The sequence below is a fragment of the Lissotriton vulgaris genome, chromosome 7 (genome assembly GCF_964263255.1).
Source record: "Lissotriton vulgaris chromosome 7, aLisVul1.2, whole genome shotgun sequence".
Taxonomy (NCBI): Eukaryota; Metazoa; Chordata; class Amphibia; order Caudata; family Salamandridae; genus Lissotriton; species Lissotriton vulgaris.
In genome coordinates this window covers 1056369220-1056441308 of record NC_141695.1, presented here as the reverse complement: position 1 = coordinate 1056441308, position 72089 = coordinate 1056369220, and positions in this window count along the sequence as shown.

Sequence of the window (72089 nt, the reverse complement as noted above, 5' to 3'; positions counted from 1 at the left end):
AAAAGCATTGATACATATAATTCCACTGTTCATTAAATACGAGTGGTTTTAAGTAGTGTTAAGTCATGTAGTACCCACTTTTTAAAAACTATTTTATTATAGATTCTATTAAAACATTACATTAAAAAAATATTTTGATGGTCATACTATTCGAAACGCACAAGAGAGATAACTAAAGATACTTTTAATCTTACAGTTATTCTCATGAACTCTTTAAAGCAAGTTGTCTGAATGAACTGTCTTTTGTAACCATTTATAACATAGACAAAGATAGTCATTAATGCAATAACTTGACAATTACAAAGAAACAATCTACTGCTACTATTACTATTACTTATGCTATTACTACTAATAGGATAGAATAATATTACTTATATTAATAATAATATAAACAACTATTATGAATACAAATAATAATAATGATGATAAAAACAATAACAACAATGAATAATAGAAATAACCGTAGAACAATATGGATTATTATTTGAATTCATATTATTAGTGGTGTTAACATTATTATATTTTTGGCAGTATTGATAGCATTATACAAAAAATAAAAACAATAGTATTGATAATAACAATACAAATAATGTTGTTAGTCGTACTAAATGCTTCAGACAAACAATAATAATTATTATTGTTATTATTATCATTATTATTAGTATTGTAATAATTATTATTATCATTATTATTAATATTATTTTAATTATAGCTTCATTGATAGGGTTAAAAAAACAAGAGAACAGTTTACTCTCAATACTGATTCCAGGTGACTCTCAGGATGAGAAGGTACACCTCTATCCTGTAAGTGCCTTACATGACATGAATATAGCTTTTTTTGTAACTGTAAAGTGACAAGAAAATTCCAACTCAAAGTCCAGATGAAGGGATAACTCTATTGGCTACATTAATAAGGGTGACTTTTCCTTTCAGATATAGGACATCTGAATTTCATAGTACTTCGAGCAAGGGTCTTCAAACTCTTTAATGATGTGATCCCCCTTGTGTGAAAGAAATGTCACTTGCCCCCTCCCTAGAATATCAAACATATTTTATATCAATAATTCTATAAAATCTGCTGTTCTGAACATGTTTACCAATTCAAACATTAGCGTTATTTTAACATTCAAATCAAATACATGACTGGCAAATTGCTTTTTGTAGCTAAGTTGGATCCCTCATCCCACTTTTTGACATCTACCGGACACGATTGACAAAAACATTACTGATGGCCCATGACAGAGTGACCGCTCTCTTTTCTTCCACTACAATCAAAGCCCTATTTTCAGTAAGAATTATGGCTCGATTCACCAGGGACATAATAAATGCTGCTCCTGCCCAAATCCAGTGGGCCCACAACACCGTTTGACGACTGATGGTTTAGAAAAACATTTAATAAATCACTATGATCAGTTTATTATGAGTTCCCTCAGATTCATGCACACGAAACCCTAGAAATCAAACTTTATTTTAGGCAAAACCTTAATGTGCACAAAGGCCATAATAGCAATAATGCTTTGTGAATATGAGAAACACAAAACTTGTGAGCGTGCGTGTAAATTGTGGAAACAGATAAGGCATTGGACCAATGCACCCTTACAAGCATCAAAGCACCTAGTATGGTAAAAGTGTTGCTGTCAAATCTTGATTCATAGGGGCATATTATCAAGGATGGCGTCAAAATTATCTCCGGTTTAGCGGCAGAAATCTGCAGCTAAATCGGCAATAATGAGCTTGATAATATGCCCTGGATAATTCCAATAGAAGCCCATGTTCACACCAGAACATGGACTTCTTTTGGAATTCTCAAGGGCATATTATCAAGCCCATAATCGCCGTTTTAGCAGTAGTTTTCTGCCGCTGAACCTGCGATAATTTTTAATGCCGTTCTTGATAATATGCCCCATAGTTCTCAATGGTTTTCCATAGAAGAGGTTACAATTTAGGCTTCTCCCTTAATTCAAAATAGCCACCTTATTAAAAGGGACAAATATTGGATGAAGTAGTCCCCGTAATATTAAACTTTCACATTTAATGACATAGCCCAAATTAGGAGTGGCTGCCATTTCCTTGCCTTCTTTCTCACTGGTAACTCTTTCACTGATACAACTATTGAGCACAAATACAGTAAACCACCAACCAAGTAACAGTTTGTCAAACTCAGCACCAAGTATTTTCTAAATTCCAGATACACTCTCCTGGTGCTACACAAAAGACAAACATAAGAGAACTCACTAATGCATCTCTTGTACAAATCTAATAAAGTCCCAGTTCACAGCATTTTAAAAGTCTACAAGTACAAATCAGGAAATAATAAAACTGCAAATAGAAAACAGCTTAAAAAGAAAGGCTGGCCTTTGGAAGCAAATGACACAAGCCAGGCAAAAAACCCTACTAAGAACAGAAAACGAAAGTAGCAGACAATGCAGCAATGGAATTATCCTGCTCTTTGCAACAACACTCTAAAATTCTTCAATACAAAATTAATAATATTATTGTTAGTGTTCATTCCAGAAAATGAAGCTCGGTTTTACGCTCTTTCTGAGCAATATTGTGAGGTACAATAGGCTTGTGTTTTAAGTTGAATAACAGTGCTTTATTTACACAGAATAAACCCTTGACATCTTTAGCTTATTTGCCATAGAAAAAACAGCTAACAAATATACATATGTAAATCTAAATCTACACCCACCCACTAAACAGATCAACGTACCCCTCTTCATTGAGTTAAGAATATGTCTGACCTACTTTCTCTCTACTTCCCTGAACTCTCTGCCCCTGGCTTGGCCTTGCAATCAGCTCACATGCATCTTTTTCTCCTGCTGTAGCTGTTTTACATCACCAGAAACTGCCCCCAATCCTCTGCCCAGCCTGTCTGCTCCCTCAAGCAGGGCTGTGCCTATAACACATAACCAGCTCTCTTCCAAACCCCTGAAACCTAATCAACACGAACCTGACTTTTGCATACCAGCCATACATATCCTAGGGTCTTTGTAACACCCAGAAACCCCCTCCCCATATTTTTTTTTCAGTCAAAATTTGGACACTTGTCATATTCAAATAATTTAGGAGTCTGTGAAATACGTGTTTTTACTTTAGCATAATTGCATAGAATTTCAGCAAAATTACCTGAAATTACATGTAATTACATGAAATGCTTAATTGCTTTTGGTTTTGTATTTTAGTATGAAGTGAGTCCTCATGTATGCTTTGGATGCAAGGAGGCATTTAGTGCAAAACAACACAAAACACCCCAAACAACAGCTGCTCGTGCTCGGTTGTTCGCACTGCTCCTGGGCATTTGCGGTAACATTTTTATTGCGAACGGCACATTTATGATGCATTTTTACAGCAAACAATGTAGAATTAGGGCTCCTGGTTTTATGGGATTTAATTTTTTATGGTATCAGTCTGTCTATATCCATATGTATTGTTTGCTAATGTTTTCCATACTTCATTTTTTATTTGGCATTTACTGTATAAATTAAACTAGCAGCCCGCCCCAGCGTTGCCTGGGGTAGAAGGGTGCTGGGGGCTGCATTTCAGGTTTGCGTGCTCTCCCGCCCAGGCCCCCGCCCGCCACGACATTGTCTGTGTCCCGGACAATGTTGTGGCGGGCGGGGGCCGGGGCGGGAGAGCACGCAAACCTGAAATGCTGGCTTCCCCTACCCCCGCCTGCCCTGACATTCCCCAGCAGCCCGTGCCCCGCCCGCCCCGACCCTGGCTGCCCCGGATTCTTACCTTGCCTCTGCTGCTCACACCGCCGGTCCATATTTCTCCGCTCCGCCGCTCTGCCACTCACCACCTGTCCGCCGCCGCTCCTCCCCGCGCCATATCCGCCTCTCCGTTCCACCGCTGGCCTCACTTCACCGCTCCTCCCCTGCACGCCATGTCCGCCGCTCCTGGGACGCTGCTCCTCCCCTGCTCCTGACGTGACGACGCACAGTCGCGGCCGGCGCTACTTTGGGGGAACTACTTTTTGTAAAAATGTAACTTTTTATATAACGTTTATTTTTAACATTTTTAAAGACTATGACCATCTACACACCCTGCTGATTTCAACGGTGTATCGGGTGTGTAGATTAGCGCTGTGGTTCCCGAGTTTACCTTGCCTAAAGGTGCAAGTTCTCTCTTTATAATAGTAGTATAGATTGCAATGGGCACATTTTCACATTTATTTTACTGATAAATGTATACTTACATTTGATTGCCCAACAGGTTTTAGCTATATACAGTACAATACAGTCATCTGAGAAGATTTATATTATAAAACCGTGTGAACAGCTGTATATGTGCACTTATGTAAGCTTCATTAGGAAATATGTTTTTTTTTGTTTTTTAACGCCCCTTCTTTACAATCTGCACTCCTACTGACCTGGTGCTCTTGATTAACTGTAGTGGGTATCATCGAAAGAAGAGCTATTTTCTATATTTATCTGTGTTTCAAAACAAAATACAGGCAGGAAAATAGATCATTATCTGTCTGTATTTATCTTCAAAAATCAGTAAAAATGGAAACCTGGGAGCCCTATGTATCAACATGCAATGTGACTTAATGCCGGGAATTTTGTGTAACAAGACTAAGAGCCGGATTTAGGTCTCAGCAAACACAAAGAGATGATGGACGGAGCGCTTAAACGTTTCAGACACTCAGCCCCAGTCACAAATCTGGGTTGAATACATCATCGTTCTTTAGCTCACTTCGCCACCCCAGTTCAGACACAGCTATATGAAACTCAGTCTTGACCCAGTGCCTCATGGGAACAGTCCAACACAAACTGCCAATCCATGTCTTTACCGGACTGGAAACAAGCATCCTGGGACTGGTTTCGGGCTAACAGCCCTCATCAGCCAGGCGGGCTTGAATCCAGTGGCAAAGTGAGCTAGGAACCCACGTCTGGGAATACCCAGCCAACTTAGGGCAAACAAATCAAACACAAGGAGATGATGGACGGAGCGCTAAAACATTTCACTCACCCAACCCAGTCACAGATCTTGGTTGAATCCAACATCGTTCTTTAGCTCATTTCACCACCCCAGTTCAGACAAAGCTATATGTAAATCAGTCTTGACCCTGTGTCTCAATGGAACAGTCCAGCCCAAACTGCCAAGCTGTGTCTTCCCTGAACTGGAAAAAAGCATCCTGGGATTGGATTGGCATGGTGAGCAAAACAACGATGGATTTAGGCCCAGATCTCTGTACTGGGGTGAATGTATGACATTATTCTGCATTCTGTCCATCAATTGTTCTTTTTGCATTTGTCACCCCTAGTGGGACGGGTATGGTCAGACGTGGGTCACGTGCTCTCCATGCCACTGGAGGCAAGCTATCCTGGCTGATGAGGGCTGAAAGGCTGAAACCGGTCCTACGATGCTTGTTTCCAGTCCAGGGAGGATTTGACCTGGCAGTTCGGGTTGGACTGTTCCCATTGGGCACAGGGTCAAGACTGATTTGCATATGGCTGGGTCCAAACTGAAATAGCATGGTGAGCAAAAAAACGATGGATTTAGGCCCAGATTTCTGTACTGGGGTGAATGTATGACATTATTCTGCATTCTGTCCATCAATTGTTCTTTCTGATTTAGATCTCGGCAGATTAGTTACTACATCACAACAGTGATGGATATCCCATCTGCTGAAATATAAATCCTATAGGATTTAATGGAATTTACATTTAGGGAGACAGGATATCCCTCACCGTTGTAATGACGTATTCCATCCACTGAGATCGAAATCAGGCCCTATAATGAAATTTAAAAAATGGTGCTAATTACAGCAGCGTAAAGCAAATTTGGGCTGACCAAATATCAAGCCATCTCCTTAGTTTTGCAAAACCTGACAATTAACCTAATACATTATTTCCTGCTCCTGTAGGTGAATGTCAATTTTCTTGCACCCAGACAGACCCTTCACAGCAGTTGAAGAGACTGAACTATTTGCAACGTATTCACCTCAAGCTGATCCCTCTTTATCTCCCTAATAAAATAGACTTGTGTTTAATGAACCAAGAAATTCAGTTCCAGATGCACCATCAGCAAAACTCTCTCCTGCTCCCTTATCCCTTTAATCTACTCTTAGATAATTTTCTGGGTCAGGCTATTGTACGAAGTTCTGAAGGGTTGGGTTCTCTGCTTCGTTATTCTCATGAACCTCATAAAAATCACCAGAGGCACTCAGCAGGTTTGTCCTCTCTCACCCCAGCTTTTTGCTTGCTATATCAAGCTTTATATCCAAGCTCTCAGATTGATGGAAGCTATTAGTAAACTGCACATATACCGTCTCAATTTTAAAGTTCTAGCCTATGCAGATGATGTGGCAATTTTAACTCCTACTCTGGCTGCTGCTCTATCAACAGTGGAATATATAGTGAGCAAATTTGGTCATGTCCCATGATATAAGCCGAATCTTGACAATTCAAGATAAGCAGTGGGTGAAGTCGGCAATATCCTACCTCAATATCTCAACCTTTTTAGGTATATACCCCTCTATCTTTCCATGTTTTTTATTTTTTTAGCAAATTTGACGGGTTGGCTGAAATTCATCTGGATTGTCTCTATGCCAGTTTTACGGGTCTACTATGTGGCTGCTTTTGTGTCACGACTCACTAAGGTCCATGTCAGGGAACCATCATTTCGGGGGTGTATGTTCTCAGACAATTTGCAGCGGGGGATGCTATTATGCCCCACACGGTGCACAGACAAAATATCGAGTCCAAAATATTGATTGGACATAATATTGAGTTTTAAATATCGATTGGACAAAATATCGACAGGACAGAATATAGATATCAAAAATGTCGTTTTTAAGGTAAGTGATGTAATATCGACTGTTAAAAATATAGACGTTTAAAATATCAAAGTATATAATATAGATAGTTAAAAATATCGATTTTTTCATAATATGAATTTTTTTATAGTGTTTTTTATGTTATAATATGTGTGAAAAGTGTGTATTTATGTTATAATTAATTGTAATTAATGAATTTTGTTTTTATAATTATTGCTAATTTAATTCTGTAGCGGGTTGTGGGTTTATAGGGGAATAGGGTGGGAAGTAATTTAATTTTAATTAATAAAATAAGTAAATGTATTTATTTGTATTATTTTTAATTAATTGTTAATTAATTTATATTTGTAAATTAAATAAAATTTAATTGGTAATTAATTTTCATTAATTGATTAATTGGTAATTATGTAAATTTTTCTAATTTATTTTCTGTAGCGGGTTGTGGGTATATAGGGGAATTGGGTGGGAAGTAATTTAATTATAATTAATTAAATATGTAAAATTATTTATTTGTATTTATTTAGAAATAATTATTAATTAAGTTTTTATGGGTAATAAAAAGAAATTAATTGCCAATTAATTTAATTTAATTGATTAATTGCTAAATATGTTAATTGTAATAATTTTTTTCTGTTGCGGGTTGTGGGTTTATAGGGGAATAGGGTGGGAAGTAATTTATTTACAATTAATTAAATAGTTAAATTTATTTAATTGTATTTAATCCGAAATAATTGTTAATACATGTTTAATTATTAAATAAAAAATTGTTAATTTGTTATTAATTTGTATTAATAGGTAACTAATTGTAATGATTATTGTTAATTAGTCATTTTAATTAATACATTATTATATTATATTAAATTGGTAATTAGTTTAAAATAAATTTTTATAGATATTAATTTATATGTGTTTAAATAATATATGAAGAATTTACTTTTCATAATGTTGTATTCTCTGGAGTGGGAATAGTAATTTTAACCCTTACGCTATCCAACGCTTTCCCTACTGTTGCACCCACTGGAGTGGGAATAGTAATTTTAACCCCTACGCTATCCAACGCTTTCCCTATGATTGCACTATTTGGAGTGGGAATAGTAATTTTAACCCTTACGCTATCCAACGCTTTCCCTACTGTTGCACTCTTTGGAGTAGGAATAGCAAATTTAACCTCTACGCTATCCAACGCTTTCCCTGCTGTTGCACCCACTGGAGTGGGAATAGTAAATTTTACCTCTACGCTATCCAATGCTTTCCCCACTCTTGCACCCACTGGAGTGGGAATAGTAATTTTTACCCTTACGCTATCCAATGCTTTCCCTACTGTTGCACCCACTGGAGTAGGAATAGTAATTTTAACCCCTACGCTATCCAACGCTTTCCCTACTGTTGCACTCTTTGGAGTGGGAATAGTAATTTTTACCCTTACGCTATCCAACGCTTTCCCTACTGTTGTACCCACTGGAGTGGGAATAGTAATTTTTACCCCTACGCTATCCAACGCTTTCCCTACTGTTGCACCCACTGGAGTGGGAATAGTAATTTTAACCCCTACGCTATCCAACGCTTTCCGTATGATTGCACTCTTTGGAGTGGGAATAGTACATTTTACCTCTACGCTATCCAACGCTTTCCCTACTGTTGCACCCACTGGAGTTGGAATAGCAATTTTAACCTCTACGCTATCCAACGCTTTCCCTACTGTTGCACTCTTTGGAGTGGGAATAGTAATTTTTACCCTTACGCTATCCAACGCTTTCCCTACTGTTGCATCCACTGGAGTGGGAATAGTAATTTTAACCCCTACGCTATCCAATGCTTTCCCTACTGTTGCACTCTTTGGAGTGGGAATGGTAATTTGTACCCTTACGCTTTCCAACGCTTTCCCTACTGTTGCACCAACTGGAGTGGGAATAGTAATTTTTACCCCTACGCTATCCAACGCTTTCCCTACTGTTGCACCCACTGGAGTGGGAATAGTAATTTTAACCCCTACGCTATCCAACGCTTTCCCTATGATTGCACTATTTGGAGTGGGAATAGTAATTTTTACACTTCCCCTGTTGTACGTTAATAATTTTGGATATTATTTAATTATATTTTGTTATTATATATATATGTTTTAACAAATATGAATTAAAACATTTTTTAATAACTTTCATAAATTATTTAATTATTATAAGTTATTTTAAGTATTTTTAAGTATATTTTAGTAATTCATTTTTAATATTTATTTAATTTAACATTGTTTTTAGTAAAGTCGATATTTTTATAAACTATATTTTAGTAAACAATATTTTTAACTCGATATTTTTGTACTTACCTGTTTGTAGATAGAAACTCGATATTCTGTCTGTCGATATTTTGTCAACGATATTTTTGATGGTTGATATTCTGTCCCTCGATATTATTTCAGTGATCCGCCCCACTCAGGTATTATCAAAACTGTGTACTTCAAGAGGACCAGGTTTAACAGCTAGAGTGTATTCCACATGATCTAGAGCTAGCTTAAAGAAGTGTTTCCTCATTTCACTTTTCTGAATACATATACCCATCTCTTGACACTAAACATAATAATTATCTTTTGCAGAGTGTCCTTAATGTCTCTTGGGTCAAGATATCATAACAAGTTTTTAATTGAATTTTATTATATGCCTGATTGCCTTATTGCCTTCACATCATGAAGTTGAGACAAGATGGGAAATGCTTACAGTGTGGGACTGAGTGTGCTGAAGCCGGTCACATCTTTGCAGTTTGTTTGTCGGTAAACAACTACTGGGATAAGATAATGGGGTAGCTCAATCGGATCTTCCATGTTGATATTGTCTGGGACCCTAAGTTAATGATATTAGGGCATTTCCCTTCAATCCCACCTAACCTTGTAGGGATGTATTTTTTTGTTAATTCTCTGGCTAAATTGGTGTTGCCCAAACATTGGCTATTATTTAGTCTCCTGGTGCTATGCTTTGGTGGCATGAATTCTCCAATGTGTGCGCTCTTGAGATGTCTCTATTAGATAATTATGAACATAAAACTATGCTAAAGATGATACGGGGCACACTTTGGTTCGGGCAGAACCTAACTAGTCATTGTTATAATGTTATCTAGTCTTATTCTTGAAGCTGCTCATGTATGACGCACTCTACAATCTATGCGTAATCTTTGTTTGTCCCCCCTCTCGATTTTGACAGTCTTCCTCCTAATCTTTCTTCCCTCTTTAAAGGTTTTCTATTCTGATTTGGCATATGTTATTTGCTATGTTTTTCAACTTGTTAATGCAAATTTTCTACAAAACAAAATAAGATCATTTTCTCATCTTGTAGCCCAAAATGACTTTTAAATTATAAATATCCTGGGTGCACCAAAGATGATCTTTCTCTGTTAGTTTAAATTGTTAATGTTGCACAAGAATTTACAAAATGAGTCATTCATTTATTATATTTTTAGACCAAATTTCCAATTCTTTGAACAACCAAGCAGTTCTCTAAATATAAGAGTTTTCCAAGTTAGCAAAATATGATCAATCTAGTCAGTCTTAGGTTCTTGATTCCTACTTTCAAATGTCTTAACCATTAAACAGGACCAAGTCCAGCAGGCAACCTGCAACACGAGAAGAAACTCCAACTTTTTGTGATTATTGAAATGCATTCCAACAGGTTAGAAGAGTTTTCCTTAGTATTACTGCCCTCTATTGCCAATTTATCGAATGTACTAATGCTCCTATATATTTTGCTAACATTCTCCAAATGGTCACAAGTTCTGACAAGTCACTATAACGTTTCAATGCTAGACACAGGGCCTTATTTAAAGTTTCACAGAAGGATATTTCATTAGAAATGTGGTTGACATCCTATTTACTGTATTACTGGTGCAATAGGCTGTACCACACTTGTACAGTGAATAGTATCCACCACGTTTGTGATGGAGGATTCTGTCTGTCAAACTATAAATAATTGTCTTAGTTGCTTTATATACTGGTGCATGTTTCAGAGAACAGTGGTCCCTATTTTGGAAGGAAAAATGGACAAGCACAATAATCATACGCTTAAATAGATCGTATGTCTTTCGTCCAGCCGGACAAGAATTTATTTTTATATAAGTTCAGTTGATTGTGATTCAAAACATTAAATGACAAGTGGGCACAGCCGTGACCCACAGAACACAAGACAAAGCAACGAAAAACAGAATGGCCAAAGGCAGGGTATAAGATGTGTCTGTTTGTTTGTAATCACTATGACAGACTTAAATGTCCATTTTCACACCATTGATCATTACAATATTATAAAAAGATGTCAAAATGTTGGGGACCCTGAACAGAATAAAAGGTAGCCAGGACCCCAGGGGTACAATGTGTGCAAGGTCAGCTTTCTAGTTGCTGATGCTGCTTTAGCCAATTAGGCTAAAAGGGGGCAGAGAATTTTATCATGGAGGCAGAGACCACTCAAAAGGAGACGAGCGAGAGAATCACGGAGCAGGAGAGCACAGTATGGAGGAATAGGCAGTCGAAAAAAGTGGGAAAGAGGCCCCAAAGGACCACTGAGGGACCAGTCGGACCTTTCAGATTGTGTGGTTGAGGTTCTTCAGTTTTCGACTTCGTCCCGTATTTGGACGCCATTTTGTGTTCCGTCGCCATTTTGTGTTGCACTCACTCAGCTGCTACGTGTCTCTTCTGTTAAAAAGTAACCCCCTGCCCTTGTTTACGAAACCGATGTCAGGGTCTGGCCGAGTTCACTAATCCATGTCTAGGTTGATTGATCCTTGTCTCGACTGATTGTTTGCTTCCCCTATTCTTTCCTTACTTTATCTTATCCGACTGGCCTTCGCTATTCTCTCCTTGTATTCCCTTGTTACATAACTATCCTTTGAGGCACACAAATACGTCCTGCTACCTGTAAATTGGATTGTAGGCACTAGCACTGATTAACTTGTGGGGAGGGGTGACACACAGGGTCTGAAAGAAGGGCGTAATTGGGACACTTGATAGCTTGTTTTCCAACTTTTCCTATTGGCTAACCTTGTATGTATTGGGAGTATACGTTGTAAATATGTATGCTATAAAAGATTGTGCACCACGGAATAAAGTGGCAGTCTCCTGAGAACCTACTCTGTACTTCTGGGACAACTGTGCTTACCTGCAGCTAATAAACCTGGTTTTCTACGCCTAACAGAGTGTCTCGGTTCTCTGTCTGACAAGGCAGGTGAACTGGGAAATTTAAGGCGTACCCTGCGCCGCCAGGCCCATAAGGCCCGGTTCTTCAACTGGCGCCCAACGTGAGGCGGCTTCAGTGGTAGCGGTTCAGCCCGAGGGTCGAGAAGCCTTGCAAGAATATTCCGGAGGATCCGCGAGCCACGTTAAGCGACCCCTGTATGTCGAAGTGGACCGAAGGTCTTTTGCAGCGCGGCTACTCCTTTCCGACAACTGCTGATGACTGCTGCCATGACTGCTGCCCTGCCTTGGCCCATTTGGTGATGACTGGTATTGGGAGACGTTAGACGGACCTCTGTTGGCCTGAGAGAACACTTAGTTAAGTATTCGTGGGTAGCGCCCACTTCTTTGTTTTGTTTTTGGGTTTGTTATTCGACCATTGCAATAGCCGAAGCCAAGGGGTGAGTACGTTTGTGCTGTGTTATTTGCCCCCTTGAAGTTTGTAAGCAGACCAGTGAATTAAAGATGCCTGGTCTTAGCAAGTTTAGGAAGTTTTGTTGTCTTGGTTGCAATAGGGATTCCCGGCTAGAGGACTCTTGTCCGATTCCTCCGGTTGCTACTCCTACTTATGAGCTCTATTCGAAACATGGTGTTGGCCCCATTGCCCTTCACGAGGCATGGATCCGATACACAAAGAAAGATGGTGTTCTGCAGTGGCCACAAAATGGTAGCTTTGAGCCTGACATATTGTTCAAAAGAAAAGCCCCGCCGGCAATGTTTGACTCTTTCCGCCTCTGGCGTAAGGAAGCTAAACAGAGAGAAATTAAGCAGGCAAAACGAGATAAGAAAGCAAAAGGTATGACGATTATACAGGCTGCCCAGCAGTTTAAAGAAAATGAGATTGATCGGGCGATTGAAGTCTCAGAAAGACAGCATTGTATGGCAATAGATAGATGTTACCCTGTGTTGCCTACTTCTCCACAGAGTAAGGATCTTGATGAAGATCCCTTAATGTCCCATTTGTTGAGATTGCCTCCACCCTATGTACCAGGTGCTAATGCACCCCCATTGTTACCACTTGTCCAGCAACCTGTTGTTCAGCCAGTTGATCCGGCTCTTCCACAATTGCCCCTTCCAGTATTGCCACCCTCGCCTCCTTTGCCACTGACTTTTATACCTCAGTCTCCGTTACCCTCGGTTCCTCTTGTAACTGTCAGCCCCTCTCCTGCGGTGCTTAATACCTTGTCTCCCGTTTTACTGTCAGATTCTCCCACAGCTCGTAAACGATTGGTCAACACTGTTTCTGACCTTTTCTCCCCCCACTTTGGGTCATTTAATACAACTTCTACTCTTTCTCGAAGGCAATCCCGTAGTCAACTCCCAGGTTCCGACGAGCGAATTGTGTTGGACTCTCTTGCTCACAAATGGATCATGAGTGGTCCACAATATAGTGTGCACTATGTCATGAGCACCTTTCTCCAGTGGAATGCGCCCACGCAGAGATATGTTTTTAATGTTATGTGTGATAATCTTGTCAAAGGATGGGAGGATATAGATTTGGGTTTGGCTCCCCAGGGTTAGTTAGACGTACAGGCTAAATTTGATAAAGGACTTATTGTGGATTCTGAAGTTGAGGACACCGTAAGGACACTTGTCACTTTCAGGTCTTTATTTTCTATTCAGACTATTCTAGAACCTGATCCTGCAGTTAGACAGAAAATGAAACATTATCCTATGAGGGAAGTTCCTCCAGTATGGAGAGAAGAGGTTCCACAGGTAGGCGCTGCTCCGCGTATCCCTGCTCATTTCCAGCATATATGGATACATGTCCCCTGGAAATGATCTGAAGTTTTGGCGCTTAAACATTCTTTACCGGACCCTCGTAAAAATCCCGCTGGGTATTATAAAGAGCTGTCCCAGACTGTTGATGCGTGTATCATAAATTTGGCCGATATTGATATGCTGATGGGAAATGTAGTCCCACAAGCGTTATGGGCTCGGATTCGTAGGGAAGACCACAACCAAGCTTTGGGTGGTAATTGGGCTGCTATAACTGCCGCGGATGCAGCACAGGTAGGTGGTGCTAAACCCGATGATTTGATTGCACAATTGCCCGGTAGGATCATCACTTTAATGAAAACGATGATGCCTGCCTTACGTGTTAACTGGGATAAGTTGGCTGCGTGTAAACAGAAGAAAGATGAGAGTGTCTCCTATTTCTTTACCCGTTTCGAGCAGACGTTCATCGACCACAGTGGTCAAGATATGAGTACTGAGGGTGGACAGCGATTATTTGTGTATAAATTTGTATTTAACTTACTTCCAGAATTATCAAATAAATTGAATGACTCCGAAAGTTCGTGGGCTGTTTCTTCGTCTGCCCAGATATTAGCCACTGCTCAGTATTACGAGAATAGGGATAAAGAGGAAAAGGATAAACTCGAGAAAAAGACTAAAGAATTAAAAACGAAGGTTCTTTTGCAACAGGCTTATCCCCCTCATTCTGCTCAGCGCCAATTTCAACAGCCTCCTCAGTTCCAGAGGTTGTTACAGAAGCCTGAATCTTTTGTTCCACAACCTTTGCTAGGTCCTAATCAATGTGCCTATTGTAAAGAGGAAGGTCATTTTAAGAATAGCTGTCCGGTTTTATTGCAGAGTAATGGTGGATTCCCAGGGCCGCGAGGCCATGGTGTTTTTCAATCCGCACCTAGAGGTAGAGGGTGAGGTGCGTTGCCTCAAGGACAGTGTTCCTTTCCCCCTCAGAATTCTAGGAATTATTTTGACCAGCAGAATACTCAGTCTGCGCAATATTACAATGACGACTATTATGTTGAAAGTGAGAATCAGGATTTTCACACTAGCTAGGACAGCCATTGACAAAGCAAGGGAGTCGTATCGGTACCAGTGGATCAGAATGGGCCTTATGTTGAAGTTGTTGCATTGGGTGTTTCAGAACCATTTCTTTTGGATACTGGTGCGATGAGAAGTTCTATCATTCACTCAAAACTCCCTGGGGCACCTTTGTCTGGCTTAACAAACGTTTCTGTAGGATTCTCTGGCGCCCCAGTTAGTAACCCGGTTTCTTGCGCTTTGCCTATCTCGATTGGTCCTTATGATTTGGAGACCCCGTTCAGTTTAACGACTGGTTGGGTTTGGACTTATTGAAACGTCTACATGCATTGTTCCCCCTCTGGTGTACATCTTACTGTAGGTGAGTAATTAGTTTCTCCTATGTATTTGTCTAAGGACCACTCTCACCCGAATTGCATTCTCTTCCTGCTACACTTTGGGCTACAGGTCCGAATGATGTTGGTCTGCTCCAAATTCCACCTTACGTGGTTACTGTCAAGCCTAATGTTAAATTACCACGCATTCCTCAGTATAAAATTTCCAACAATGGTGAAAGAGCTTTGTTGGCTATCATCTATGATTTAGTTCAGAAGGCTGTGGTCGAAGAAACAAGGAAATGTTTGCAATAGTCCTGTTCTACCTGTTCTTAAACGCACTGATCCTTCTCAGCCTCCTGTATATCGTTTTGTGATCGATCTTCGGGAGGTCAACAAGATTGTTGTCTCCCAGTTTCCTGTCGTCCCAGATATCACTGCCTTGCTCACAATGATACCTGCTTCAGCTGCCTGGTTCTCAGTTATTGACTTTAAAAATGCTTTCTTCAGCATTCCTATTGCTGAGGAGAGTAGGGATATTTTTGGGTTCTCTCTCGGAGGCCGAAGTTTCCGATTCAAACGTGCACCTCAAGACTATTGTGAGAGTCCCTCCATTTATAGTCAGGCTTTGAAATCTCAGCTCGATGCTTACACTTTGCCCCCAGGTGCCACTCTTATTCAGTATGTGGACGATGTGTTAGTTGCTGCTGATTCAGAGGATGTTTGTAAGAATGTGACTGTTTCGCTGTTGCGTCATTTGTCTGACCTGCATCACAAGGTGTCACCCTCTAAACTACAATATTGCCGCCAAGAGGTTACCTACTTAGGTCATCTCTTGTCGAAGGAGGGAAGGCGATTGACCCCAGAACGTATTCAAGCAAACGCACAAATGTCTTTGCCATCCACACAAAGGTAGGTGTGTGCCTTTCTGGGCATTACCTCTATTTTAGACAGTGGATTCCAAATTTTTCTCTGTTGGCTAAACCTCTGCTGGCACTTACTCTGAAAGACACACCCCAACCTCTTCCTTGGATTGACGAATGTTAGAAGAGTTTTTCTGACTTACGTACTGCCTTGTGTTCTGCCCCTGTGTTAGGTACTCCGGATTACAGTAAGCCTTTCACACTCTACGTTCATGAAAGAGAAGGTTGCGCGTTGTCAGTTTTAACGTAACAATTTGGAGACAAACAGCGGCCAGGTGCCTATTTTTCGGCTACATTGGATCCAGTAGCCAATGCATTGCCTAGTTGTCTCAAATCTACAGCAGCAGCAGCGATTTCCATTCGTCAATCTGCTGGATTGGTACTGGATAACACTCTTGTTGTAATGGTACCTCATGCAGTGGATACCCTTTTGAACAGAACGAAAACACAACATCTCACGAGTGCCCGCTTGTCTGGGTACGAGCTGACGCTCTTGGCTAGTCATATACACATCAAGCGGTGTAATACTTTGAATCCAGCAACACTGTTACCCATTCCAGAAGAGAAAGACACCCAAGAACAGCATGATTGTTTTCTCTGTACAGAGGAGAAAACGAAAGGCAGAATAGACTTAAAAGATACATCACTCGTGGACTCGGATGAGATCCTATGGTTGGATGGGTCTTCTTTCAAGCTTCCCAATGGCGAGACGACTGCGGCCTATGCTGTTACTACCTTGTATACAGTAGTGGAGACAGCACACATTACACAGAATTCAGCCCAAGCAGCTGAGCTGATTGCCCTGACGAGAGTGTGTGTGTTGGCTAAGGGAAAGAGAGTGAATGTTTACACCGATAGCCAATACGCCTTTGGCGTGGCTCATAGTTTTGGTCGTTTGTGGAAGGAAAGAGGATTCTTTACTTCCCATGGGACTAAGATACAGCATGGTCAGTTGGTGACTGACCTTCTCGAATCCCTTGCTTTGCCTACCCAAATAGCAATAGTGAAGTGTAGTGCACATAAAAGGATCACTGATGATGTGGGTCGTGGGAATGCTTTTGCAGACGAGGTAGCAAAAGAAACAGCGAGAGATGCTACAAGTCGCATGTATGTTGCAGGCCCTGCAAGATGGGTCTGAAAAGCAGGAATGTGTGAGGACACAATAGTAAGTGTGAGAATGATTCAAGAAGAGGCCACAGAGAAGGAATTGAGTAAGTGGAGAGAAAGTAAGGGAATGTTGGACGCAACAGGGTGTTGGATGGAATTGTCAGAACATAAGCGTTGGCTGTAACTAGACGCCTATGTACTGCCTGTAGTTACTATGGCGCATGGTCCAGCCCACATCAGTGCGAAAGGGATATGTAAACTTCTGGCTCCAGTATGGCAGAATAAAGGAATCCCTAAATGTGCGGAAAATGTGGTGAAACATTGTATCGTTTGTTTGGTGCATAATCCAGGAAAGGGAACCCCAACTCCGGCAGGTCATTTTGCTCCCCCTACGTATCCTTTTGAGGTATTACAAATTGATTACATTCATATGGAACGTTGTAACAACCTTAAGTATGTTCTGGTGGTGGTGTGTGCCTTTTCCAGATGGATAGAGGCCTACCCCCTGAAGGATAATACTGCTTTGTCCACTGCCAAAGTCCTTTTGAAGGAATTCTTCCCGAGGTTTGGTTTGCCGCGAATTGTCTGGAGTGACAATGGAAGTGAATTTGTAGGCCAAATTATGCAGAAGGTGTGTGCGGGTCTTGGTATTAGGCAGAAATTCCATGCTGCAAACCACCCTCAGTCAGCAGGTTTGGTAGAGTGCTATAATGGCACTCTCCAGTTCAAATTGGCAAAGATTTAGGCCAGCACGGGTCTTGCTTGGCCCGATGCTTTACCTTTGGCACTCTTATCTACGAGAACGGCTGTACATTCTCACTTAGGACTCAGCCCATATGAGGTAGTTTTTGGGCACCCAGCTAGCGTTTGGGGTGTCCCTCGGCCTAAAAAGTACTCTGATATTCCGTATCCTATGTTGATTGACTACTTACATGACCTCACCACTAAATTGCGTGTTCTTCATCAGCAGGTTCAAAACGCTTTGCCCGAGGCCTCCGCAGATCCAGGTCATTCCATCCAACCCGGAGGCTGGGTTTGCCTGAAGATTTTTCAGAGGAAAAAGAATTTTGAACCTCGTTGGAGGCCGCCTCGGCAAGTTCTTCTAGTGACACGTACAGCAGTAAAGGTCGTTGGAAAGAAGAATTGGATCCATGGTGTGCACTGCAAAAGGGTACCTTTGCCTTTGCCTTTTGACCAGTGGGTGCGCAAGGGTGTAGGTGATAGTGTCCCTCGGTTGGTACCTTTAAGTAGTGCACGTCTGGATCGGACAAGGTCTGAAAAAGAGGACGACAACGTGTTGCAAGAAGCTGTACCATCACATTTGCGATTGAACACAACAAACTCAGAGACTTTGTTTCGAGAGCAAACGGTACCTGACAAGACCCGATACAATCTAAGACCTAGATTGATTAAGAACAATTGAACTTTTTCTCTTTTCTTTTTCAGGTTATATTTTTGAGAGACATTTCTTTTCACTATCCATCAAGTTGCAGGGTCACGGTAGGAGTCTTAGGCTGTGACTTGAGTAGTGACAGTAGGTCTGCAGGACTTGCAGTGTCATAGGACGGCTAATAACCACAACTAAGTGATCTAGGAAGATTACTGTGAGCAACGCTTTAGAGAATGGATATTAAATTGGAAAAGAATGATAGAAAGCAAGAAATGAAAAGTAAATATAAGAAATTGTTGTTTAGTCCATGTGGCGTAACCTTGTGCATTTTAATATGTTCATGTATTTTATTGGCTTGTGTGGGTTGGGTTGTTCACACTATGCAGCAAGCACCTGTTCCTACTTCTGTTTCTTTGCCTTTTTCTACTACTGCCTCCCCGCATCAGTTCCATACACTCCAAGAGCACGAGCAATTTACGAGAACAGAATCCTTAAACAATTCATTCATCAGCATCAACTGGTATTCAATACTACTGACTGTTGGATTTGTGGACTCATGCCCCATAACACAGAGAGAGGGATGCCATAATTAGTCCTTCCGTTTTCTTACGAAGGTTCCGCTTGGGCCTATTTGGCCATGTTTTCCAATATATACCAGAATCAACTTCGATATCCTCCTGGTGGCCCATATGGTGGTGGAGCAGATTTTAGTCATAGATCTTTGATAAAGAGAATAGTGGCCATGGCTAGAATCGCCGAAATTGGTAAGATTCCTGTTGATGAGAAACAAGCGTATGATGGTTGGAATGTGACTCGTTACGTTACTAGCCTCACAGATAAGGCTAGACGAAGGAGATCTCCACCAATTTGGACCGTACCTCATCGAGGTAATTTATGTCTACAAATAAATGGTCAAAATATTAAAACCCAACAGGAAAAGAGTGTTTGTTCCCATACATACATCTATTCACCCCAGATTTCTTCACCGTTAGTGCCATCTCAAGGAACATATTTTGTCTGTCACGACAGAGCCTACACGTGGCTTCCCACCTACTTTTCAGGAACGTGTTATGTGGCTTTTCTTCTCCCTCTGACATACACTGCTCCTTCAGGTAATCACAGAAAAAGATATGGCAGAGGGGTTATCGATTCCAAAGACACAACAGGACAAGAAGGAGGGGACTTTATCAAAGGGTTTCTTCCTTTCTGGGGCCCAATGGCCAATAGCAGAAACATTAGACAGTTAGTTTGTGTTGTTGAGGCTACCATAAATGTGACTTCTGCAGCCTTGAGTAATCTAACAGCCAAACTTCAGGCGGACCGCCTTATGACTTTACAGAACCGGATGGTTCTAGACATTGTCCTTGCAGATCGTGGAGGAGTCTGTAAATTTATCGGGTCTAGTTGCTGCATTTATATTCCTGATAATGCCCCTACGGTATACCAAGCCATCTCTAAATTGCATGTAATTTCCGAGTCTATTCACCAGGACACAGGAGATTGGTCTGTGATAGGATGGTTTTGGGGACTACTATACACATGGGGATGGAAGGTATTAACCTTTCTTTAAATAGTTTTGGCGATTATTTTCCCTTGTTGTCTTTGTTTACAGTGTTGCCCTGCCATCTGCGGTGTTGTGCCACCGTGTGTGTCCCAAGGCCTGTGTCACAGAAAATAGAGAACATTAAAATGATGTTGCAGCAACAGTTCGACGACCTCATGGCCATTGACATCGACTCAGACTAACTTGAGTCCTTTGTGGTTTGCCTGAGTAATGGCAAAAGGAGGGTCCGAGGTTCTTCGGTTTTCGACTTCGCCCCGTATTCGGCCGCCATTTTTTGTCCCGTCGCTATTTTGTGTTGCCCTCACTCAGGCAGCACGGCGAACGGAGTGTTTTTGCCTTTTTCAGCTGCTACGTGTCTCTTCTGTTAAAAAGTAACCCCCTGCCCTTGTTTACGAAGCCGATGTCAGGGTGTGGCCGAGTTCACTAATCCATTTCTTAGGTGATTGATCCCTGTCTCGACTGATTGTTTGGCTTCCCCTATTCTTTCCTTACTTTATCTTATCCGACTGGCCTTTGCAATTCTCCTTGTATTCTCTTGTTACATAACTATCCTTTGAGGCACACAAATACGTCCTGCCACCTGTAAATTGGATTGTAGGCACTAGCACTGATTAACTTGTGGGGAGGGGTGACACACAGGTTCTAAAAGAAAGGCGTATTTGGGACACTTTATAGCTTGTTTTCCAACTTTTTCTATTGGCTAACCTTGTATGTATTGGGAATATACGTTGTAAATATGTATGCTATAAAAGATTGTGCGCCACGGAATAAAGTGGCAGTCTCCTGAGAACCTACTCTGTACTTCTGGGACAACTGTGCTTAGCTGCAGCTAATAAACTTGGTTTTCTACGCCTAACAGAGTGTCTTCTTGTCTCTGTCCGATAAGGCAGGTGAACTCGGAGATTTAAGGCGTACCCTGCGCCGCCAGGCCCATAAGGCCCGGTTCTTCAACGTGGATGGCAGAGACAGGAGACACCGGGAAGGAAGACAAAGCCAGGAGATGCCATCACAATACCAAGAGGAGCCGGACCCATCCATCGAGGAGGAGAAGGACTTTGCACCCCCGGGGAGAGGCGTTCTGGACAACGCTGCCACGGCTCTGGAACGGGGCTGTGGCCTCAGACAAAGGGCTCTGGGGCTGTAACGTGGTGTGCGACAACATGGGAACTGGTGTTTGGTTGGTAGTCTGACAAAGTACCTCACCGAGAAGTGGGGCCTCACATGGTGTACAAACATTTTTTCTTTGTGAATGTTGACGTCATGGGAAGCATTGTTGTTTGAAATGTTATGCACTGGGTGCTTATATGCCTGGAATTATGAAGACAATCCTTTGCTTTGATTGCAAGAAAAGTACTCTACACGTTGCAGTGTTGGGTTCTAAAATCAGTGAATAGGAATCCGGAGTACAATGGCCTATGTCTTTATCTCTGAGAAGGTTTCTCACTGGAGCTTCACAGTGAACACGGCAAAATCAGGACTCTTTTTGATGACGTTACTCAGAAAACTGCCTCTCTCGACGACTGTGATGGTACAACTTCTTCTGAGGTAACAGAGCAAGTGTGCACCAAGATGCTTCCCAGACTGGGAACTTCAGTGAAGTGCAGCGTCTAAGGGGTTGCGCACATCCTTTGGTTCTTTTCCTGCTCTTACTTCATTGCGAGATTTCATTACAACAACTGCTAGAGCGGGCAATTTGATCGAGGCAGCCTTTTTGGAGTTCCTTTTGTGGCATACTGCATTCCACCTGAGTGGATCGGCCTTAACGGTGGATTTCTTCTGCTTCACCAGTCTCTTGATTAATTAAGCAAATAACATTGGATGCATTTGGCCGGTCTTTTCTCTGAAACCCGCCCATAGCTTTATCATTGGTTTGCTTCAGCGCCGCTCTCATTTCCTTCATTCCGGTTTTTGAAGGAAAACCTGCGTCATGTCCTCTCATTGTGTTTGGACCTCCCATGGAGGATGGACGTAGTACTTGTGATCATACGCTGCTCACCTTTTTGGAGCTATGTTTTTCTTTGTGGTAAAGCACTCCAATGTGAATGCTTTTGTTTTCCATCCATCTGCCATATACCAATTCCACCGGTGTATACCCAATTTTACAGACTCAGTCTAACGCCCCATCCCCTTTGCAAATCAAGGATTATTTTCTCTGCTGTCCTAACACAATTGCTTTACAGGCTACACCCTCCTACCCAAGCATCCCAGCCCTACAACACCTTGACGAATACCTGCTCTGTTGCCTGTTTTCACTGTAGCATTAGTGCATTAAAAATGGAGCTTAACAGGAAATCCTAATCAGAATTTGGAAAGATATTTATGTACAGTGGCGGCTACTCCGCTAAGGCAGAGGAGGATCTCCCCACTGCCTTGAAACAGCAAAAGAAAGGAAAAAGTAAAATGACAATAACGTAATGTTATTAGCAATTTATTTTGTCCTCCTGCTGCAGCAGCTTGCGTGACGGGGCAGGGCGGGACTGCAGAGCAGGGGAGAAGTGAAAGAACACTCGTAAGTGTGCAATGACTGTTTGGCCCTCTTGGGCCGCCCACAACAGTCATGCCCACTTTCCCTGTTCTCCATGCAGGCTGCATTACAGCCTCCGTGGAGAATATGTCCACCACTCCAGCCCCTGGCTGAGCGCCGTGTCAAGGCACTCAGACCAATCACAACGCTGCATTGCAACGTTGTGATTGGCTGTGGGAAGCCCTGGTGCTTCCTGTTTCTCCCAGGAAGTCAGGAAGAGGATTCAGGAGAGGCGGCAACAGCAGGCCGCTGGGAGGTAAGTGCTTTTTTTTATCCGATCCCCCACCCTTGTACCCCCACCCGCCCCACTGCTGCTTCCAGGTAGCAGCCACAACAGCTTTTATACATGAAGCAGGTCACTGATAGTGCTTGCTAGGCTGAAATCTGACTACCAGTATAGAGCACACAAGTAACCTGTGTTACTGCAAACGACTGCCCTAGGTGCAAAGAGAATCAAGCTGAGAGCATCCATATGATCTTTGACTTTATTGCTATGTAGGTGATCAGGCAACGGACCACAGAAAAAATGTGAAAACAACTGAGTAAATCAATATAGGCAGAGACAGGCATGTAATATATAACCAGATGTGTGCAATTGTATCCGATGACATTATGTTAGAAGGGATCATAATGTTATTCATCTAGTGGGAGAGTGCTAGGACGATGGTATTATATGGCGGTTTATAATACCATAATTTGATATGACAATGTGCTGTAACATTTGCTCACCCAATGCTGACTGATTGCTTTGCATTGTAAAATGAATTGTGAACAGACCTGATATGGGGGATGAGCCAGACTCTTTTTCGTCTCTTCTTCCAACTAGGGATGCTTTTCAATTGGTTTGCTGCACACTCTGAACTCAGTTTATTTTCCAGACTTTGCTCATTGCTGCATCTTTTTTAAAGAGCATTTACTGCAATGTATTGTCATAGCCTTAAGACTGATTTATTGAGCTCAACTATATTTTGCCTATGTATGGCACTTTAATATTTGAATTAACCTTCACGGTTTCCTAACTTACTGATCTCTAGCCTTTTTAAAAAACATTTTTGACTTTTATTTGAAATGATGTTTTGAATCTTATTTTATTGCCTGATCTACATTGCGGGACAACACCTTCCCCGACCCGTATTAGGCGCTCCATCTCTGTCAACGACGTTGATCTGAAAGGTAATACTCACTACTACATTAAACATTCTAAAGAACTAATAATTGTCCTCAACATTAGTATTGCTTTGCAATGATAACTTGCCCCGATGAATACATACTACTAAGAGTGTATAACAATGTGAATTGATGCAACATATTTTTGCTGGTAAAACTAATAAAGATAATGTAAACCAGAATGTATAGGGCATAACAGTGCTAGTCATCTTGCTTCCCCCAATCGAAACACCACTTGGCATTGATTCCATGGCAGGGAATTGGATCAGCTATTGCCAAAGCACCAATTGTCAAACTGTGAATGCCCCCACAAGACTGCTCTTCTTTGTTGTTGGAACAACCTTGCTCATATCAATAGAGTACAGCTCTTCTTTCACATTAAGTGCACATATACTACTTTTCTAAAGTTTGACACCATAGAAAGGTAATTAAATCCAGGCTCACGTTAATGAACAGAGCACCAACATTTTCTTGCGACACATTAAACAAGGTATTGCATTTTATCTATACCATGTTTTCAAATTATAGAATATCCTTGTCTCGATTGGTTTAAAATTGGAAGAAACAAAACACTGTGCCTGCCTAGCCATGCTCGCATGTCAATTATCCATCCTCCCTGCTCCCAGTATCCCCTGAGAACCATCTTCAGAAATGCAATTGGACATTGGGTGCGGGATATGATCTTTGCCACATCTTGCTCCAGTCACCCTGACCCAATGTCCACAGGCACAAGATGCGACCTATACCGGGTGTTCAGTCCCCCAGCCTTCTGAGCCCAACCCTTATGACTTCAGTACATGCTGGGCACAGCTATACAGAATCTGCTGGGCTCAGTGTGATGTCAACTGGCTATTCTGAATGCCTAATGTCACTACCTTGCAAACCAGGTGCCCTTTTCGCTTTATATGCTTTTGAGGTTTTTTTCTCCATTTTTCTGAAAACCTGTGTACAAAACACAGATTTAATATTTTACCCTTCTTGTGACTAAGAGAATTTCCCACCGTTCTTGAGTGTGTCCTATCCCCCCAGCGATGAGTTGGCGTTTGTCTTTCCACTTGGCCAGTGCTTTAAATGGGAAAAAATAAGTGCAGGCACTCATTAATATGAGCTAGAGGTGTGGCAAGTGGGCGGGGCTTGGGGCGGGCTAAGAGTAACATATGATTATACATAATGAATTCTGTACCAGTTGCAGCCACTATCAAAACACATGAAAAATGTGTTTATGTAAATGAAACAGGTTAACTTGTTACACAAAATAAAATCCAAACAGGATGATATGTGAACAGTTCAGCGTTTTGTAATATTTGTTGTAATATTTGTTGCTTTTTAATGCCATACTGTTATTTGTTGTTGTTTGGCACAAACTATCTACTCTCAGGCATACACTCGCACACACTCACACTCCCTCTAAAATCTCCTGAGTCTCCTGATTCTCTCCCTCTTTCCCTCAATTTTCTCTCACAGAAAAACAGGCACACACAAGTCGGCAAGCACACAGACATAAGCAAACACTCACAAAAAGTCTCAGGTGGGATTAAATCCATTTTAAACTCCTTCCCTCCCATGAGTTTATAAATTGCATCTGTCCATGTGCTACCTTCATACCTGTGTTTGCCCAAATGCACACAATAGTTGGAATGTGATTAACAGCACAGGGCCTAAATGGGCACTCCACTGTCAAACACAGTGTGATGGGGAACACAGGGACATCACGCAAATGATCCTGCGCTGAATAGTTCAACAGCGGCTCTGCTCAAGACTATAGAAGCGCAGTGGCTATCAAATAGGTTCCAACCATGACAGCTGAGTGCTCACCAGCACTAGCAGCCAGTGAGCCTACCTTTCATGAGTATTTAGCAGTAGAGATGTGCTGATACTAACAGGGATAAAAATAATAATAAGTGCTGGTACACAGTACCTGAGAGTACCAGCCCATTTAAAACAACGTCACTGTCCTTTTCCCTACGACAAGGCTCTTCCTGGTTCCATGCCTTTACATAGGCATGTCCTCTCCATTCGCCTCTCATCTTTACCCAGCCTCTAAGCTTATCTCCCTAGTTCTGCTCCTCTTCCTCCCACCTTTCGCTTACTCTCTCCACAAGTCTTACATTTCCTCACTGTTTTTTTCCCTACTCCTCTCCTTTTCTCCCCTCCATGCTGTACTCATCCCCTAAGTTTGCCATCTGGCCAGTATTTTGGTTTTGCAGTGTGTGTGTGTGTGTGTGTGTGTGTGTGTGTGTGTGTTTGTGTCTGCATCTGTCTGGGTGTGCGTCTGTCCGGGTGTGCGCTAGTCTGGGTGTGCGTGTGTCTGGGTGTGCGTGTGTCTGGGTGTGCGTGTGTCTGTATGTGTGTCTGTCTGTATGTATGTGTGTCAGTGTGTGTGTGTGTGTGTATGTGTCAGTGTGTATGTCTAGGTGTGTGTGTGTATCTAGGTGTGTGTCTCTGAGTGTGTGTGTCTGTGTGTGCGTTTGTCTGTGTGTCTGTCTATATGTGTGTCTTTATTTGTCTGTCTGTGTGCCAGTGTGTGTGTGTCTGTATGTGTGTGTGTGCGTGTGAATTATAAGAAATGTAACAGATGTATGACTTTACAGAAATGTGTGTTTAAAAAAATACAATTTCTAAGACGATTCATGAATACAGACCTCAACAAATATGTGGTATTTTTATCTGAAAATAAGTGACAAACCTATCACCTCACTTCTTTACATTCATCCCACCTCTTTTCTGCTATGTTCACCTCATCTTTATCCCCAACCAAAGCCATTGCCAGATGTCATGTAGCTCATTCCTAGAGTACTGCAGCGTTTCCTGCTATTCATTGCCATATGAGTGGGGCTACCGTCACACCCATAGAGCCAGTACTCAGGTCTGTCACTGGTATCTTGTAAATACGGTGATTAATGTTGGAGGGGCTCAAAAAGAGAAGCAGCTCCTGTCCTGAATAAGAAAATGCTAAGAAAACCGGCTTTGGCGAAGTCAGAGGATGTTTTAGGGGTTGCCAATAGCTTTAGTACAGTCCGTGCCATTGATATACTAAATACAACTGAATTTCTGACTGTCTTTTTTAACCCATTTACACACCTGATGGAGAGGGGCGGGGGTGAGGCTAAATCACTTTCAGCTGAATAGTCGTTGCGCATGTGACCGACAGTGAAGGGTCTGTCTAGACCCTGCACTGTTAGTCACAGCGTGACGCACATCAAGCCCTCTTAGACCCCTGCAGTCTCAGGCCATTCACATGGACGCTGCTGGAATCTCCAGCAGGGACTCTGCAGGAGGCTTGGCGCGTCTACACTCTCTAGAGAAACAGAGCGACATCTACCCTGTGCAATAGGAGAGACATACCTGGAGCCTGCAGTCCCGTTTATTAGGGTACCAGTACTCTCCATTGGCTAATGAGAAGTGCCGGTACTGAGGGCCTAAAAATTCAGAAGTGCCGGTACTCAGTACCGGTGAGTACCGGCCCATTTAAAGCACTGCACTTGGCTACAGAAAGTTTTTGGGGCTACGTACCAGGAATTGTGCAAAGATTTTCGGTGCTCCAGTCAAATGAGTATTTTGCTATTGGAGAATCTCTGTCACTTAACTAAAACAGTTAGTTGTATTGTCATTTGCATCACCTTATGATGTCAAACTATAGCACAGCCTTACCTCGCCTTATGGTAGTGCCTGCCCTCAAGTAGCGTATGGCAGGGAACGGAGGTCTAAAGGGCATGGGGCGGGGAAAAAAAAACATTTACCTCCTCACAGCCGCCGAGACTGTCTCTCCACCGGTGTGTCTCCTTCTCCGGTGAGTCCAGGAAGCTCCCAGGCTCCCCTAAGCCAATCACAATGCTGCAATGCGGGGTTGTGATTGGTCTGAGTGCCGTAGTTTGCCACTCAGACAGGCAGTGGAAGCCTGGGCATGTTCGTCACCAAGCTGTGTGTTACGGCCTGGTGAGAAACATGAAAAGGGAGCATGACTATTTGGCCAGCCCAAGACATCCGGCCAAACTGTCATGCGTACTTGGAGTGTGCACACCACTCCTCACCCTATGCCACCAGCCCCGCCCCACCCTAAGCCAGCCCAAACCTACGAAAAATAAAATGAAAATAACAATGTAATTATCATTTTATGTTTCCTGCTCGGAGAGCAGCAGGGAGACGCTCCTCCGCCTTAGCAGAGGGCCCGCCTCTGCTGTTCTGTTTCTGCTTTGGCAGTCAATTCCTTTTGCAACTCTAATATAAATATCCTTTACATTTTTTATTGTATTCATTTACCAACCCAGTTACTTTCATCTTTCTTGTTATTAGTCATTGATGCACCATTTGAGGTTGTAACTTTTATTTTGTTTACTGAAGGTTTCAGACATGGACACTATTTACTGTCTCCATTGTGAAAATAAAAAGTAGGTACGTTTTAGACACAAAAATGGATGTTCCATTTTGGACTTTACTGGCCAGAATGCTATAATTTGTGCAGATCCACAGGCATCTGACAGGTGAGTGACAGACATTAAAATGCACCTAGTTCTGTATACCACCTTTTCACAAATTAGACCATGTCTCCCTAAAGAGTTATTCAGTGTTTAAAAACAGTAGGCACGCTGAATTCGTCCACGTAAAATAGGATTTTTACTATTCCACTAACAGGGAACCACAGTAAGAAAATTAACGTGGATTATCAAGGATTTTTAATTCATTAATCTTGATATAGTTTAAGTACAGAATCACCACATGTGCCCATCAGGGTCCAGTTAGGACCATACAACTATTGCATGTTAGCTTGTTAATGCCTACAGAGCCCTTTTTATTGCGTAATAGCACAGTCTGTCTGTAGCTTTTTATTTAATTAATTTTTATCCTGATAATTGGAAGCAGCTTTTTTCTTTGCTTTGTTAAGGTTTAATGGGGTATATAACTCCCTGCCTCCCAGCGAGTGAGCTTAAGTTTTCTCTGTGCTCCAAGGAACCGTGACAATTTCGAGCAGCCTCGGTTGCTAGTCAGGGTCGTAGAAGACCCGCATGTTCTCAACAATCTCATTACATTCTCTTTACATGATCTTCGCATGTGTGGGTCCACTGTTGCTTCTTTGAGGCATTGCTGAAATGAAAACAGAAAAGAAGAAAAACAAGGTTTTCCATCACACAGAACCTTTTGGCTTCTCTCCTCTGAGAAAGTCTTGTTTCCCTTAGATCCTGGTAACTTGCCTCAGGACAAGAATACACATTTCAAAGGCTTTTGTCTTTTAAAGAAAGCAGCAACATTATGGACTTCTTAGGTCCAACTTTTGTCCTGTAATCACCAATTTCCTTCTTTCAATAATATGATGTTTATGGGATTCCTTAAAAAGAAAATAGCCTAGATTTAGGGATTTTGTTGTAATCTCTGAGCCTTTAGAGATATGTGATCTCTACTCCCAATAAAGCAGAGAAAAGTATTAGCTTGCCAGCTATGCTTCTGCCGCGTTAAACAAAAAGGTAGGCGGTTACTCATGCACATTGGGCCGGCCAAACACTGTACAGCCAAGTTTTGGGCAACGCCTTTAGTGGATGAACTATACAATATTGACATAAAAGCTTTTGGAATTTGGAAACCTCTTTCTGCAGGTGAAGCCACCCTTGAACTACATTATTTAGCTATGGTACAATCCCTTGGCGCCTGAGAGAGGCATGTCACTTGCCTTTTCACCCCACACACAGGCACACACGCACAACCACAATGCACACATACTGTCACCCCACCTAGGTTGCAGAATCAAAAACATCAGACTTAATTGCACAACACAAACACACATACCACGCAACATTATGTCTTCCTCCTACGCGCACACTGAATTAAATTGAATTGAATAAAAACTTATATTGCGCGACTTTGCCGAAAGGCATCAAGGCGCCTAAAAAAGATCATAAAAGACAAATCCCAAAACTAAGGGTAAGCTTTGGCAAAAAACACTGGGCCTCATTTATGAGAAATGACGCATCGCTGCGTGAAAGCAGCGATGCGTCACTTCTCAGTGCGCACTCCTTGCGACATTTCTGATGCGTCATATTCAATGTATGATGCATCATGTCGCAAGGAGTTACAGATACGTCAGTATTTCTGACGTATCTGTAAGCGCAAAAGTGACGCATTGCTGGAGTGTTTCACAAAAGTGACGCAACTCCAGCAATGCGTCCTTTCACATGGGGCAAGCCCCATGTGAAAGGGCCTGCGTCAGTCTTACGCCTGCTGTGAGGCAGGTGCAAGATTTTGATGCAATGGCGTCCTAAAAGTGACGCAGTGAATCTCATAGATTTCACTGAGTCACTTCTACGACTCTTCCTTGCGTCAATACGCCCCCCTTGCATACATTATACCTGGTGCAGGTATAATGTGGCGCAGGGGTTTACAAAGTGACGCATCTACCTAGATGCGTCTCTTTGTAAATATGGAGCAACAAGGCGCATTTTTTACGCCACTGGTGCGTCACAAAAAGTGACGCACCGGCGGCTTAAAAACGACGCACAGCCTCATAAATGAGGCCCTTTGTGTATAATAGTTTATAACATATGTGCCATTCTAATGCAATACTCCTTTTTACTGTGAGAACAGCCCCCCTCGCTCCCCTCTTCAGGAACAGAATGCAATCCACGCTCCCTATATGGGAAATAATAAAAATAAGAGAAGATTGGCACAAAATGTGCTTATTGAACACCTCCTAAAAAAGCTACCTGAATGAAGGAATGACAACATTTTTACACAGGCACACATATACTCGCACACACTCTCCACACACAGATCAGACACATTTTTCAGGCTATTTTACGTAGTTTATTGTCTCCTCAGGAGGACTTTAACCTGGGTATTTCCACCACCTGCAAAATCTTATTTTCCATGATTTAAAACCAGGGCTTTCAACTGGAAGGGGTAGAGGCAGGAGGGTAGCAATCATTAGTGCAACAAGTGAAGTTGCAGTGGAGCCTAGGAGTGTCACAGACCAACTTCACCCGCAATATGTGGCTGTGTTTTCGTACTAAACCATGAGATGGGAGGCCCAATTTCCTTGTATTCATTCAGGCCTATAGCTCCCTTGCTACGTCACTGGATTGAGGACAGACCTTCAACCAGTTATCCGAAGTGTATTCGTCCTGCTTAAATGGAAACAAAGGAAACCTATGAATGAAAGTGAGCTCGAGCGTCATTCGGAGTAAATGGTAGGCATAAGACAAAAAGCATCAGTTGATAGGACTGTGGTAGATCACTGCTGCTTAAGTAATGCTCAGTCATCTTCTCCAGTTCACTTGTTGTGGAAACCATGCTATGAGTGGGTGGAATAGTGCTATTATGATAGTTTCCTGTGTCACTGAATTATAAGGCCTGAATTGTTAATGTTTTACCTAGCTTAACACTGCCTAACGCCAGAACATACAGTGTTAAGATTGCTCTAAGCCAGTAAGAATCACTTTAAGACTATTGTGAGATTTTCTTAAACCGGAATGAAACCTTTTATGAATCAAACCCTATGTTCCAGGCTTAGTACATGTGTTAAGACATTTAAAATCTCCCTAGCAAATGAGGACTACAGCTACAGATGAAGATTGCCATACTCATCCAATCAGTTCCTTGCCCTCCCTGCTCTTTATAGAAACAACATTCAGTCTTTAGCTCTACCCTCTATATCCTTACTATCGCCAACCTTCACCTGCTAGACGCTTTATCAAATTCAACTGCTCTTTTTAACTCGATTACTTTTTTTGAGAAGTTGTTCCACATTTTAAATATCTGTTCAGATTGTCTGCAGTGTTTCCTCAGAGACTTTCACCCTTGTGGTCCTTCTTCAGTTTCACATATGGGGACATATTATGGAAAGGCCCGGGATGCACATCGGGCATTTGCACCAGGTTTGGACAACCTGGGGGCACTTTGTTATAACAGGAGGGGCAGCAGATGCATGTGCATCCCCTTCTGTAACACCGATAATGCTGGCACACATAAAATGCCAAAGCTATCTTCAGAGGGTGTTCCCTCATTTGCATGGGGGCAGGCCCTATGCAAATGAGAGAATCCCTTTGCCTCTGCACCCTTGTCATATTATAGATGCGGGTGCAGAGGCAAAGATGCTGTCAGGAGGTGTACTGTCTGTCGCCACCTGCAAGGTGGTAAACTGTCAGTGTGCCCCCTGATAGTAGCCCTCTGAAAGGGGTGAAGGGGGTCCCATGGACCCCCAGACATACCCTTGCAGGCAGGTGCAGTCACTCACTGCACCCACCTGCAAATAGGATCTCTAATCCCCCTTAAAAGTGCAGGTGGGATGCCACCTGTACTATAAAACACAGAGTTGCTTCAAAGCAGCCTCCCTGTTTTTCACATGAATGCACTGCACCTCAGGGCGACATGAGTTTTTGACTGCCCTGGGGGCAGCGCATACCATGTAATAGGGCACACTCTCCCTGTTTGCGCCTGGCATACCTGTTTAGGGTGTGCCGGGTGCAAATAGGGAAAGTGCACCCTTTACAAAATAGGGCTCCTTGACCTCTCATTCTAGCCAACTTTGTCTGCTTAAATCTTCTTTCTACTTCTACTGAAATTTTTCCTCTCAGTTATTTGAATGCCTTTATCATATAACATTAAACCCTTCTTTTTCCCAGAATACACATTAACATATTGAACTTCCTTTCATACGATGCTTGTTTACATAGTTGTCTTTCTGGTAGTCTAATTCTGGGCTACGCCCTATCTTCTTTTATCCACAGAGATCTACGCACCAGTGAACAATCACAATAATTCGGATTGGACCTTGTTCCTCTGTGCAGTTCCACCTACCCTGCAGCAAGGAAGGCAAGAGTGATAGACATAAGCTATGTATTAGGCCACTCAGGGCCTGCTTTAGGCCGGTGCGACCAGTGCTGTTGCACCTGATGCTGACTTTGGTGGGGGGCACTGTGTTTAAAAATAACTATTGGTTTAAAAGCATGTGAACCTTCTTGTGCATCAAGCATTTGCCAGGTAACAATAAAAAAATAAATATAAAAGTTTGATTAAAATTCCTACTGGTAAGAGATTGACTTTTGTCTAGTGGCTATTTTGACTCGCCATAAAGTAGTACAATGGATTAATGTGCCTGTAGCAAAGCTTGTGTTACATGCAGATCATAGAACTGAGTGTAAGTGAACTAAGACTAGCGGTATAAAAAAAATTAAATGCATGTCAGAGAGATGCTATGGAGAGATGAGGTGCACTGAGAGTGTTAGTGAGGAAATCTTTGGAGAAGGAGGTCATGGGGGGCAAATAAGACTGTCACACTGGTCGCCACCAGTCCTAAAGCCAGCCCTGAAGCCACTGTAATGCTGACGCAGTGGCTCATTACCAACGTTTTTTGTCCACTGCTGCTGAATTGTCTTCAATAGAAAACTCAACATTTGGGGGGCGTGGCTTGCACCCAAAGGAAATGGCGGCAGCTCCGTGACTCTCCTGCGGTGACGGTAGTTAGGACGGAACGGATGCTGTAATTTCACAAGCGCAGCATCTCCAGAGTGAAGGGTATGCAGCGCGAATGTTTGTAGCGCCGGAGGAAGCCCTTAATGTAGCTTTTCGATGTCAGTTGGCAGAGTTCTGATGCAGACGACATAGTTCCAGTGAAGCTGCACCCACCATTTTTTTTCATGCCTTCACAGCAACATACCAGATAAAATGCTTTGGGGAAGGCACACGCACTTTTGAGTGTGCCTCAATCTTTGGACACCCCAAGAGCGTGATGTAATATGCGGCCATCCTGCCGCTGGGCCGCACCACCCAGGAAAAGAAAATGGGGGGCCACGGGACTCTGAGAGAAGTGGAGTCCTTGACGTGGAACGTGCGTGATGGAGTGAGGGGAGTTGCCGCATTCGGGGCTCATGTGAGAGCCTTTTACTGAGCAAAAACTTTGGGTGCATCCATACAGGAGTAAAGAAAGGACTCAGTTTCGCAACATGCAACGTGTTCAGTCATATGACCCACCCATCCAGGACGCACGATATTGCTGCAATTGGGTTTAACAAGTTACCATCATGTACTCTTTCTGACGGCCGCAGAGGAAGCTAATTGCGAAACGCGTCAGGCCAATCAGATGCTTTTAGTGACACAAATTCATGGAGCTCCCCATACCAGATAAAATGCTTTGGGGAAGGTACATGCACATTTGAGTGTACCTACATTACACTGAAAGGAGGTCTTTCACTCTGTCACAAGGATGGTGTCATCAGTGATGTCATGAGTGATGTCACTGACCATGTCATGAGTGATGTAATATGTGACGTCATCAGCAGTGCATTGCAGGTGTGCAAGTTATAGTGAGTCCAACTAACTATAACGTGGGAATTTCAATGGTTTTATGTCAGTAAAATTTCCAGCTAACTATAACTGGTGTCAAACCTATGGTTTTTTCAGTGAATTTAATAGGTTTTTTAAATGCTAATTCCTAACTATAACTGGTGTGAAACCTATGTTTTTTTCAGTGAATTTCATAGGTTTTTTAAATGATAATTCGGAACTATATATAGGGCCTCAAACCTATGTTTATTTCAGTGAATTTCAAAGGTTTTTTACTAGCAAATTTCTATATCTATGAAATATAATATTTTTTATAATGAATCCTATATTGTATATTTATGTAATACTATTTTTTTATATATATTGTTCATGTTTTTTATTTTTTATTTTATTTTTTTGCACTGGAGCTCTCCCGGTGCGCGTACCGGTGGGCGCGCAGGTAAGCGCAGTCTTGCCGCACGCCCCGGTGCGCGTACCGGTGAGCGTCCCTTTAGCGCTATTGCCGCGAACGAAAACATCATCGTGACGTATTGGGTAGCCACGTCCGGGTGATACGCACGACGTAAGTGCACCCGGAAGCACCCACGCGCACACAATCACGCTATGTAAGTGCCCCGGGGAGCGCCCCGGGGCGCGCCCCGGGTCGCGTAGCGTAAGCGCGTCGGGTCATGTGACCTGAAAATAACACTTTTCATTTGTTCAGAACAGTTTTGGTTTCCAAATGATGAAAGCCCGAGTCATGTGACCTGAAAATAACACTTTTCATTGGTTCAGGACAGTTTTGTTATCCAAATGATGAAAGCCCCCACCTATTTTCCTCATTCTCACTTTGTACTTTGAGTGAGGAAGACCTGTTTGCAGACCTATTTGTACCTATTTGTACTGAAAAATGGCTACAGTAGCAGCAGCAGCAGGAGCATCTCAACCACCACCACCACAAGGACCACTACAACACCCCAGTGGTGGAGATGAAGAAGAGGAGGAGGAGGAGGAGGAGGAGGAGAGGCAGTTCCTGCCTGAAGATACTACTCCCTATAAGCCAAAGGAGCACATTGTCTGGGAGTTTTTTAAAATCCCAAAGGACCTCAAGAAAGTAAATGCGCCAAAGGTTACTTGTATCATCTGTGGCACTGTACTTTCCAGGGGGAACCCTGCAAAAAAATACACTTTTGGCAACAACACCATGATTCACCACATGCAACGCCGGCATCCAAACAACTATGCTGCGGCAGAGGTCAGAGAACTGACCATAAACCCTCCCCAATCTTCTCCCAGCACCTCCCAAAGTAAACAACCCACTCCATCGGGTCCTGAGACAAGGGAGATGGTCCCAAACATCCAAACCCAGTTTGGAGAATTCAAAATAGTTTGTATATTTTGTGGCAGAACAATTTGCTATGGAGAGCAAAGTATTAAACTCATTAACCGTGCTGGAGACAACCAAAACTGTAGAAAGAAACCTTAATTTTTTCCTGTTTTTTTTGCTTGAGTTGAGCCGTTTTCAATTCCCTGTTTTTTGTTTGTCCCCATAAAAAATACAAAAAATATAAAATTGTTCATAAAAGCCAAAAAAAGTAAAAAATGTTCCAAAAAACAATAAAAAAATATAAAACAACAAAAAGAATAAAAAACTGTTCTTTTTAGAACTACCTCCAAATTATAAAAAAATGCTACATTTTTAAAAAAACTCTGTCATTCTTTTTTCCCCATGGTATGCTCCCCGGTACGCTCCCTGGTGCGCGTACCGGGCGCTCCCCCCGCGCAAATCGATTATTTTTTTATTTTGCCCCGCGGGGCCCTTTTATGGCCCCCACATCAAACCTAGGGAGTCAGGGGGGGTCTACCCTTCCCCCTTTTGGTCATTTCCCCCTTTGTTTTTGCCACCTCTTGTGTCTCGATCCTACCGAGACACAAGATGGCGGCCGCTCCGGACTGTTTGGAATGTTTACAGATACCCGAGAGCCAATCAGCTTTCCGCTCGCGAACTCGCGTACCGGGGCGCGCTTATAGATATATATATTTTTTTGAACCTAAATTACTCAAAATCCACTGGAGCACATATTTTGAGACATAGCAAAGGAACATCGGGCTACCCTACAATTTTGCCAAGTTTGCTGGAAATTCATTCAGCCTTTCGAGCTAAAAGTGAGTCCAACCGCCCTATGGAAATTAACATGGGGAAAACACATTTTGGGACCCCCCCTATTTTTTCCCGGCCCCCGCTTGACGAATCCCCCCCAAACTTTCAGGGAAGGAGTGGAGCACAGCAGGCAAATATATGGAAAATTTCAGGCAGATCCCTAAATCGGCACCAAAGTTATTCCCAATAGAATGTTGCGGATTTCCTATGGAAAACAATCCTAACTATAACTACCTACTGGCGACTACCAGTAGGTAATATATATATATATATATATATATATATATATATATATATATATATATATATATATATATATATATATATATATATATATATATATATATATGTATGTATGTATGTATGTATGTATGTATGTATGTATGTATGTATGTATGTATGTATGTATGTATGTATGTATGTATATATATATATATATATATATATATATATATATATATATATATATACTCCTCCAACCGGTTACCGTGCAACAAAACGTCCAATGCACGTTCCCCAGTACGCAGACACCAAATCAAAAGTCCAAAGCCAGTCTTCGAGTTGTTCTTATTTTATTTCTGGCTTACATTTAAATAGTACAATGCCACTTTGGAAAGCGCGCCCAAATGCAATTCATTGACACAATAAAAGGACTTAAATCATCATAGGCCACAGAATAACATCGTGTGTGGGGGCCATATTTGCCTAGTCAAAATATTGTCAAGCACACTAGTAATGCATACGATTATCCACAAGTACAAATACTGGTTTAAAATACTACTCATACAGTATGCTTTTTTTCCTTGTAAAGATGGTATAGAGGTGATCCGTTATTTATGACTGTTAACAATATAAAGTGCAAATGCATATTATGAACGTGCAAATTTTGCTTATCCTGTTTTGAAACGAACTTGCAGCGCCAGGACGCCAGAGGAGCACGGCGGACCTTCAGTGTAGCTGACCCCTTTGCAGCTGACCCCCTTGTGGATTCCGACCGCCTCCACGACTCGCCGGACCCGCTTCGCGGGTCCCGCAGCGCGTCGCCTGCCAGGAGGCAGCATCTAAAACATCAGGAGGAGCGCGGGGACAGGCAAGTAACCAGCGGGACTGCGAGCAGGCAGGGGACTCCAGTGTCCAGGAGCCCCTGCGCGCCCAATCACCATCACCTGGGCTGCTCTCCCCGCTGGCCACGCCCCCCTGCCAACGGAGGTAAAAGCAAACCTCACCTTTTGCCTGTGGGACCTGTTTTGAAACGAACTTGCAGCGCCAGGACGCCAGAGGAGCACGGCGGACCTTCAGTGTAGCTGACCCCTTTGCAGCTGACCCCCTTGTGGATTCCGACCGCCTCCACGACTCGCCGGACCCGCTTCGCGGGTCCAGCAGCGCGTCGCCTGCCAGGAGGCAGCATCTAAAACATCAGGAGGAGCGCGGGGACAGGCGAGTAACCAGCGGGGCTGCGAGCAGGCAGGGGACTCCAGTGTCCAGGAGCCCCTGCGCGCCCAATCACCATCACCTGGGCTGCTCTCCCCGCTGGCCACGCCCCCCCGCCAACGGAGGTAAAAGCAAACCTCACCTTTTGCCTGTGGGACCTGTTTTGAAACGAACTTGCAGCGCCAGGACGCCAGAGGAGCACGGCGGACCTTCAGTGTAGCTGACCCCTTTGCAGCTGACCCCCTTGTGGATTCCGACCGCCTCCACGACTCGCCGGACCCGCTTTGCGGGTCCCGCAGCGCGTCGCCTGCCAGGAGGCAGCATCTAAATCATCAGGAGGAGCGCGGGGACAGGCGAGTAACCAGCGGGGCTGCGAGCAGGCAGGGGACTCCAGTGTCCAGGAGCCCCTGCGCGCCCAATCACCATCACCTGGGCTGCTCTCCCCGCTGGCCGCGCCCCCCGCCAACGGAGGTAAAAGAAAACCTCACCTTTTGCCTGTGGGACCTGTTTTGAAACGAACTTGCAGCGCCAGGACGCCAGAGGAGCACGGCGGACCTTCAGTGTAGCTGACCCCTTTGCAGCTGACCCCCTTGTGGATTCCGACCGCCTCCACGACTCGCCGGACCCGCTTCGCGGGTCCCGCAGCGCGTCGCCTGCCAGGAGGCAGCATCTAAATCATCAGGAGGAGCGCGGGGACAGGCGAGTAACCAGCGGGGCTGCGAGCAGGCAGGGGACTCCAGTGTCCAGGAGCCCCTGCGCGCCCAATCACCATCACCTGGGCTGCTCTCCCCGCTGGCCACGCCCCCCCGCCTATCACGAGGTCGTAGAGTCTTAAGGAGCCTAGTATCCCCGCTTCGCGGAAGCGAGCGGGAGCGACCGGGAGAAGCCCGGGACAAGGGCGGGGCCGTCTAAGGCCGTCCAAGGACGTACAAGGTCGGGTCGGGGCTACCTCCCTTCTCTTTTACAATCGGTCCCAAATTGTTTCCACTATCATTTTATTAATCATTCTTTGTCTGGCACTATAATTTGTGCTTTTTCTTAACTCTCATGATGTCCACACGCTCAGGGAAGGGTAGACAGATTACCGTTAAAACAAATAATGGTAAAGCCACTGGAACTTTGGATGATTTTATAAGCCGGGCAACCGGGATTTTAGAAAAGGAAATTGCCCTCACAGAAAAGCGTCTATCACTTGACCTGATTACAGGAAAACGCTCGTCCCTGGGGAATATTGCATTAAAAATTACCCCTACTAAATTACCTACTCCTGAGCAAAGTTTACTTTGTTCGGATAGTAATTTAGAGGCTAGTCCAAATCTAGAGATAATCCCTGAATCACAGATAATCCCTGAATCACAGACAGTCCTGATAGCGGACCCAGGGGATTCCCAAATTGAAGCATCTACACTTGCTCCCATACCCATTTCACCAGATATTATGGGAGTAAATGTAATAGATAGCAACCCGAGTAATTTACGTAATAATGTCCCTACCCTTACACAAGATCAGATAGTGGCATCTCAGCGGGAACCTCATAACCCAAATAAACGTAAGAGAGGTGGCACTCATAGGAAAGGGGCAAAACCAAAGTTAGCGAAGCCAGCACCATCTAAAACCCCAACAATCCCTACTAAACAAAAGGGTCCCCATTTAGCTGACATGGGACAGAAAACCTTCTCTTTTAGCACCAACAACAATGACCGCCTTTTGGGGGAAATTGAGAAACTAGTTCAAATACTCCTGTTACCTGTTTTAGAGAAAATCCAGATTGTTAACCTGAAGTTAGATCAACTGGAATATATTATCTCTTCTAATACTAATCCTCCTGAAACTTCAGCAAGTAAGAACAAATTGCCTGAAGAGGGGGGTACAAGAAACAAGAACAAAAATTGTAATGTTAGCAATAGTGACCCAAAAAAGGGGAGTGAGAATAAAAATATAAACACAAACGCTAAAATGCCTATAACTACTAATCCTAAGGTGGCACCGGTCCCGCTAGTTCGAACAAAACTGATACCACAACCCCGTTCTAAACCTGTTTTGGCGGATGTTGTAGGGACATCTGGTCAAAAAATGGGCAATGTGGCATCAACGACGGAATCCGCGACCCCCAAACAGGGAAGCACCCAAGGGCAAAAACAAATAAAACAAACAGGTTTACAGGGTTCCGTAAAAAATACAAAAAGCACTGATAGTGAGGTAGTACATCGAAAGAAACCACCACCCTTGAACTTGCCGCCAGATTCAGCCCCTTTTATGGTAATACTTACCGGAGTACCCCCACTCCCTCCCAACAAAACAGAATCTACCCAGGAATTAAGAAATAAAATAACATATTGGCTTAATATTAATAGACCACTCCCCTCTGACTCTAAAACAAAAATACTTAGTGTACGTAGAGTCCCCTGGGTAGGCCCGAGTGAGAAGGATCTCGAGGGGGATTGCATCTTGATTAACTTCAGTAACACCTGGGTAAAAGATATCATCTGTAGTAAACCAAGATTTGCTAGAGTTGGGGATATCCAGTGCATAGGTCTGGAGTATTTTTACCCAAGCCTGAATTTTGTACCCCAATCTCTCCCCTATAAGAATGCTAGGCAGGTATTTAACAACGAAATGTATCCTATGTGGACCCACAGAAATAGGGCTATATGGCCAAGCCAGAACAACTGGGGACCCTCCCAACAGAGTGATGCCTTTTCCTGGGAACTGATCCATAGTAATAACAACTACCCCCTGCAAGCTTGGCATAACAACTTAAGACCAAGGTTTCAGGGAGAGGATTATGTAGGATGGCCCCCAAATAATGTCCCCCTGAGAAACCGCTTTAACCCACTTGTAGGCATGGAAGAGATCGATTGACCATCACAAGATCCTCTCAGGATTATGGATAATTCAGCATTAGGAGAACCCAGCCTGTGGGAGAAGGGGGAAAGTGGCAATAATAACTCACTGGAGATTGTTCCCACCGATGATGACCAAACTCCCGATGCTCAAGCACTTGAGGTATCTTCTGACAGAGAATGTGATTTAAGCCTAACCCTCTCTGGGAAGAATCCAGAAGAAGCAGTAATAGAACTAGACATGAGACAAAAAAATGATCAAAAGATGGGCCTAATCTCGTGGAATATTGCTGGACTTGCATCAAGACTTGAGGACGAGGCATGGTTGGACTTTGTGGGGGACTGTGACATCCTGTGCCTGCAGGAAACATGGAGTAGAACTGCCCAGAGTATGGAGGGTTTCCAAGCTTTTAACACCTTAGCAATACCCTCTCAAATGGGCAGGGCAAAAGGTGGTCTAATGTCAGCAACCTCGTTAAAATTATGTAAACTTGTGGCCTCTATAATAGTTGATTCACCCTGGTTCCAAGTGTTGATGTTGATTAATTTGTTCCCTGAACCATTGTTGTTGATCAATTGGTATTACAATATTTTTGACAACAATGAGACAACTGTAATCCTGGAATTAGAAAGGGCCATAGCTGGGGTACGTCAAGAACAACCCCAACTATTTGTTATCTGGTTGGGAGATTTCAACTGTTCATTATGTGCCCATGGTGATTCCAAGGTGTGTGGCTTGACAGATTCACATGATCAACCGCTGTCACATTTTAAACACACACCTCAGGGGGATGCGTTAAATAATATCATTATTTTAAATGATTTATGTATATTGGAGCCCTGGGTTGGCCCAAACTCTGTGCCTATACCGACGTTTCAGGGAACTAGGGGCACTATGAGTTTCATTGACTTTGTAATTGTCTCTAGTGGGCACCTTTCCTATGTCGATAAGTTGGAAGTAATACCTAATGCTGCCAGTGACCACAATCCTTTAATTTTAACCCCGTTTTGTCCGGTTAAACCCAAACATTCTATTTGGGAGCAACCGGTAAAGTATAGTAAAAATCAAGGTATCACCCTCAAATGGGGTAAAATAGACGCGGTGGGTCTTGAGGCAGAGATCCTAAATGGATATAGTGCTGAATATGAGGCCTGCCTCATACCTACAACCGGTCCAGAAGAGGTTATAGGTAATTTTGAATCCCTATGTGAGCATGTAGCTGAGCGCCTAACAAAACCAATTGGTAAAAACAAAAAGTCAGGCCCCAGATGGTTTGATGCTGCATGTTCAGCAACACAGAGATCGCTGAAAGCAGCATTAAAACAAAAACCTAGGGATATCAAATCAGTTAGAGCAGCTAGATTAGCTTATAAAGAAGCTATTAAATCAAGGAAGTTGGGTTTAAAAAATCAAGCCTGGGAAGACTTAGAAAAGTCAACAGAATTAAAGGATAGCAGACTTTTCTGGGAAGTCATCAATCGCCCCCTTTTTGTAAATAATGATATGGATAATATCGTGATGGAGATTGATTGTGATTCGTGGGAAACCCACTTTGGGAATATTTTTAACCCTCATAAAATCCAACCAAATGTGATATCGATAGGAGATGAAAGGGTATCTGTGGTTCCCCAATCTTCCCTTTCCCTGAGTTTATCATTGACTCTGCAAGAAGTGGAGGACGCGTTATCAAAAGGTACATCACTAAAAGCACCTGGCCCCGACCGAGTACCTTTGGACTTTTTTAAGCACAATGTTAAAGTCTGGGCACCTGTATTGTTGAATGTTTTTAAAGCAGTTGTCACTAGCCATATTCCTGCATCCTGGAAGGAGGCAGTGGTGGTGCCAATTTTTAAGAAGGGCGATAGATCTGATCCCCGATGCTATCGCCCAATCTCTCTAATTGACGCATCATGCAAAATTTTGGGCAGGGTCATTTTAGCACGATTAGAATCATGGGCGGATTCGGTGGGCCTCATTGTAAATTCCCAATATGGATTTAGAAAAGGTAAAGGCACTGTTGAACAGTGCCTTAATTTGGCGCTAATTATTGGGAAATACACAAAGGCAAGAAAATCTTCAATCCATCTTGCTTTTATGGACCTATCAAGTGCATTTGACACTGTGTGTCGTAGTAAGTTGTGGCAAATGATGGAGGAAATGGGTTTCGAGGAACCCCTGGTCACTCTTCTTCGTAGACTCCATGAATCTACCACGGTGGCCATAAGGTTTGGACCAGGGGGGGAGAAAACCAAGTCCATTCCCTCGACCGAGGGTGTCCGACAAGGATGCATATTAGCTCCTTTTTTATTCCTTGTATATACTAATGGCCTGGAAAAATACTTGTTGGACCATTGCCATGATTTCCCAAAAGTAAATGGTAGAAGCACTCCAATGCTTTCCTATGCCGATGATACGGTACTCATGACACTCACTGCAAATAGCATGCAGCACTGCCTTGATGCCTTTCACAAATTTATGTTGGACCTAGATCTTAAAGTGAATTTTGCTAAGTCTTTTATCATGGTCTGCGGCCCGAAGGGCACCAAGAGCAGAAAGTTTGCAGTGAGTACCTCCGTCATTGACAAGGTTGAAAATTTTAATTATTTGGGAAACCTTTTTAATCACAAATTAAGTTGGGCACCGTTAATGAAAACTCGAGTCCAGAGTGCTAGTCGCTCAATAGAGGGATTGTTCCGCTTTTGTGGCAAATTAGGCCAAAAACCCATTTCACATTTAAAAACTCTGTATAAAGCGAAATGTCTGTCGATTGCTACCTATGGGGCGGGGGTCTGGGGGACAGATAGCCCCGACACGATACAGATTATGGAAAACAAATTTTTAAAACGTGTCTTGGCCATCCCATCAGGCTCCTCAAATAAATTTGCCCACAATGAACTAGGTTTAAATTATGTAAGCGACATTATCCGTCTTTCTCCTCTGTTGTTATGGGGCAAAATATGGTTATCGGAGGATTTACAGCTCACTAAGGATATCATCCAGGACTGTTTGAAATTGTCAAATATGAATCAAATCCCCTGGTTATCCTACGTAAATGAAATGTTTCATAAAATCGGTTTGGGTGACACCTTTGACAACCCTGAAAACATACAGGGAGATATTAAAAATGTAATTAAATCGAATTACTGGAAATCATCGATTGTAAATTGCATGGACAGCCCCTATGCCCCCAAGGCTGTCTTACAGCACCAGTTCTATCTGACTTTTACAAATCATGTACAATGGCGTTTTTACTTGACAAGATTCAGGCTACATACTTTGCATTTTCTTTTTGCATTCCCTATACAGAGGGGCTGGTGCAAGGAACTCCCCCCTTGCAACTGTAATCACAAAGATAGCCAAAACACAATGCATCTTGTTCTTTTTTGTTCCTTATATAAAGACCCGAGAACCAGGTTTATTAAACCGATTCTCAAGGAAGAACAAATACGCCATTACAAAGAGGGTTATGATTTCTTAATATCTCTGTCATCCCCTACAGTCTGTTGTGCAATGTTGAACTTTATACGCGTGTCACTCCAGATCAGGAAACGGTATGGCTAAAATTTTGCCCCAAGAACTAGACCACTTGATATGTGCACTTTATAATACTGTACCGTGATTCTTTTTACTATTTATTTTACTTGTTCCCAAAAAAACACCCTTGCTTGATAAATTATGTACTATCCAGAGATGATTAATTTAAAGTAATAATATGGTTATCTGACTTTACCTGCCAATGAACTTTTATAGTGCCATAAACTGTAAAACTGTCTTTTATAGTGAATTTTTTACTGTGTGTTGTAAATGTACTTCTACTTTTATGATTCTTGCATTGAATCGAATAAAGTTTTGAAATGAAAAAATGAATGAAATGCTTATCCACAATAAAGTGACAAAGTGCACTGTTGTACGTTTTGTGCAAATACGCTATCTGAATATTCACTGTGCAAATACGCTAATTGAGTGTTTTCTGTGCAAATACGCAATGTTGACAGAAATGATAATCAAAAATTAACAACAAACGATATTGAGTGGAAAAATCATGTGCTTGATCAAATTTGTCGGTCAGAAGTTATCCAATTAAATCCCTGATATTGGATGATTGGCATGATTCATATATGCACAAATGCTTGCGTGCCCTTTATATATATTTATAGAATTTTTCCAATTGTTTTATATTGTACCCATTTCTCACAGAAGTCACAGTCCATTGTTCCTAATAGAAACAAACAGATAATGATAATAATGGTGAATAAGTGTCCGTAACCAGTTTTGTTTAGACAACTTAGGTAGTGAAGGGATGAATCAAAAATAAGTAAAAAAACATTAGAAATCAATCTTTCTACAACAAATCTATAGTGTTTAAAAACCTCATTCTTAGGATGTTAGGTCACATCCTAATTTGCTTTTTAGTTTAACAAAGTGGCTCAGGCGCTTGTAGATTTAATTGCTGGTGTTTCTTGGGGAGTTACTGACTTCTCGTATCTGAAGTTCTATTAATTGATACCTAAAACCACAAGTTAGGTATTAATGACATATGGCACATTTAAAGAAAATTGCTTAGATTTTCCCCCATGTTCAGCCCTCCAGGGATTTTGCTGTTTAATCTGACAATGTACATTGACTCCAACTGCCTTAGTTTTTTCTCATAATCGCCACCCTTTTTGGATGTTTTCACCGCATCTATCACAAAGTATTTGAGATGAGCTAAGTTTCTATTGTGATGCTGGTCAAAGTGCCGGGCTACCGGGTAGCTCTGGTCACAATTCACTATAGCCCTGAGATGTTGGAGAATGCGTTGGTACACAGGCAATTTAGTGCTCCCAACGTATCTCAAGTTGCAAGTGCAAGTTAATACATAAACCGCTAGTTCTGTTCTGCAGGTATAGTGGGCTTTAATGGTGATAGGTTTGGAGTCAAAGGGGGTCAAATAAGATCTAGTGTTAATGCCAAAATGGCATGCACGGCATGATATGCACCGGAAGAAACCCTTACGGGGTGACAACCAGTCATCATTTTTTAATATCTCTGGAGAACTAGAAACTAGTTCATTGCGCATGCTGAATGCCCTTTTATATGTCACTGTGGGTTTGTTTGGTAAAATATCCTTTAGTACGGGATCAGTTAGAATTACAGGCCACTGATTTCTTACCAAACTAGAGATTTGGCAGGCTTGGCGACTATAGCTTGTAATGAGTCTGATGTCATTGCTACTCTTTTTTGGATTAACCACTTGGGGATCCGGGGTAGAGGCTTCCAACAAAATGTGCCGATCTAGATTGTTGGCTTTAATCATTGCTTTATTTAAGGCACTGGTTTTATAGCCCCTAGCTTCTAACCGTTTCTTAGCTTCATTTTGGTGCTGGTCTCGAAGTTCCACCGTGCTGCAAGTTCTATGAATTCTAAGGAATTCCCAATAGGGGATTGCCCTGATGGTGTGTTGTGGGTGGAAACTTTGTGCATGCAGGATGGTATTGCCTGCAGTGCTCTTTCTAAACAGGCTCGTAGTGAGAGTGTCATTCACTATTTCTACCAACACATCCAAGAAACTGATTCTGTTCGTACTGATTTCAGCAGTAAATACTAGGTTAGAATTATTTGCATTAATGGTTTCAACAAAATGCTTTGCATCCTCCATGCTGCCTCTCCAAATGATGAATATGTCGTCTATATATCTCATATATTTCACAATGTTGTTATTCCAGGCTTCCGAGTGTTCAACCCTGAGGACATGTTCCTCCCACCAGCCCACGTGGAGCCCCGCATAACTGGGGGAGAAACATGCCCCCATGGCCACACCCCTCAGCTGTTTGTAGACCTTGTTGTCAAAAAGAAAAACATTGTTGTTGAGACAACGTTCTACCATAGTTGTTAACATGGAATTATGCTTATACAGTTCCACAGGTCTTTTGTCCAAATAAAACTTTATAGCTTTTAGGCCATCTGAGTGTGAAATGCTAGTATAGAGACTAGCATTGTCCATAGTCATTAATAAATAGTCAGCTGACCAAACACAGTGGTTGATGATTCTCAGAAATTCTGTTGAGTCTTTGATGTAGGCAGGGAGAGTGGTGACAAAATCCTGCAAGTGGTGATCTATATATTTAGAGGTGTTCTCAAACAGGCTGTTGATGGCAGAGACTATCGGTCTACCCGGAACTGGCGTTACTCCTTTGTGAACTTTAGGGATGAAATAAATATTAGGCAACACTGGGTGGTCTTTGTGGAGAAATTTCATCTCATCCCTAGATAGGAGACCTTCCCGCTTCCACCCATTTAGTTCTTTTTGTTATGCCTGTTGGATGGATTTGGCGGTCTTGAAGTCAATTTGGGCATAGCATACTGCGTCATTTAAATGTCTGTGAGCCTCTTCCATATATTGTTTTTTATCCCAAAGTACGATGTTACCACCCTTGTCAGATTGTTTGACGATTACTGCTTGGTTGGTTTTCAGTTTTTTCATCAATTCATTGTAAGGTCTCATGTTGATATTAGTTGAACCTTGTTGTTTTCTGACTCGGGTGTTTAATTTTTTCTTTTTTTTTTTTTTCAAGCCATCAGTTATAAGCTCCGCATATGTATCTATGGAGTCTTTGGGCATTATTGGGATGAAACTTGATGGTAATTTGAAAGAACTGGCCACAGATTGCCCTAAATCAATGTCTTTATCTTGGGCAACATCTTGAGTGCTAGTGGTGGATGTTTCATCATTGCGTAATGAGTGCATGGTTTTCATTAGGGACATGTCTTTTACCTGCAGTCCACTTCTTTTTGCGACAGAGACCATGGTTGTAGATTTTTTCATTGTTCCTGATCCTTCTTTAATCGCATAGTATTTGCGCAATTTTATTTTTCTGATGAATTTAAACACATCCACTCTAGTGTTGCCACAGTTGAAATTACTTTCCGGGCAGTATGAGAGTCCCAAAGTTAGAAGTTGTTTTTCCGCCTGATCGAGTTCGACATCTGTAAGATTGATGATGGTATTATCATTTATTGTTTGTTGTTTCCCCAATTCTTTTTCTTCTGCTGTCGCCCTCTTCCTCTTGGCGCATTTCCTGCGTTCCCTCCGCCTTGCATTCCTGCGTTGCTTGTTTGCACGTTTCTGGAGCGTAGAGTGCTTTTCCGTTGTAACCTCACGAACTCCAGTTCTTCTCTCAAGGTTAGTTGGCCCATATCCCCTTCCTCTGCACCTGGGGCTCCACCATCTGAATCTTCACTACTCGGGACCAAATTTTCGTTGGAGGTTGCAGCGATAGAATCGCCTAATCCCACTGATGTGGATTGTGTTTGTGGTGGGACTTGTACTTGTTTGGGCATATTATTTCCTGATGCCCGTTGCTTGCGTAAGTGGTCATATTTCCGTGCAAACGTGTATATTTGCCCCAGTTTGTAGTCTTGCTCGTCACGGGCAAATTTATACACTTTTCTAGTTTTGATTGTGCCCTCATGCTTGCCCAGACGGTCTTTGATATCTTTGCGTGTTTGTTCAATTAATGCTTTGTCTTTTGCGAATTGTTCTTTGGCAAGTTCCTCATTTATACGTGTTATTTCAATAAGGTCTTTGTCACGATCAATTTTTGCATATTTGACCAAAAGGCATAGCAATCTCATAGAGGCTTCCAAATTGCTTTCAGCCCTATCTTTAAGAAGCAGGGGATTCGGATTTTCAAAACTAGGAACTAACATGATTCTTAAGCCCCGTAGGACCCTGTCAACTTTATGATATTTTTCTAGCGAACGGATCTCCCACCACTTGGTTAATTCGCTCCTCATGTGCTTTTCCAGCTCCTTTAGTAATTTTTTAACATCATTATCTTTATCTATTGCAGTGTTCTTATTTTTGTTTGTATCGCCACTTTGTCTTACTGTCGGCAAATTCAAAAACAGCTGGTCGAACGCCTCCTCCCGTTTCCGCTCTTCCGACATTCTTTTTGACCCCAATTAGTTATGCACACTTGATGTAAACAGTTCAAGGGAATGGCACAATAGCATATGCCTCTCCTTACCGCTGGCTTGTAGGACACCTCTCCAACCTGTTCTGGGTTACACGACGTCTTTTCCCGACAATCCTGGGTTCCTCGCTGGATTCCTCCGTCCTCCGACGGGCTCTTCCGCAGAAACACACTTGGCCGTCGGAAGCTCGCTTCGTGTAGATCTTCTTACACAGGGGGCTGACGTGATTTGCTTGTTCCAAACAGCGTTTCCTTATTGGTCTGTTTCCTCTGTCAACCAAACTTAAACGGAAAGGGGTCTGCGTGAACAGGAACCGACCACGTCCTGTATCTATACTCCTCCAACCGGTTACCGTGCAACAAAACGTCCAATGCACGTTCCCCAGTACGCAGACACCAAATCAAAAGTCCAAAGCCAGTCTTCGAGTTGTTCTTATTTTATTTTTTCGAGCATAAAGTGCAGGGGTGCAAAAAAAAGGAACGTCGAACAGACGCGTTTCGGGCGTGAACGCCCTTGCTCACTGTTGGCGGTAATGTTGACTGGCTTACATTTAAATAGTACAATGCCACTTTGGAAAAGCGCGCCCAAATGCAATTCATTGACACAATAAAAGAACTTAAATCATCATAGGCCACAGAATAACATTGTGTGTGGGGGCCATATTTGCCTAGTCAAAATATTGTCAAGCACACTAGTAATGCATACGATTATCCATAAGTACAAATACTGGTTTAAAATACTACTCATACAGTAGGGTTTTTTTCTTGTATATATATATCCAAAGAATTCCGTTTGCTTCTTCCAAATTTCCCCAGAAGAACGGATACGGACCCACTCAGCTAGTTTGCAACAATTTTATTCCATGTGCAACACAATCTCCGCCATGACGCGTTTCGAGCCCTCGAGCCCTTGATCACATGACGTTGGGAATTAAGCCACCACCTTTTAAGTGCATGTGCAGGTCACTTGACCCTGGGACATAGAAAACAGCCTTTCTCCATGTTGTAAGTTGTACTTGTGTAAACAAAGTTGATTAAAGACATTCTTGTAACAGTTCACAGTACTGTTAGCTCTAAATTGTTAAAATACCATATTTACAACCACTTAATATGTAAAACTGCCATATATATAATCCTATATTGTGCAAACATCTGCAAATACATCAATTAAATATTTGGTAAAAAACATACATAAATATATATAATATATAAATATATACTGTTATACCCTTAAATATAATGCTCTATTGTGCAAATCCACAATTTATTTTGTGCAAAGTTGCATTTTGGAAATGTGCAAATACGCAAAGCTTAGCAGCAATAGACATAGCGGTTGAAGTAATGGTATTACTAATATAGCCCAAGTGGACACCTTAGAATGTCTTAAAGTTGTTAACTCCTAACTGTCCCTCTCTTATGGTCACACGGTGCAATGCATTTTCTAAAAATATGAAAGAAGAAAAAGTGAAAAAAAGAACAACTAAATAGCCTCTCCACCATATCGGTCTAAAGACCCACCCTTGTGAATCAAAATTTTGAATCATATATATATATATATATATTGTTGTTGTCTAAGTGGCTCATTACGATGTTGGGCAGAAAGCCTACGCCCAACAGTTGGAATCTTCTCGACCACGTTGGAGCCCTTCGTGTAAACAAGCCACTCCATCCGATAATCAACCCCCAAATGTTTTATTACAGCGAATACTCCATCCTAGCCAGTGGAGTAACTTTTATTATTGACATTGTTACAGTGTACCTTGCCATTTAATATTGAAGTATTAAAATGCTCTACAGGGTTTCAATACAAATTGATTGCTGTATTGTGCCAATTTAATGCAAAATAATATCATTGAGGTTCGACCTATATGAATGGACTTTATATTTAAAAATGCAGCTGACTACTCCGTCTTGTCATGTGATCAAGACCCGGTGTGGAGTCGAAACACGTCATGAATGGGTTGATGAAGTAAACACTGTAATAAAACATTTGGTACCTAATTATAAGATGGAGTGGCTTGTTTACATGTCCTTAGACTGATAGGTACGTGTTTTACATGGCACTGTAAACTTATAAAACAGCTTTTCCGTCATGAACATGAGTGTTATAAATTCTTTAACATCACAACAGAGACAATGCATTTTGTACAAATTTTTGTGTTTGCTGTCAAGAAATGAGAAATGTTTGAACATAAAATTGCCAGAGAACGAGAGAGGATTTGGCCATCACACGTTCTCCCTATCAGACATGCACAAACAAAAAAAGGTGCGGTGTGGACTCACCTGCTTCTTTGTGGCTTTAATAAGACATTAAGGAAATATCACCTGCAATTATTAGTGGCATGCTTCACCATTGGTGCATTCCCCTCCTTCGGTTAGGTAAATACCACCCGAATGGACTCAACATGTAGTTGGGAGCTTGACATAAAGGGTTTCTTCTGTATCAGTGCAGAGATCCAGTTCTTCCTTAAAAATGACTATAGGTATGTCCTCAAGGCATCTCCTTTTATTCTGACAGTACCCATCTCATGGTCAAAAATGCAAATGGGAGATATGTTATGACCCGGGACACTGGAATTATGTGAGTGTGAGGCTACACCATGTTTTGCATAATTATAGATTTGCCGCATTTGCTACATAATCCATCATCTGCAGCATAATCTTCGAATTTTAATCCAATAAATGTTTCTACTTGAAACGGTTTAAAAATGACTAAAAACATAGCAACATTTGTTGTTGTGCAGCAGAAAGCCCTTTACAAAAGTTAGCTGGTCACCTTTTTTGCTTATTACTATATTTGGGTGTTACACTGGCACTAATGAGGGGGCAATTAATTAACCGACAGTGCTCACAGGTGTAACAAGCATTTACAATGCAATGGTTTTGCCTTTGTTAAAGTTAGAGCTATTGGCATTGCTCTTGACATTATTTTTATTTGTTTTTTTTTAACATAAATAAATGGCATTGTCATTTACAATAGCAAATTCAACCACTCATCTAAACACCCAGCCACTGATCCACCCGCTCATCTATCTATGCATGCACTTGCCAATCTCTTCATTCACCCACCCAGCTGCCCACTTGTCCATTCTGGTACCCACTCATCTATCAAAGCAGGCGCCCGCCGACCTCATCATACATCCGCTCCCTCGTCCCTTCCTCCAGCTGCCCACCTACTCATCCATCCAATCATCCTTCCACCTATTCATCCATCCGCTCACACATCCATCCGCCCACTCATCAATCTGCTCATCCTTCCACCCGCTCATCCATCCTCTCACTCATCCGCCTGCTCATCCTTCCACCTACTCATACACCCACTCATCCTTCCACCTACTCATCCTTCCACTTACTCATCCATCCATCCACCCACTCATCCATCCGCCCACTCATCCATCCGCCCACTCATCCTTCCACCCACTCATCCTTCCACCCACTCATCCTTCCACCCACTCATCCTTCCACCCACTCATCCTTCCACCCACTCATCCTTCCACCCACTCATCCTTCCACCCACTCATCCTTCCACCCACTCATCCTTTCACCCACTCATCCTTCCACCCACTCATCCTTCCACCCACTCATCCTTTCACCCACTCATCCATCCGTTCATCCTTCCACCTACTCATCCTTCCACCCACTCATCCATCCGTTCATCCTTCCACCCACTTATTCATCCGCTTATCCTCCCACCCGCTTATTCATCCGCTCATCCTCCCACCCACTCACCCATCCTTCCCGCCACTCATCTATCAAATCATGCGCCGTTCATCCATCCATTCATCAGCTCACGTGTCCATCCCTCCATCCTTCCGCTGCCTGCCTGTGGGAAGAGTCCAAGCCCGCACGCATGTCCCCCTCCCCGTTCCATTGAGTGGGGGATTCAAATTTTCTGACACTCTTGCCGTTATAAAACTTTTAAATAAATTATATGACAAAAAGTGAGAGGCGTCCAAGGGGTAAGGGAGAGGAATGCGATTTGGTAGGAGTACTAGGAAAGAGAACACAATATTTTGAAAATTAAAAAAACATTTTTGAAGACTTTCAAAACTGGAGTGCCTATGCGTTTTTGTCTGTGGGTATGTAGAAATTCCTGCTGAAATCCAACTGGCATCTCATTCTCAACCTACCCGACTGAAAGCACCCCTACCATTCTATTAGGAGATACATATATTAAGGAGGGTGTAACCCCCCGCTTGCACATGCCTAAGGCCGCCCCTGAGCACACACACACAGGCGTCCCACTAATGTCCTCGACGCGCAATGCCTGACCCTACTCCATATCATGCATTGTCTGGACAGGAGCCCATGGGATGCCACACATGAGCGCTCCCTCAATCACAAATGAAAGATGTCAGGTTGGCGACTGCCCTCTCCCTCCTGCAGGCCTCACTCCGGCCAGCAGCACAGTGGTGTGTCACCTGACTCTACAGCACACTGCACGGTGTCTTATGCCCTCAGTTCAGTGCCAAGAATGGTGAACACAGGCGCACATTAAAGGTGTCATGTCTACCGCCCACCACAGCACCCGTGCCAGGCCTCCAACCACAGTGCACATCACACACAGCGTCTGCTAATGCAGAGGATAATAAACACACGGGCTGTCAGTGTCCTGCCTAGCACCCTCGTGACGCCACTGCACCCCTATGCGCACACGTCTCCGTACCACGCTGCACAGTGTCTGCAGTCGGCATCAGTGCCAATAAAGACCCTCGGCCGGATCCCCACCAAGTATGCAGGACAGTCAGCAGCCATCAAAGAAGCACAGATGCAGCTGCACACAGATGCACAGGCACACAACCTAAAACAGACACACGCCTCATGGATGGCATGTGAGACCCTCTTCCAATGCGAACTAACACCTGCTGTTGCAGTGCACTCATGTTCTTGGGCACAGATAGGTGCACACAAGAGCAGCGCGTGCCGAAGATGCAGTGTCAGCCCACCTCCCTGGCCTCCAGTGCAGCAGGTGGGGGGGATCTGTTGATGCACGCCGGTCAGAGATGCATCATTAAAGCAGGAGGGGGGGGTGTGGGGGCTCGCGCAAGCTGCAGGAGGCGTCAGTCATACACAGCAACAAGTGTCTTCCACCAGGCGGGCAGAGCAGCATGAGCCCATGCAATCTTCAGCACCACTGCCCTGCTCTCTGCCCACCCATTCTCACTTGCCCATAAATACGTCACAACATCACCTGCCCGTGCAAGCTTCAGTACCAATACCTGGCGCTGCCTGCCCTGCTCTCTGCCCACCCGTCTTCCTCACCCGCCCTGTCTATGAATGCATCACAGCAGCACGAGTCTGTGCAAGCTTCAGCAACACTGCCCTGATCTGCCCGCTCTATGCCCACCCGTGCTCTCCTGCCTTTGTATCTGTCACAGCAGCACGATCCCGTGCAAGCTTCAGCACCACTCCTGGATCTGTCTGCTGTCTGCCCATCCATGCTCTCTTGCTCATGGGTGCGTCATGCAGCACGAGCGCGTGCAATCTTCAGCAACACTGCCCCGCTCTGCCTGCTCTGTGCTCACCGTGCTCTCCGGTCCGCCCCCCCCCCCCCGCCGCCGGGGGGCTCCTTGCGACGGCGGCAATCTGTTGACTTCTCCGGTCCCCCTCTTCAGCATGGGAGACCGGCAACGTCCTCCGCTTCTTCCGGGGCTCCCTCCAGGCAGGCCACGGGAGCCCCGCGTGGGCCGCCATACTTCTTCTGGGCCGCCGTCTTCCTTCTTCCCCCGGGCGGCGGGGGGGCGGGCACTTCCGGCCGGCCGCGCTAGGATTGGCCAGCCGGCTGAAGAAACCCCCGGGCGGGGATCGAGCAGTAAGGGAGGAAGGGAGGGAGGGAGGGGGAGGAAGGGAGGGAGGGGGGAGGTCACTCACCTCCAGACCTGGGCATAATAAGGAGACCCGTCCTGAGCAGCAAGGGAGGTGCCGGCAATGCCGGACCAGATTCGGGGGCGTTCCCGGCTTTCGGCTGACGCCCCCGAATCTGGTCCGGCATTGACGGACAGGCCCCTCGTCCAATGGCTAGGCTCCATTTATGGAGCCAGCCAATAAATGACGAGGGCCGACCCAAACCCACACTACAGTTCTCATTAGGTTTTCACCTGCGCGAAAAAGATGCGCAGAGCGCATCTTTTTGCCAGGCAAAACCTAAAAATGACACAGTATTCATTCAATATTATCACAAAATGTGCAGCATAGAGCCGCATAGTATGCCTTTTCTTGCCACATAATTTGCTCAGCCCTGCCACATAATTTGACCCTCTCCTGTGCATAATTTCAGTTTACCTGATTATGACACGCTATCGTTCATACATCCAATTCGTAATCGTAGTTGCCTCCACGTTTCAACCGTTTCTAACTGACCCGACTTTCCTCAGGGCCTGGAAACTCCCTGCCTATATGCTCAATTTGTGATAGAATATATTTTAAAGTAAAGGTTTTTAAAGTAAAGGCTGATACCTGTTTGTTGTGAAGTGAAAAACCCCTCTTTAGGTTTTGATTCCAAGATCATTGACTAAGAGGGAGTGGGCACTCCCCAGCAGCAGTCCAAATGTCATCAAATGTACAAGTGCCACTTCCTGTAACTAATCTCGTCCTGTCCACCCAACTGGTTATCGTAATGAACGGATAAGAAATGTAGGGGTAGCTGATTTGTGTCTCCTGTAAAAGGACACGAAGGCTAACCACCATTGCGTGATCCATAAGGGGAATCTAAGAAGTAGGGTGGAAGAGGCATGGTATGGGAAAATATGTTTCCAGATGTCATGTTTTGGGATTTTTATTTATTGTCTTTATTGCTGAGAGAAAATGCCGTCGTAGTTGTAGTTTATGTTTGTGCTTGAATGAAATGTACATTTTAAATCTGATGGCTAAGTCTAAAGTAAACTTCTAGCTTTCAGGTCTCTTTTAAAGAAAGATAAGTGTAGGAACATTAATGGTGGCTAAAAAGTAGCCGGAAACATTTACTTACAGTTTGCTTCAATACCACATTTCTTATGTACCAAGCCACAATATAGGTCAACTCTCCCTGCACCTTCCCCCTAACTGGGTTAAGACTAGAGATTACAGTCCATTATTTGGTGATTAAGGACTTTCATAGGCTAAGGTAAGTTACACCTGAAGAGATCTGTTTACTAAAAAAATCTACTGGGAAATTCAGTGTTCTGATAAGATCTTAACACAACAAAAGCCTGCAGCTTAAGGTCTTAACATAACTTGTTCCGGACCTCTTAACATAAACCACAATTACAAGCCGCCAATAATGCAAAACATTAATCAGCATGTGAGTGTGAGTCTGTGCCCGGGTAGCAGAGAGCAATGGAAGCACTGAAAAGGGCTGATGTATGTGGTGCAGCATTAAAATCAATCCCACGCATTAAAGATTCTGACTGACACTACAGTGGTCATTTACTTACAAGTGCGCAGATCACTTATTAACTACACTTACTGAAGCAATATGCACATTTTGCAAAGACGGAGCAGAGAGCTCACAGATGGAAAGCTAGTTGGCTTGCAGGTCTGCGTTTGATAGCCCACTGGATTCTGTTCATTACCTGTGTCCAGAGATGCTAACAGATAGGGATTCTGGGGCATATTTATCATTGTTGTTGTGCGCCCTTGCGCCACGCACGGAGGTGTAAGGGCAACCAACAACAAAGCCAGATTTATTGCACCAACACAAGTCACCCTTGCATGGCCCTGCATGGCCTGATAAATCTAGAGTCACTCACTGGTTAGAGGCGGCAGACCCGAGAACAGAGGACGGCCCGGGAACAGGGTTCGATTCCCGGCGCGGCAGGTTTCTGGACCAGGGTCAGCAGACTCGATAATTCTCTCGCCTCGGTGCCCACTCTGATCAGCGATCACACTCGGCAACTCTGGGCATTAGCTTGCCTCATCTTCACTAACGGCCCCACCAGACCACCGGGGATGCCTGGTCTCACCCTGGAGATACCCATTAAGGGACCATCTCTCAGGGAAGCCAGGAAGGGTTTCGCAGCGGTCGAAGCGCCTTGGGACCCTACGCTTAAGTAGTGCGCTATATAAATGCCTATACATACATACATACATACATACAATGCAGTGCAAATCGATGCAATGCGGGGTGCGGTGCGTTCCATGGGTGTTCCAAAGCATCAACCCCTGGATTTTGGTGCATTCGCAGATTTACTGTTAGTGGTAGAGTTGGGAATGAGTCAAAATGCTACGCCTCCCCAGGTGGGATGTAATGAGTAGAAATACCTATATTTCTCCTTGTTTTTCCTTTTTCAATGTATGCTGCATTCTACAGCACACATAGAAAGAATACAATGTCTGAGAAGATTTTTTTGTGCAGGAAGGTATCCCTTCCTGCACAAAAATAATCCTGCTTACAATGCAGGCACCCCTGTTCCAGCACACGGAATGGACAGGAATGCAATGCATGATGTTAAATGTGGTGCATGTCTGCCTTTTCAAACAGTGCAGCTCAGCAAGGTGGCTTACTGTGTTGCGCTGCATGAAAAATTGATGTGTGCCCCTGAGTGTGCTGAGATCTGTAAATTTGTGCTTGGGTGCCTCATTCCCAGATGGTACACTCTTGCATGACATGCTTTCTAGTGTGATAATTGAGGATCAATAATGTGTGCAATACCACACCTGTTGTTTACACTGCTATAAGATGATAAACACTGGTACAGGGTAAATGTAAAATAAACAGATTATTATGGTTTTGACTCCTGGTCGATATAAGAGTGTGTCCTAGGCAGACCTTCAAATAATCTTTACTGTAATAAAGGGTTGCAAATTACTACCAGAATTTGGTGACCAGAAAATAGTACATATGGCCCGGAATAATGAAAAAAGAGGCCCACTGATTATTGCAAGACATGTTCACATGTATATTTGTGTTCTGCGGCATACAGCACTATTTGTTTTACATGCATCTAGGCTAAGAGTCAGTCTCCCAACACCTATCCTAAGCCTAATGTCTCTTAGCTGCTTCTGACCAATCATGCTCTCTAAAAACTCTGTTCTGCTGGTTCTTATATAGGAACAAAGTCAGAGGAGCCTAAACAGGGTCTGCGAGACTCCCTCAAGCACAGTGATGGAGTGTTTAGATACACATAGCTGTTCATTTGCGCATCTCTATACATATTGCAATGATAAAATAAGTGCCAAAATTGACATGCTTATGGGTCTGTATAAAAAAGTACAATAGCCGGTAATTCAATGTAGTCAGACCAATCAAACAGATGGGCACGAAGTAGACACAGAGGGTTTCATTACGATGTCGGTCGAAGGCAATATAGCAGACTGCAATCGCCCGACCACAGGTCGGCAGTTCTGATGGCACAATTTGGATGCGACCACCCTAAGGGTGGTCAGAAACATCCATTTCTCAAAGGCAGGTTACACGGTGGATGGAAAAGGCCAGCAGCACAAGCTGCCATTGAAAAATGGATGTCTGTAAACATCCCTGCACCGTTTGGCATGCACTATGCGGTGTCTACCACACAGTGCAGGGATGTACCCCCAGTCACTATAACCAAAGTCAATTTTCAACAGCCCGTCCATTTTGGAAAGGCTGACATGAAAAGGATGTGGGAAAGTGCCATCCTAATCCCGTCATTATGAGATTATGTTGCCTTCTGATGCTCCAACGGAACAAGCCAGTTGAAAAAGCAGCAGACGGCCCCTCTGCACGATACCTCGGTCCACCACACTATATCACGGCGGGTGGACCGCGAGGGCAGATGTTGGGTGGACCGCAACCGACGGTCAGTCGGTTGAGGTCTGCCCAACATCATGATGATCCCTATGAGATTGCACCAGGCACAAAAATGTGAGGACTAGGAGTGAGAAATAAGAAACATAAGTTCCCGACTCCCCCCAAATCATATACCAACTAGCAGTGGGTGGGAGAGTGGGACTTATGTGCCAGAACTTCTTCAGGGAGCTGAATTTGTGAGGCTATGTAACTGTTAGAATTGGGGGTGTCTAGTTGGCACAGGTAGGTACCTGTGACAAATAAGGACCCACTCCTCTATTCAGGATAAGGGTATCACACTACCAAAATAACCCCTGCTCACCCCCTTGATAGCTTGGCACGAGCAGCAAGGCTTTATCTCAGAGGCATTGTGAGTTAAGCATTTGTGAGCCAATACAGTAACCAAGTGACAACACTACAAATGGACACCACACAAGGTTTTAAATAAAAAATAAGTATATTTTATATAGAGTTACCACAAGACCAATAAACTACAAAAATAATCCACAGTACTATTAGATTTCAAGAGTTCTGGTTAAAAGGTTTAGATCAAGGTTCTGTGCGAGTCAGTAGCCCAGTCTGGTTACAGCGTTGTTGAAATAACACAGTCTCTAGCAAATCCAGCGGACCGCGTCGGTACGGGCCCACCTAAATTTCGACAGATTCAGTCCCAGTACCTTTTACTTGAGGCGGCCGGCACGGATGTGCGAGACGGTTCCGGTGTTCGTCGCGGTGCAGAAAAGGAAGCGTTGCAGGATGCGTTGTCCCTCGATGCGGTGCAGGAAGCAGCCCGTTGATAGTGGATCCAAGGTGTGCGTTGCAGGGCGAGACAGTGCTTCATTGCAGTGCTCCCAGCTTGCAGTGCGGCGACAGAGCCGGAGTTCAGGAGCTGGCGTCGATCAGTCCGGACAGCGGTGCGAGTCGGGCGGTGCGTCGCGAAGCATGCAACAGTGACCGCGTCAGTCAGATCAGTACGAGTCGGCGTAGCGAGGCGTTGCACGTCGTGGTGTCCAAAATTCACGGTGCAGGCAATGGCTCGGTGACGGCGTCAGGACGGAGTTGGTGAGCTCAGAGGTTATGTTGTTTGAGGCGGATGTTGCTTCATGCGGTGCCTACAGTCGTGAGAATCGGTCACAGCTCCCTCCCTCTGTAGCCACTGAAACAGTGTTTCCAGCAGCAGTTGAAAAAGGCTGGTGAAGTCTCCTGGTCCTGAGACTTCGGTCAGGGGGCAAGCTCTCTTCCAAGTCCTTAGAGATCTTTTCACAAGTTGAAAGTAAGGTCCACAAAGTTCTCTCTCCTCTCTTTGGCAGTCAGGCAACCACTGCAGGCCAATCCCCCAGGAAGCACAGGGTCCCAATATTTATACCCAAAAATCCTTTGTTCTCTGAGGGGAGAGAGGCCTGTGTCCAGTCCAACCCAGTTCTGAAGCACTCTGTTTACCAGACTTCTCCTTTCCTTTCACAGTGCAGGGCAGGAACATCAGACACCCCATAGGAGGTGGAGCCAGCATTGTGGAAGGCAAGTACAGCCCTGGAGCACTTTGTTGACAGACTTCCTTCTCTTCTTTCAGTGTGCAGGGCAGAGTCATCAGACGCACCACAGGGGGTGGAGCCAGCACTGTGGGGGGGCGAGCACAGTCCTATTCAAGTCCCTCCCATCTAGATGCAGATCTCTCTATTCACCACTGGGTTGACTCATTCTGTCTCCTGGAATCCCCCAGCCCTGTCACTCAAACTCCAGACAAGGAATACACAACCTAGCAGAGGCAGGCTTAAATGGTTAGGCAAGCAAATACCTACTTTCTAAAAGTGGTATTTGCAAACAAAGAATATTAAAATAAACTTCACTAAAAGATGTATTTTATTATCGTGATTCCTGGCATAATAAACTCGAATTTAAATTTCTACCATGTTCTCTGAGTCTGTTAGGATTATAAAATGTAATAATTCTAACTTCCCATTCTGGCCTATGGAGAACAGGTAGCCTTGCAATAGTGAAAAACGAAAATGGCTATAATTCACTATTAGGACATGCCACACACATCAGGGCTTGTCCTAACTTATACTTACAATGCACCCTGCCCGTGGACCTACCATAGGGGTGACTAATATGAAGACAAGGGAAGTTTTAGGGACTGGCAAGTGGGTGCACTTGCCCAGTCAGCATGACAGTACCAGACTGCACGCAGGCTCTGCAATGGCAGGCCGTAGACACGTTTTACAAGGCCGCTTCTGTGGGTGGCACAACCAGTGCTGGAAGCCCACTGGCAGCATTTGGAATTACTCGCCCTGGGCACTATACTAGGGTCTGACAAGTAAACCAAATAGTCAATCATGGAATCACTAATTAATATATCCATTTACAATAGGGAGAGCATACGCACTTTAGCACTGGTCAGCAGTGTTAAATTGCCCAGAGTCCTAAAATAGCCAACAACAGGTCAGAAAAAATATAGGAGGAAGGCAAAAAGTTCAGCGATGACCCTGCAAAAAGGGCCAAGTCCAACAGTAACTATGGACCGATACACATGATCACATAAAAGCAAAGACTTATGAAACTTCAAGGACTGTATTACCTTATCCAGTGGCGGCTCCTCCACTGAGGTGAAGAAGCGTTGCCCCACTGCTTTGAGAGCAGTGTAGAGGAAAGAAAAAATTATAATAACTACATTGTTATCATTTTATTTTTCCATTCCTAGGAGCAGGGAGGGATGGGTCTGGCCAGAGCAGGGGCCAGTGGGAAGAGTGGTTTCACTTTTTAAGTGCAGATGACTGATTGGCACGCCCTTTTGGGCCGAGCAAACAGTAATGCGCACTTGGCATCTTCCCCACCAGGCGGTAATGCACAGCCTGGTAATAAACATGCACTGGCTCCCTGTCCCCATCTGAGCGCCGAACTACAGTGCTCAGACCAATCACAACACTGCATTGCAGCATTGTCATTGGCTTAGGGAAACCAATCATGACGCTGCATTGCAGCATTGTTATTGGCTTTGGGGAGCCTGCGTGCTTCCTGTGACGGGGGAGAGGTGGCAGCTGCAACCCGACTGCAGGTAAGTTTTCTATCTACCTCCCCCGTTCCTTATCAGCCGCCACTGACGTTATCTATTGGAGTGGCCCATTGCTGGGCAAGTTCACAATGGCACTGGTTTTGAGCTGACGTTTACAGGATCGATTGATTCATTTATTTTTTGTTTTTTCAGCAGTTTCTGAGTGCAGTGTTGTTTTTGCATTGTTGTGAGTGCAAATATTGCTACAAAATTGCTCCCTGTCAATGCAAAATCGCATGGCGCCACTGAAATTGACTTGATTTTACCCCTTGTCTGTCAAGTCATGTCTATTCACGTCATCAGAGCAAGTGCCCTTCTGGGATATATGAGAAAGAGCTGTAAAAGGCTTGCTAAGTGTATTAAAACCACAAAAGAAGACCTCCCACAGTGCAGAGGTGTGCAAGGCTGGCGAGCCTGTTAATCAGCATCAATTGGGTTTAACTTTTGAGCTGACGTTTTTAACAAAGCCAGGTGCCTTTGCGATCCCGAGTACTGCCTAATTTACCTCGATGACAAATTAGAGAAATGACTCCAGTATTCTTATGGACTTCAGGTAGAGAGGTCACCCGTTTTCACGTGCATTTGGTAATTTGCCTTCCGAACCTTATTGGCAGTTTTTGAGACAGTCCTTTTTCGACTACAAGTCACTGGAAAGACTTTGTTTGCATTGAGTGTTGACTCATCTTAGGTGGAATTATGTACAGAAATAAGCAAACAGAATTCTTTTCAACGTGATCCCCATACAGCTCTGGCCTCCAAACAACGCAAGCCTCCGGCATAGACAACATTCTTGTTTATTGTGGACTTTTTCCAGGTCACTTACACTTAACTTCATCAATGTGCTTCATGTAGGTCATAACCCTTGTACGAGTAGTCAGTTGGTTTCCATTGAATGACTTTGAGAGTACATTAACACACAGGCATAGATAGTTACAGGATTACAACATTTAATGTGGAACATGAAAAGGCTGATCACACTAGCGTCAGGGCTGCATTTACAACATGCTTTTCATGTTAATGTGCATCTTTAGTGTGCGAAAGGTGCACCTGCGGGACAAATATCAACCTGTGATTCACAAAACGAGTATCTGCATACATTTATGGCAACAAATGGAACTTGTGGTCAGTAAAGTATTAATCATTTGTGGAAGTTGAGACTAGCGGTAAAAACATCGTTGGACCCTCAGGAGATCGGTAAGTACATGAATATGCAAACGTCATTATTATCTGAAATCCTTCCAAAGATCTTTCGTTCGCAATGTTTGAATGTACCCTCAATCCTTCATTCAGATTTTGATAGACTCCCTCAGTTACAGTCTTGACAAAATACTCACATCTGCCTCCAAGAGGAGAGGACCAGAAGCTCTATTTAAAAAAAGAAAACCTAATCAGTTAAGCATTTTCAAACAAACAAAATCCAATCAGCTAAGCTTTTTGAAAAAAAAAAAAATCTAATCAACTAGCAAGGAAGGATGGAGGTGGAGTTCAAGCCGGCACCAACGTATCCATCCATCTTCCATCCGTCCCTTCATCATTTTCTCCATCAAGTCATGCATCCACCCATCCACCCATCCACCCTCTCTCCATCCTTCCATCCATCCATCCATCATCCATCCATCCATCATCCACCCATTCATCCATCCGTCTGTTCATTCATGCTTCTCGCCATCCATCCAGCTATCCTTCACTCATTCAACCATCCTTCTCTCCATCTTTCCATCCATCGAATTGGGATTGCTAGCCCACACTACCTCCAAATGCTACAATGGGGTACTTGGTTATCAGTAAATAGACAACTGTGAACCTATTACTTTTGAAGGACTCACATCTTTTGCAACTAATAACACTATTTCTCATACCCGTCCTGAGTGCTCATGCTAGGGTAAGCAGGCATTCCCTCCCCTATGGGAGAGGTCCGGCATAGGGTCCACTCATTGCACTTTTGACAAGGGGGGATTGTGGATGTCAAATCCCACCTGAGAAATCAAGGGGGCCCCTTACTTGTCACAAATGTAGATTAGAGCTCACCACCACAGACACAGGCATAAACAACAGGGGTAAGAAAGCCACAACAACCAACATGGCACAATGAAAAGGGGGACTAATCTATGCGCGCTCATTATGAAAGCATGCCTAGGATTTCAGGGAACTAATTAGGGAACAACAACTAGACCTTCTCTTTGTCACTGAAACCTGGTTAAAGGACTGGTGCAATCCAGATATTACAGCAGCACTCCCCCCAAACTATGCAATTGGTAGGATGGACAGAGCAGATTCCAGAGGAGGGGGATTGGCCATCATCCTAATTGACTCACTACACCTCATGAGTTTCGAACTGGACACACTTAAGGGAGCAGAAAGCCTTGGCTTCAACCTTACAATAAATGCCTTACCTTCTCAGGAGCCCGGATCTATTGTTCACCGGCCATAGTACCACTTTCCTTGACTCATTAGGAGAAACTGTAAGCCATCTATTGCTTAGATATGCCAACTTTACCCTCCTAGGAGACTTCCTCGAAATAACAGAATCTCTTGACCTGCTGGATCAAGGGTCTCTGCCCATAGAGGGGCCTCAGGCTCCACCAGCGGAAAAAATAGCAGCTTCTCAACCTCTAAAGATAACTGAGAGACTGGGGAAGGGACACCTGTCCTTTTTTTGTCAAATGCATCTGATAACCTCTAAATGATCTCCTTACACTAGGTTATTTGGCTGGAAATAGCTTGTGGACATAACGTATGTAACGTTCAGAAAGGCACAACAGAAACGAAGACTGGAAATAGTTATTTCCGAGTAGTTTCTCAAAGGCCATTATCATGCGTATATCAAACACATGACAGCATCTAGCACTATCCATGCTAATTATTTTTGCTGTACTCCTCAGAGGTATTTGTTTTTTCAGTTATCAATTAAACTTGTGACAGCACTGCAAAAGCATATTTTGGAGTCTGAGTCAATGTTACTCCTTTTAGAAGACGTTATTCAACGCTGATGAAGTAGTCTGAGTTGCTTTTCTCCTCATTTCTCTTTTAGGCTCCTCAAATGCTCTCATGTCTACGTCATCTTTTGCGTAGTCCCGATAAAAGAATAGTAAGTGGTGTGGGTAAGAAATATTTTCCTCTTGTATTGATATTCATAAAATCTTGGGGCATATTACCAACAACTAGCGATAATTATCGCTATGTTGGTTTAGCGGCGATATTTTTATCGCCGCTCTGCGGCGATTTTTATTGCTTAGGAACCTTGCTATTATCAAGGTTTATCTCCTAAGCGATAAAAATTGGCCCTAAATGCATGAATATCGCTGAAAAGTCAGCGATATTCATGCATTACCGAGCTAATGCTCTTAGCCATGTTATTCACCTACTATTGGATAACATGGCTAAGAACTGCTCAGGGGCAGGTGTTAGCTTTTGGAGATATTCACGCTTAGCGCGAATATCTCCAAAAGTTGGTAATAGGAGATAGCGATGTAGCGACTGTTTCCAGTCGCTAACATCTTGGCACGCCCACTTTGCATGTCATTAGTGATAAATATCACTGACATGCAAAGCGGGGCCCAAGATGGTCACTATCCCCTACTAGCTGTCGCTAACTGGTGTTAGCGACAGCTAGGTAATAGAGAGATACATTTATCTCCACTTTCTTGGCTTTTAAAGCCAAAAAAGCAGAGATAAACCCCCTTGATAATATGCCCCCTTGTTCTTAACTAAACATTCATGAACAATATCATATGCTTTGACCTAACCTTGTCATCTATATTTCTCTCTATGAAAATAGCTCACAAGTTTTTTGTGGCCAAGATTTTTTATAAAGTTTCAGCCAGCGCACATATTACAGTTGTATACCTCTTGCCCTTGGCTACTTCATGGAAACCCTCACTATCATCTCAAAGGGCCCGATTCACAAAAGTAATCTGAGACAAAATCCTAACTTTACGACTTTTGGTATTCACAAAGGGCATTTAGGAATACTAAAGTTAGGATTCCTAACTTTAGTACGCCTAAATGCATTTTGTGAATACTGGAAGTTGTAAAGTTAGGATTTTTGTCTCAGATTACTTTTGTGAATCGGACCAATTGAGTTTTACCTACTCTTAAAGTGCTTATTTGCGTCCATCATTTGTTAGCAATAATCCCCATTCTATGGCATGCCTAGTCACTGTTTGCATAGTTCTCATTTGCCACTCTATTTTTCAGGCTCTCAAATGTAGGGGTTCAGTCTGAGGGGTATATGTTCAAGGAAGAGGCATACTGTGGCGTTAGCCATCATGGCGTAACGCCTCAGTCCACCACTTCAGAAATGCAAGGCTGCTCCATATTTAAGAGAATATTGTGTAGCACTGTGTTACCCCCTGCGTTGGCCTACACTTAGCAGTGTAGCCCCAACGCAGACACCCTTGCACCATAGTGCAAGGGTACTTGCACCATAGTGCAAGGGTGCTTGCACCATAGTGCAATGGTTCTTTCACCATAGTGCAAGGGTGTCTGCGTGCAGGGGAAAGATTTTTTATGTACAGGAAGGTCCTCCTTCCTGTACATAAACAATCCGTAAATGCCATTGTGTCACTTCTATATGTGCTGCTTAATGCAGCACACATGGATGTCACAAAATGTATTTTAAGAAAAAAAATGTTTATGTGCAAGAAGGGGGACCTTCCTGCACATAAACAATCCAAGTCTTTTTGCTTTTTCCATGTGTGCTGCACAAGGCAGCATACATGGAAAAAGCAAAAACAAAGAGAAATACAAAAAAAAATCCTTGTTTTGTTAACTTAAAACCAGGTATTCCCTGGCATTAATTTTGGGGCTGCCTTCTATTTATGCTGCCCTTGTAAATAGGGAGCAGAATCAAAATCAATGGGTGCTGTGGTGAAACACCCACCACAACACCCACTGCCCACCCCTTTCACACTAAGCATAGTGTGAAAGTGTGCCTTATTTACAATGCAGCATTAAGCAATGTTAAGTGGCTTAACTTTGCCTTGTTAATAAGGCGAGGCCCCTATTGCCATGCCAACGTCCCTGAAAGTGACGTTGTGATGGTGATAGGGGCTTGTACATATGCCTCTGAGTCTCTTGTAAGTTTTGTTACATAATACAGCACTGGCAATGTGTGATATCAGAAGGTGTGGCATTTAGCAGGTATCCAATTGCCACCTTCTTCCCGGTTTGTTTAGCAATGGTTGGATGACACTGTATCATTGAATATATATTGTCCCAGATTAATGATCATGTTTCAGGTTCCAAGTTGTGCAAAAAACAGATTAGTGGTGTTTAAATCATGATTTGTGGCAGGTTTTTCCTGCAGCAAATTATGATGACAGGACCTCTCACTTACTCCACTGGTTATCACCTTGATTCAGGTGCAAGAATTTGGATTTCGTCGCAGCGTGGAAAGAGCATCGTACCAGATAATGGTTGCATCGTTATAGTGCGAGTTTTATATTGGTTTTAACCTCCAGCATGGCCCAATTGTTTCTTCTGACAATTCAGACTTCAGCGGCGGTCCGTGCAGGTAAGCGTAGTGGGGCGGGAGGGGGAATGTTGACAGAATAGGGAAAATGAAATAAATAAATAATTCATATTCCATCGTCTTGTGACAACCCCTCCCACTCCGCTCCACTGCACCGCCCCACCGCGCTTACCTGCATGGACAGATGCTGTCAGTCTTCTAGTCAAGTTTTACGGTCCTTTGTCCGACAATTCTTTGGGTGATGATTCAAGGCTTTTGGTAGCGGTATCCAGTTTGGGTTTCAGCCATGTGGTTCCACTTGTATCGTCATAAATAAGGGTTAAAAAATATTTGTGGTGAAACAAATAATTACAGAGGGCAATAGATTTAGAAAAGGAAAGCAGATACAAAGCAAAAATAAAGGAAGGCAGGAGAATTGCCATCCCGGTGTCAACGGCAGGGTAGGTCAAACACAATCAACGTGGCAATGTCGGACCCTATCGGTGTCCTTTTATTACTGCCGGCTACTGTAGCAAGCACTGACTTGTTGACAGTTTGGGTCAACAAACCAGAGATCGGGGTATGTAGAATCCACGTACCTATTTTTAGTGTAGATAGCGCCCCTTTGATCCTGAGGAAGTGCCCAGATCTTGATGACACAATAGGCACAAAACATGTCGATCACCTGAGAGCAGGGCATACACCACTAGACACATTACGACAAGTCTTTTACCCCTCTCACTCTTTTATTCTAGGCAGTTTACCTTCTGAATAAAATATTGGCTAGGACTAACTGACCTATTTTAGTTCACACATCTCCCCACATCTACACATACTAGGGCCCTCACCGTCACTGCACCCACTGGCAGGAATAATAGATCCCCATTAAAGAGCCCCGGTTTCGGGTGCCCATCAGGAATTGCAGCGCCGACCTGACGAGGGGCAGGCTCAAATGATGAAGCATTACACCTAGCTTGCTGGGTGTGTGAGAGCCCTAGTTCCGACCAGGAGAACTTCCTCTCCTGTACACACACAACAGTGGTCTGCATTGACCCATTTGTCTCTATCAGCTTCGCTCTTCTCCACAACCCATCCTAAAGGAACTCCGTACTCGTCTTGTACACAGGAGAATTGTATAGCACTAAGAGATGTTGGAAGGATTTTGGAGGAGGGGAATGGTAAATGAAAGCGAGGATAAAAGGATGGTAAAGTAAAATAGAATATAAACTTGAAGGGAGTAAAGCGATAAACACTTTGTCTTAAATATAGATTAGAACATAGTAATTATTGGATCAACCTGTTCTTCAATGCAAAAAGGCAATTTTTATTTTAACTGTTTGAATTTCAATTTTTTGATTCAAGCCATATAAAAGGATCAGTTAGAAATGTTAACTAATCACACGGAAACATAATTGGTAGCTGACCTAGGACTCTTATCTCCCAGAATTAGGTTATTTTTCTTCTTCTGACCCTTTGTGTGGCATCACCCTTTTGTTCACACTGGTCCCAACCGAAACAAACAACCAACACCAGCTTTACATGGGATACAGGGTCATTATCCTTGTTGAAACTGCAGCAGCTGCCACCTCACGAGGAAGAGCGAACAATTGACTTTCAGCAACATAACCCAATGGGACCAACGGAAACTGACAAACTGCAACATCAAAAACGTGGTCTATATGATTACCTGTCCCTGCGGCCTCGAATATATAGGCATGACCACCAGAGCAGTAAAAGTATGAATAAGTGAGCACAAAAGCAATGTGAGATGCAAGAAAAGCACCACCAAGATGGCCACCCATTTTGTGGATGCACAACATTGTGTAAATGACCTCTCCTGGACTGTAATAGAACAACTGCAGATGGAGATTGGCCTGTTTGAAAAAGAATAATGCTGGGTGTTCCGTCTAGGTACCCACATCTCAGGCCTCAATGATGCTATACCATGGGGCCAACTGACCTGATGAGCAATGTTGCAAGCTGCTATCCCACGACCATGACTAAACATAGGGTTCTATCAATAACTATCCCTCCAGTAAGACACTCATAGGGCCACCGCAGGGCTTCCAATACCCCAAGTACTGACCTCCCTATTTTGGGACAGCATACTCTGCACAAACCATTAAGAATCGCTTCTACGTGATCATTATCATCATCTTCCACACATGGGCGCAAGATGCATCATGTCCTGCATCAGTGCAACTCTTCTTGAGTGGTCCAATACGTCCTCAAGGCGCACGCGCGCAGCAATGAACTCACATAGTAGGTGCAACCATACCCACAGCACTGAACTATGACTATGGTGCCACCGACACTGCACCGCTAAGGGCTGTGTTTTCATTAAGTCAGTGCCACCTAAATAGAGTGGCCCAATACGTCCTTTAAAACGCAGTAATGTAATTAGTATACTGCCCCCAACACCTTAAAACGGCTTGGCAATGCATCATTATTTCTATTCTTTTTTTATGATGCATTAGTACCGCTGTAACCTAACGACTAAGTGTGCACTCAAAACGCGTATGCGTCGGTGAGAGGAGCGTTCCAACAGGGCACATGCGCATTAGATCCGGAAGCAGTCCATGTAAACGCATGCGCTTTAACTTTGGAAAGACCATGGGCTGACACGGACGGCACACATGACCATCCGCAAAACCGGATAGCCCATACATGGGCTTATCCGGTCAATCAACGCAAATTGGGACCTAATTGACAATGCTGCTGCCTTTGAAACATTAGGCCCCACGCAGTCACTGCAGTCAGTGGAGCCACGTATGGGGCAGGAAGGTACTATTCTCTCCAAGGAATCGTGAGTATGGCAGCAGGCACAGAATGAGGGTCTACGTGCAACTTCTGTAAGTAGAACAAACCCTGAAACTCTAAATCATTTACAGGTAGCAAATTGGCACGACAGACCCCTACGTGTAGAGGCTCATGAGGCATCTATGAAGAAAAAAACAAGTAGACATTTGATTAGTGGAGTGGTGTGGCTCACTGGTTAGAGACGGCAGACACGTAAGCAGAGAACGGCCCGAGACCAGGGTTCAATTCCCGACGCGGCAGGGTCGTGGACCAGGGTCAAACGGACTCGATAATTCTCGCGTCGGTGCCTACTCTAACCAGGGAACACACTCAGCAACTCTGGGCATTAAGCTTGCCTCATCTCTACAACGGCCCCCCACAGACGCCGGGGATGCCTGGTTTCACCTTGGAGATACCCAGAAAGGGACCATCTCACAGGGAAAAACAGGACGGGTTCCCCAGCGGTCTTCAGCACCAGGACACTCCGATGGAGTCACAATGCGCTTTACAAGTACACCCACCCACATTTGTGCTAAACGCATTTTCCCCTATTACCAATATGCCACGGGATGAACAGTAATGTTAACAATTAGAGCGTGTGTTTTATGTTATATGTTTGTGTGTTTTGTCCTCGTTTTTTCCCATTTTTCACAGGGCAAGATATCACAAATAGAATGACATCATGGCCCACATGCAGCAAGCATTTTTGGAGTCGCAAACGGTGCGATTCCTTAAAATCGGCCGTTTGCGATTCCAAAAATGCTTTTTGGAATGCATCAAGCATTTTTTGAAATCGCAACATTTTTGCGATTTCCAAAAATGCGATTGCTTTTAGGAAATCGCAAATTTGCGATTTCCTAAAAGCAATGCATGAATACTTTTGAAATTGCGAATTCGCAATTAGAGGGACAAATTTACCGAGTAGTTGAACTACTCGGTAAATTTGCAAAAAGTGTAATTAACACTTTTAACGCATTTTAAAAGCATTCATGTTACGGACACACATGTCATTAGGACATGTGTGTGTGCAACATGATGCGAAAAATACATTTCAGGGGTGCAGGGGGGGTTCATTTGAACCCCCCTCACCACCCTTGAAATGCAATCAGGATTTGCGATTTTGAAATTGCGAATTCGCAATTCCCATTCATTCCTATGGGCCTTTTGGCCCATAGGAATGAATGGGAATTGCGATTTCGCAATTTCAAAATCGCATTTTTTATGCGATTCGGTAGAAATTGCAATTTCTACCGAATTGCATAAATATTTACAAAATAATCTTGCATAGGCTTTTGCGAATTCTAAATTGCGATTCGCTTTTTATCGCAATTTAGAAGTCGCAAAAGCCGAGATTGATGCATGTGGGCCCATGTGTCTAGTTATCGCGGCCATATATATTTTTCTAGAGGTCACTGTACCTCACAACTAGTTAGGAGAAGATTACCAGAACCTTTTTTTTGTCCTATTTCTTTACAGGTTTCGCAACTTGCAGAAACTTTTTATCATAAAAACTGTAGGTACATTGTAGCCTGCACTACATTTCACTTTTGATATACAAAACCAATTTTTAAATTGAAATAGGGAGGTAATGCACATAGTACTGCTTGAACATCTCCATCTGTACCCTTTTTAACAGTACCAGCCCGGGGCTCATTACATTTTTCTGTCTACCCCACGAGCCAGGTCCTTTTTAACCATCACTCACTTTATAACCTCACCACTCACACACATAGAACAACCTTCACATGCACCACACATAGTCATTTAAGTAAGTGCTCCCGCGTAGTCGTAGGTAGTAGCACACCGCATCCCGTAGAGGGGTGCGAAGACCCCAATGATGAAGCATGACACCAAGGGTCCTTTTGGTGTGGGAGGGGTATTTTACAAGCACTGAGTGCGCCCTACTACTGTAGGAAACACTCTCCACATTAAGCTGGATTCCTATTGTTTATACATACTTGACCAGGGAGAACGAATCCATACGATATCTCTCTCTCTCCCCCCTTGGTTATTTTCTTTATAGTAAATAACTCTGCTTATTTATATTTCCTAAATCTATGCTCATTGAGTTGTCCCATGGGAGAGATGGAGCTGGATAGTTACACTCCCTCCTCAGCAAAGGCAAATTGTAGAACCCATATACCAGAGGTGTCCACCCTTTTCTTTAATAACAGCTACTTAAGTTCATTTAAAATCATACTAGGTTACTAATATTCTTAATATTGTAATGTTATAATAGTGACCACATCAGACAAGATTACATTAGTGGCCACCCCATGCAAGATTAGATCTTGTGATCACCTCTGGGCATCAGGCAAGATTTCCAGGAGCAATGTAAAAAAAATTATTTGACAATTTGGAATGCTTTTAAATGAGCAATGAATGCAGTCATAGCTGCAACATCCCTGGCACCTAGGTAATAATTAATATTAGTAATAAGTCTCCCCAACACCAAATGATTTATCAGTCGAATATATTTTGGAAATTCAACCATTTTTTTTCCAAATAGCACAGGAGTTCTAAAAAATGAACAAAATGCTTTTTCACTTTAAAATGTCGGTATACATACATTAATTCAGCCAAGCAAAAGCTTCTAATTTAGTTGGCTGAACTGGACACAGGAGAGCTACGTATAG